The sequence below is a fragment of the Protomyctophum parallelum genome (genome assembly GCF_964188405.1).
Source record: "Protomyctophum parallelum genome assembly, chromosome: 3".
Taxonomy (NCBI): domain Eukaryota; kingdom Metazoa; phylum Chordata; class Actinopteri; order Myctophiformes; family Myctophidae; genus Protomyctophum; species Protomyctophum parallelum.
This window is the reverse complement of record NC_139698.1, coordinates 28,769,534-28,841,622: the sequence shown is the minus strand read 5'-3', so window position 1 is coordinate 28,841,622 and position 72,089 is coordinate 28,769,534. Positions and strand designations below refer to the sequence as shown.

At 42.6% G+C, this 72,089-nt stretch overlaps 3 protein-coding genes across 3 annotated transcripts in view; all 3 read right to left on the bottom strand.

The window, feature by feature from the left end:
* Positions 1–12,775, bottom strand: part of tnxba (tenascin XBa) — a 13,268-nt gene extending 493 nt beyond the window's left edge. The window contains exons 1-15 of the mRNA XM_083761395.1: positions 12,683–12,775; positions 9,981–11,175; positions 9,707–9,841; positions 8,504–9,574; positions 8,270–8,392; positions 7,929–8,072; positions 6,917–7,036; positions 6,405–6,560; positions 5,812–5,924; positions 4,329–4,461; positions 3,529–3,680; positions 2,826–2,922; positions 1,166–1,327; positions 604–767; positions 1–70 (exon numbers count right to left, since the gene is read on the bottom strand). The exon at positions 1–70 is cut by the window's left edge and continues 493 nt beyond it. Of these exons, the coding sequence (XP_083617521.1) occupies positions 1–70; positions 604–767; positions 1,166–1,327; positions 2,826–2,922; positions 3,529–3,680; positions 4,329–4,461; positions 5,812–5,924; positions 6,405–6,560; positions 6,917–7,036; positions 7,929–8,072; positions 8,270–8,392; positions 8,504–9,574; positions 9,707–9,841; positions 9,981–11,049 (3,709 nt within the window). The 5' untranslated portion in view covers positions 11,050–11,175; positions 12,683–12,775. The remainder of the gene's footprint in view (positions 71–603; positions 768–1,165; positions 1,328–2,825; positions 2,923–3,528; positions 3,681–4,328; positions 4,462–5,811; positions 5,925–6,404; positions 6,561–6,916; positions 7,037–7,928; positions 8,073–8,269; positions 8,393–8,503; positions 9,575–9,706; positions 9,842–9,980; positions 11,176–12,682) is intronic.
* Positions 12,776–18,153: 5,378 nt separating this feature from the next.
* Positions 18,154–43,378, bottom strand: c4b (complement C4B (Chido/Rodgers blood group); the record flags this gene model as incomplete). The annotated part of the gene is made up of 41 exons (XM_083762109.1): positions 18,154–18,512; positions 18,860–18,992; positions 19,717–19,800; positions 19,899–19,985; positions 20,821–20,910; positions 21,690–21,792; positions 23,020–23,094; positions 23,198–23,288; positions 23,816–23,990; positions 24,230–24,317; positions 24,709–24,768; positions 24,892–25,053; positions 25,928–26,136; positions 26,616–26,784; positions 28,229–28,348; positions 28,452–28,641; positions 29,173–29,248; positions 29,339–29,551; positions 29,977–30,069; positions 30,261–30,315; positions 31,567–31,782; positions 32,280–32,419; positions 32,518–32,588; positions 32,813–32,924; positions 33,037–33,252; positions 33,933–34,004; positions 34,629–34,767; positions 35,225–35,371; positions 36,555–36,746; positions 38,030–38,178; positions 38,278–38,407; positions 38,522–38,634; positions 39,153–39,294; positions 39,549–39,672; positions 40,216–40,303; positions 40,459–40,547; positions 40,672–40,760; positions 40,844–40,914; positions 41,517–41,709; positions 42,306–42,495; positions 43,281–43,378. The coding sequence occupies 41 exons, from the start codon at positions 43,376–43,378 to the stop codon at positions 18,371–18,373; spliced, it is 5,196 nt and encodes a 1,731-aa protein (XP_083618235.1). The 3' UTR covers positions 18,154–18,370.
* Positions 43,379–54,139: 10,761 nt separating this feature from the next.
* LOC310856636 (macrophage mannose receptor 1-like) overlaps positions 54,140–72,089 on the bottom strand; it is a gene marked incomplete at both ends in the record, with an annotated part of 29,693 nt that continues 11,743 nt past the window's right edge. The window contains 4 exons of the mRNA XM_083762107.1: positions 54,140–54,531; positions 65,438–65,707; positions 65,934–66,269; positions 71,337–71,696. Of these exons, the coding sequence (XP_083618233.1) occupies positions 54,140–54,531; positions 65,438–65,707; positions 65,934–66,269; positions 71,337–71,696 (1,358 nt within the window). The remainder of the gene's footprint in view (positions 54,532–65,437; positions 65,708–65,933; positions 66,270–71,336; positions 71,697–72,089) is intronic.

The following is a 72,089-nucleotide window of genomic DNA, read 5'->3' as shown; positions in this document are numbered from 1 at the left end:
CTGGTCTGATCTTCATCTCGGCGAAGGGGATGGACGAGTCTTTGCCCTTCCAGTCTATCCAGACCACACCCTGCATTGTAAGACAAAACAGTTGAGAAATTACCATTTGGTAATATGCATGTACTACACATTTTTTGGGTTGTTTGTTTTTTTCAAGGACAGCTCTCTCCTTGTCTTTCCAGCTCTTTAGCAAACAGAAAATAGATTTTCAGCCCAGGATACCAATTTGATCCAATCCGAGAGAGAACGAGAGGATATTATGATTATTTGAACCACTTATATTTGAACCACTTGACCTTTGGCTCTGTACTTGTTCTGTTCTTTTTGTCCCTGTACACCAAACCTAGTCACCGATCTTGAGTTGTATAGATCTGCTATTTCCGGCTAATGTTCCCCCAGAATAGGCATGTAAGGGTTCAAGTGGTTAATGTAAAAATTCCCTATGACACAAACATTTGGCAGCTCCAAAACAGAATCTCTGAGGATACCCTAGGGGTCCCGGATCCCCATGTTGAAGATCCCTGCTTTAGCTATTTAGCTGGGACCAGCAGTGCACAATCTGTTTATAGAGCAACACAAATTAAGTGCTGTATATATGTGTACCTGATTGTTGCTGTTCATGCCGTAGAGGCCATTGAGGTTGGTCTTGTAGCAGTTCTTGTACCACCAGCCACCCATGTAGGCCCTGGCACAGTGGATGCCCAGGGGGTCTGGGTCCTTGTCCCGTGTGGAGAAGGGACGTCCGTTGTGATACTTCATAGAATCACCTGAAGCACAGCAACATGAAAACTGTTAGAAAACTGTTTCTTATGCAGGAAATGATCAGATACAGGCAGTGCAGAATTTTCCTTTCATCCAGTAGTAAACAAAGCATACTTGACAGCCTTTTCGTGTAATTATTTAACCTGAAAATATATTTGTGAGAGTATATTCACACTAAATGCAAATATAAAATGTGAGTGATTTTTTGTTTTGGGTATTATTATTCTTTTGCTTCTACCCTGAGCATAAAGATATCACCCTGTATAAATGAGTCATCGACTACGGTATATGCATAGTTTTGATGCTAAACATTCAGTGATTCACATTTTACTATTGTCTAATATTCATCACATCCCTGGTGTGTAAATCCCTATAGAATGAAAAAAGTTGCTAATTACTGCACCTGCTGTTCCGGTGTAGCCGGAGAGCGTGATGGCATAGTGATGGTCCTCCGAGTCGACGGTGAAGTTGGCGTAGTGGGCGTAGGCGGTGTCTGGTCTTGACGTCATGTCCACTCTCAGACTCACAGCGCCCATGGTTGTCAGGTTGTGCAGCAGCCCGTTTCCTGATGGCGGGATGGAGAACAAACTCGCTTGAATTTAATTTGTTTGCGGAATGACACTCTTTTAAAAGTAATTTAATACTCACATATGCCAACATTTTAAGCAGTATCGGCGGCTCTTCCGAACAAACTACTTAAAACCGGAGTTCCGTGATTCCCCTCCCCCTAAAACATGATCATCAATCCTACTATGATTATAGTAGGAGGAAGATTTTTAAGTGTACAGAAAGTGTTAAAATTATGTTTTTATGTGGCCACACCATAGAGTTATATATCTATAGAGAAGACACCCGAGTTCTCCTCCCATCCACTTGCATTAAGTTGCTCAAAAGCGCATGAGGCGGATTCACTCCTCCTTCCTGGTAGGAACGGAGTGCATTCTGGGATTGATTGGTTACAAACACATGAACGCGCTGCCGTTGACTATCATTGTGCCGTTTGTGCGCGTTCACGTATGAAACATTCGTTCACGTGTCATGGCCCCAATCACATGAACGTGCGCAATGATAGTCAACGGAGCAGCGCTGGCTCGAGCTGCACTACCAAATCCGGCCACTATGTCCATTTCGCCTCAGGGTTTCCTCTGGGTGCCTTCTCTAGAAATATATACTCTAAGGGCCACACCCACCAGTACATTAAGTATACCTGGTTTTCACCACCCACCTGAACTTAAGCCTGACTGCCTCACAGCTGTTGTATGATATGTCACTAAAGTGGTGTATTTCGATTGAGCCATTGGCTCTCAGCTTTCAGGAAGAAACCAAAAATACACAGGGAAGACTTATTTGAATATTATAACCTGGGGGTCTATTAGACTCAGAGTAACAAAAATCACGGGACTCCATCTTTAAAGAGTGCCACAACTTTTGTATTTTTCCTGTGTCTATGAGGTGACAGTACTTCATTAGACACCCTGGAGTCGTTTTTATGTGCAATGGTGTATTAACTTTGTATTTAGGGTTTCTTCCTGGAGGCTGAACCCTTGACAGTCAAACGGGCCAATGAAATAAACAGTAATGTAGTGACATCACACTATCAGCCTCCCCTAACCCCTCCCCCTTTATCATACAACTACAGCTGTGGGTGTGGCTTCAGTTCAGGTGGATCACCACCCATCACCACCCACCAGGCAAACCAGGCAGGGCGTGTCCACTAAAAGCACGATTTTAACAAATACTGTACACTTTTTGGAAAACGTTCTTTCTCCTTATATTATAATAATACCTGATGATCATGTTTTAGGTTGGAAAAAAACCGTAGCACTCCATCTTTAAGAGTTTGATCCTGCAAGTGTGCATTAACTCTGAGAGAAGACATAATGTAACCAGATGGACCCCTAAGGGTGCTTTTGATTTGTACGATCTCCTATTTACACAACCATAAGGATCCATTTGGACAATCATTTAGCTGTTACCATGTACTAATGTACACCAACAAATGACAAGTTTTTTATTTTTAAACAGAGGATGTAAGAAGAACCGGGACGAGCCCCCATCTGTACCGAGCCAGAACTCTTCACTGATGTTTCCAAACCCAGTGGTGTATTCACTCCAGGTTCTGTAGAAATCAGTTTTTCCGTTAATCCTTCTCTGGAACACCTAGACAATGATCACAACACAACAAAGTAAGACACTGGCCTTGCTGTTAAGGTGCATACCACATACAGGCTCCAATGCAGCCTGACAGCCAGCCGGGGGTTTGATTCCAGAGCCCGGTGACCTTTGTCTATATCTCTCTCTCTCCTCTCTCTCTCTCTCTCTCTGAAATATACAACTATATCCAGGTTTAGTGATGGTGTTAGTGTTCTAGGGTTTATTAGGGAGACCAAACCGATTATTTTGGAGGGTCTCCAGGTGATTAACTTAACGTGCAACTTTGCTTTTTCACTCAGCAGTAAACAAACGACATACAGTATTATAAGGGTATCCAAAGGGGCGGATGGGGGTCCCGGTCCCCAGCTCAAGTTCAAATATCATTATTTTGGGGCAGTCCCCATGTTCCAGTTCAAATATGATTATAGTAGTGGGTCCCCAGTTCAAATATGACTGTATTGGGGGGGTCCCCAGTTCAAATATGATTATTTTGGTGGGTCCCCAGTTCAAATATGATTATTTTGGGGGATCTCCAGTTCAAATATGATTATTTCAGGGTGGTCACGGCCTTAAGAGTTTAGGAACCCCTTGCACTACGATGAGCCTCCTCACCGTCCATCCGCCTCCGTCTGTCTCCATGTCACAGTAGACCCTGACGGGACCTCCCTCTCTGCCGTACGGGAAGATGTCCACCTCTCCGGACTGCAGAGCTCCGTTCAGCAGCTCCTGAGCACACTCCGTGGGGAAAGGGAAACGCAGCTTCCCTGCAACATGACAGTAAGTTATAGCGCTCAGCTACTCTACGTCTACGCTAAGAAAGGATCGCAATGAGGTTTATTGCTGGAGCAGATACATCTTTGGAGGGTAAAGCTGAATATAAATGATGTAGCCTACCATGACTAATACATTTTCATCTACACTTTATCTACAATTCACCTACTTTTCTTGTTTTCAGCGAGCGACTTTGGTTGCATGAATTAGTATAGGCTTTTAGGATGACAAGAAAATACTAGTATCCAATCCAAGACACTTTATTTATAGAGAACATTTAAAACAACGATGTTGACCCAAAGTTCTCTACACTGTTGTGTAACCAAAGTGCTGTAAATGTTAATAGTAATACAATAAACGTGAGGAAAACACATAGAAAGTGCAACACATAGACACATTGCGAAGGAGTAGGCTACAAGCAAGTTTCCAAACGTGATTTAAACACAGGCAAGGTATGAGATGCTCAAACATCATGAGGTGGAAGGTAGTTCCACTGTTTGGGCACTACAGCGGAAAATTATCTATCCTAAAATGACTGGATCAGTAGACCCAAGACCCAGGACCTTGTCGTGTTTTTGAGAGGTAGAAGCTCTGATATATGTGCATTGGTGCCAATTTATTTAAGGACTGTAATGTTGTACCTGTGATGAACTCTGTGGTGATGATGGAGGTGTAGTGTCCATCTCTCTCTCCTTGTAGCAGAACAAAGTACTTTGACATAGACAGCAGACCTGTCAGCTTATACTCTGTGATGGTGGGCTCCAAGGTCACCTCCTGAACAACAACAACACACACACACACATACACACACACACACACACACAATATGTGTCAAACCATTATTATATCTACAATACAATAGAGCGTTGCAGTCCGCGCCCCCGTCGAGCGGCCCGGAAGACAAATTCCAATACATTTTCCCCATTTCATAAAGTAGACCTTGACCTTTACGCCTGGGTCAAAGCCAACTCTGATCGTGACAACTCATGACAACAAACACAATGTTTTGGGCCGAACAAATAATTAGAAAGAAGAAAAAAGGGCAATGTACAAGTTGCCGTACAACACCTTTTTTGTTGTTTTTCTTTTTTCTAATTATTTGTTCATGAGTTGTCACGATCCGATTTGGCTTTGTCCGAGGCGTAAAGGTCTTTAAATAAATACTTTCTGAAACGTCTATGGGAAAAATGAATGGGAAATAATTTTCCGGACCACTCATCATGAAAGGGGGCGGGACTGCGACGCTCTATAAGTTTGATGTCCATTGTCACCCTCTCCTGGCAGAGCGAGGTAACTGCTACAATGTCTGAACTGCAATGAAGATGAAAGATGGTGGTGGTGTACACAAATTTGATTCAAATAACTTTACTGCCATTGACCAGTAGGCTACTATAGGTGTCCTACCCAGACACCAGGTTCTCACAGTGGAAGATAGGGAGACCACCTCCAACCACTGACACATCACATCATTTATTAGAAGTAGGACTAAATCCCAGGTTGTAGCTTTAACATTCAGACTTAACCAGGGTTGATTTTGTTGTTTCTTTTCTAGATCAGCTTATAAAACAAGTAAGACGCGCAAACGCGGGAAGCGAACGCAGCTCGTGTGTGTGTGGTTGTGTGTGTGTGTGTGTGTGTGTGTGTGTGTGTGTGTGTGTGTGTGTGTGTGTGCTACAGCTGCGCCCTGTGTGTGTGTGTGTGCTACAGCTGCGCCCTCTGGTGGCGGGCGGGTGGTGTAACAGCGGGACAGACAGACAGACACACAGACACACACACAGACATTCAGCCCTTGCTGTCATAGTAAGTGGCTCACTGCGTTCGCAACTACAGCAGGGTAAAACATGGCAGGGACAACAACATACATAGCTGCAGCTAATCAGATTATAATGGGCGTGTTACTGTAGATGTACTAGGTGTGTGAACGTGCAAGCATTGACCAGTTGGACACCCCTTTGCTCTGGTCACACCTAAGTTTAACCATTATTGATGTTACTGTATATCGCTGCAGCCTGCAGCTGCATAGCTTACTAGTACGCTCTGCCATGTTTATGCTCTGCTTCAGTTTTGAACCTGAACTGGAAAACAAACTAAGGGCGAGTGTGAATGTTCAGATGACTCTCTGACCTTGGCCTCCTCTCCTGCCACCTGGTACGTCACTCTGTAGCTATGGAAAGGAACAGCAGGTGCTCTCCATGCGATCACCGCAGAACGAGCAGACACCTCGCTGGCTTTAACCGCTGTGGGACACAACATTAAGCAGGGTGTTCAACAAACACTGTTTCCCCCACGCTGTTCAGGTTGTCTTTCGGCATGGGAGAATATCTTTGGTCCGACATACTAACAGTCCCGCACGCAATAGTCCGACTGCGACACCCTACCCCAAACCCTATAACCTATACCCCTACTGACCACACACGTCTTAACCGGCCACACAATACGCATGTGTCTTAACCGGCCACGCATGTCGGACTGTGGGGCACTTAAAGAGTTTGGAGCTCCTGGCACCGGCATCAAGGCTCAATGTAGGCTCAGTGTAGGCTCAATCCTCAATAATCAAACAAATCTATAAACCGGAGCGTCTACAGCAACAAACACGACATGTTTTCAGCTGTAAAGTGTTGCATCTGACACACCTTTAAAGGGTCTCGCGACACAATATAAATTGGCTTTCAAATCAGCCCACTACAGTCATGTGTTCAGTCATGTATGTTGTTCACCATTAGCAGTAGTGAAGGTGGTGGAGATGGACGTGCTCTGCAGGCTGTCCTTCTGGCTCAGGGCTTTGACTGTGTACAGAGTGCCTCGTTGCAGTCCTCTCAGGTGGTGTTCCACCGAGTTTCCAGACACCATCACAGTCACAGTCACGTTCGGAGCTGCAGCGTGTGGCGAGGGAGAAAACAAAACAAGGGAAGGGGTACATTTTAAGCGCAATTCATACTCCCGTCACACGATGGTGTTGCCTGCCAAAAATAGTGAGCTTGTAGGTCGGCTATATTCACTATTTGAAATGGGGCTAAGTTGTTGATAATGTACTTTTTACTTTCTTATACAAGTAGTGGAGTCAAAGGCGCAATGTTTGTCTTTGAAATGCAGTGTAGCTTGAACGTTGGTTGCTTTAAGTTTGTGACACCGTCGTGCGATGGACCATACTTTAGTCATTAGCATTTCCAAGGTTACTTCAAGGCATTTCGGGATGCATTTTGGGATATCACAAAAATGCTTCACTCACTCTTGGAGGACTCGTAGCTGATGATGAAGCGGTCTACCTTCCCCAGACTGGGGGTCCATTGTAGCACGGCCCTGGTGTCTGTGATGTTAACCACTTGGAGAAGCGTTGGAGGGGCGGGCACTGCAAGCGGGAAACATGACATGTTACTGTCCTGAAGTTCTTGCTCAGTGCTCCCATATAGATCAGTGTGTGCATCAGAACATTGGTGTTCCGTCAGGCAAATTCTGTACCCTAAAAATATACATTTTAACCCAGCATCCCTTTTTAGGGCGTGTCATTATAGTGGAAACTGTTTTACAAATTTTCCATGCTGTACATTTTGTACAGTATGATGATTAGAGCGCCCCTCAATTCACATGGGTGTGATTCTTTAGTATATAAGTAGTATATAACATAGGTCATAAGTAGGCCTAGTAACATTTTGAGTTGGCATTAGTAAATAAAAGTAAACATTTACTATTATTTATAGAGTTAACCCGTTGTATTTGCCGTTATAGGCTATTTTTCATGCACATGAATGCAATTGTGCGTTGAGATTTTCCGTTGACCATTGGTGTTCCTTGGACCCAAAACTGAGCTCAGGGGAGGCAATTGCCACCCTCTAGTTTTTCACCCCCATATTTAATATCAAATTAACTTCTTTTATGCATATTTTCCACCAAACTGATCAATCTGATTTCAGATAAGTCGTGTTTACGTGTTTTCTTATATCTGCAACCATAGGCCTACATTTATTAATCACTTTCAACCTGGCATATAATTATAGCTAGGCAAACTTTTTCGCTTTAGTCCTTTTCCCCAAATCATTTTACTTACTTTTATTAAGTGATAACACATAAAAGAGCCCATAAGGCACACTAAGGTAAGGTGATGAAATGACCACCACATAGGACTTGAATGACCTCTAAAGGGGAATGGAGTTGTTGCAGGTAGCAGGATCTGCAATTTCTGCATGCATATAGACCACTATGGAAAGATTAGCAGATTAGCGTGTGCAGTTGGCTGTGTGTACCTGTGGTGATGGTGGAGGTGAGGGCATCACTCTGGATCTTGCCCTGTGTGACAGTGACACTGACCACGTAGGGAGACCCAGCAGACAGCTGGGACAGAACCGCATGGGACTGCTCAGGGTCGACGCTCACAAAGCTGCTTTGGCCTGCATGATTGGGCGATATGCACACAGCATCGCAAATGTCACCAATAACTTAGCTACTTACTTGCTGCAGTACGTGAAAAATGAAATGAACACTAAGTAATGTAGTCCATGCGCCCTGCGTATTTAAATTGTGGGAGTGCATGGGTATATGAGCTAGCGCTCATATAGGTAGCTTACGTGAGATAGAGGTGGCAAACCTGTGACGGAGTGAGTGTAGGTGATTCTGAAGCCTGTGAGCGTGGTCTTTGGTTTGGTCCAGGACACGGCCAGAGAAGACTCCGTCACATTGCTGAACACTAGTTCTGAAACAGGCTCAGGTCCTGGTGTGAGAAAGAGAGAAACGAAGGCAGCATGAACTATAGAGTGGATTCACTATCCCTATAAGTAAATATTAATAAAGTAAATTATAAAAAATATGAACTTTTGATTACCTGTCATCACGGTCACTCTGTGAATCTTGGACCTTCGCATGGCACCGACACCGAATATGTGCAGGTAATAACGGGTCAGCGGCCGGAGGGACGTGAACTCCACAGAACGCTCGGTTCCAGGAACAATCACAGAGAACCTCCTGCTCTCGGCTTTGCCTCTGGTGTCAGGAACTTTAGTGGTGGAAGCGGTGGCGTTGTTGTTGCTGTCGCCGCCGTGTACTTGGATGTCGGTGGTGTTCTTGGCCTTATCGTCCACAAGACCTTCCTCAACCTCCTCTTCTTCTTCATCTTCCTCGCCCTCTGCTCTGTACTCCCGTCTGTTGACGGTGAAGGAGTTGAACATGCCCGGCGGGGCGGCCCATGTCAGAGTGAAGGTGTAGGAAGTGATGTTTGTGACCTTGACAGAGCCGAGGCCGGTTGCTGGTGCCCTCTTCGCGGCATCACTTGTTGCCTCTGCATGACTCACGTTCACTAGATACTGACTCCTCTGTATGCCTTTCCCTTTCCCAGAAGCTGTCTTCTCAGCCAAGGTGGACTGTTCAAAGCCCTCTTTCCCTGATCTGGTCTTGTTGTTGGATGCTCCGGTAGCCTTGGTCAGAATGGTCAGGACTTTAGCCGTACCATTGGATTTCTTCACCACGCTCTGAGTCACGTTGAGTTGAGGTTGGTCTTTCAGTTGGCTGGTTCTAGCGTTGGCTTTATCTGCAGTTCCCTCTTTAACTAGCTTGACATCCGTTTTGGAAAAGGTTTTAGCAGTCAGGACTGTGGTTTTTCCTTTGCGGGCCTCCTCATGCTTTCTGCCCTCGTGTTTCAAGAGAACCTGGCCAACGGTTGGGCGGAGGGTTGTTTTGCCACTTGCAGAATCTTTAACAGTTGTTTTGCTAACAGAGGCCACCTGTTTTTCTTGCGTTTTAACGAGATCCACTTTTACATGTGTGGCTACTTTCTGTTTGGTGTCGACCTCTGTGGCCTTCTTCTGGTCCTTCTTCTGTGTGGTGTCCCTCACGCTGTTACTTTCCTGGTTCACCTGCTGTGTCATGGAATCCACGGTTACCTTCTCTTTAACGCTTTCTGGAATTGAACAGAGCAGAGATTGGGAGAAGAAGATACATGGGATTATGTAAAAGCACAGAAACCTGTCTGATACCCCTCCCCGGCTCTACCATGTTGCAATGCATTTCTGAGCTACAAATGGACACTTACTTTTGTTACAGTCGACTCCAGGGGCACACTTACTGCAGTCCGGACCTAGGAATCCATTCTGGCAGACACATTTCCCCTTGTCACATCTGCCATTGCCACTGCACTCATTTGGACATTTGAGTGAGCAACCTAGACCTTGGCACAGACAAAAGAAAGCTCGATAAGATAGGTTGCTTATGAACCATAGTGTTGTGGATCATGTCAGTCCTAAATCCTCATATTTAATGTATGTATGTGTATTCATGAATTAAACGGTCAATAAAAAACGTCATACATTTCATCTTCAGGGTGGACATCTCTCTTTCAAGCCTTGCCACGCGTCCTTTGAGCGCGGCCATCTCCACCAAGCAGTTCCCGGTGCAGGATCCAGGCACCAGGCTGATCTTATGTGTCATGACCAGAGGAGCACCAGGCTTCAGCTTGAACTCCTGCTCCTTGGTCTGGCTGGGGTCAAAGCCACTGATCACGACCTGGATGGGCTGCACTGGGGCTGGCTTGTCTTTGGCCACCACAGTCTGGTTGGTGGAGGAGGCGTTGGCTTTGCCTTTGACAGTGGTGGTACTGGTAGCGGTGGCAGGCTTTGCGGTGATCGACAGAACAGTCTGAACCTTGTCTTTGGCAATGGTGGTACTGGTACCTGTGGCGGGCTTTGTGGTGGTCGATAGAACAGTCTGAACCTTGTCTTTGGCGGCCTTTGTGTCCGGCTTTGTCTGGGTCTGACTGACACTGGCTGTGCTCTTGTCTTTGCTGACGGACTTGTCTTTGTTGGTCTTTGTTTCATCAGTTGCAGGGGACTTGGCGGCAGCCACCTGGCTGGCTTTGTCTTTGTTGGTCGTAGTGGCGCTCGCTGTGGCAGCCTTGGAAGGAGTGGAGTGAACGGTCTGGACCACTGTGGGAGTGGAGTGAACGGTCTGGACCACTGTGGGAGTGTTCTTGGAGTGAACGGTCTGGACCACTGTGGGAGTGGAGTGAACGGTCTGGACCACTGTGGGAGTGTTCTTGTCTTTGACTATCTTCTGGCTGCTGCTCGCTGCAGGCTTTGAGAGAACGGTTTGAATCACTGTTGGCATGGGCTTGATTTTGGTGGTCTTTGCAGCGTTGACCACTGGAGGTTTTTGGTTGGTGGCCGGGGTGGCTGAAACGGTCTGATTAACGGTGTTTGGCTTTGGGGTGGCCCGAGGACTCTGTCTGGCAATAGTAACAGTGGTTTTTGGTTTAGTGAGGGTGAGAGCGCCGTTGGGTTTGGTCATGTCACTTCCTGTGGCGTCTCTCCTTTCATTGGCCGGGGTTTGAAGGGAGGGGAATGGGGTGAGCAGGAGGAGAAGGCCTAGAGTAAACAACATTTTCACCGGCCAGTAGTAACCTGAGATGGAACAGCCTTTTGGAGGATGTGTATGTACAGTATGCTGTAGGAAAAGTATGAACTCCTCCCGGTACTTGTCAGAGACCGCAGGACGTTAGGTCCTTTCCTAGGAAAAACAAAACAAGAAATCGAAGATTAATCTCTGCTCGGATGAGTGCTTAACCTACAAGCCACTGATGAGGTTTGGCTGTGCTGTTTTCACATAAGGATATCTCAATGAGGGCATATACCACAATGTTTGTGGCACATTATATAAGTATTTAAAAGCACACTCATTGTTTATAATTCATTCTCTGCATCACGCCGAAATGAACCCTTGAAGTTGAGTAGATGATGTACAGTCAATAGCTATATCAGGTAAAAAATTATAATAATAAAAAAAGAGGAATACAATATGTGAATACAATAGAGTGCTCAAGTCAACTAAGAAGATTAATTGAATGGCCTGGTAGAGTCAATGAACCCTCAGTGAAGCTGACATTAACCACTTATGACCTTTATACTTTGGATATATATAATTTAAAAAAAGCCAATCTACTATCTGCTAATATTTATACTTAAAACTGTGACAAATTGTGCAGGGGGGGGGGGGGGGGGGGGGGTTAAGATTTATAAAAGTTGTTTGAAATAGAGAGGGCCAAGCAGGAAGGGAGAGTGGTGCCTGTGCTGCGGAGAGGCTGTTGGCTGTGAGAAGAAGGTGTACAGAGTGCTAACAGAGCTGTACTGTATGGCCAGGCTGCACACTGTAAGTCTTTGACTATACAGACCTACAGTTACATAATCCTCTGCACCCACATATCATGAAAACCGCTGGGAGAAAAATATGTTGCCGTCTCGGCCCTTAAATCTCCCAGGGAATTAAATAAATCAGGTAGTATGTTGGAGATCCATGAAGGAACTCCTAACATCTAGCAAGCAAATATTTTCTGAGCCCACAGCATGCAGGGGGTTGTTTGTGTTAATTGGGCTTAATGGCTAATTCAGTTTTATGGCTGAATTACAGCTAGTCACCCTTTGCTTCACTTTACCGCTGGGAATGGACACACTACCACAGTGATGGAATGTGAAAAACACATAAAATAAATAATCTAAATATGAAGTCAAAGTTACAATTGCATTACATATTTCAACAAACCTAAAACTATAAAGCTTGTTACCTCGCATTCCAATTACGTAAATAAGCTATGGTGCATACATTCATCATCATTGCATAGCAACAGTGCTTTTCGATAAATACAATTGGGTTCAAATTATTGTTGGAAATTATTGTCCCATTCCTATTGTACGATATTAAGTCAGAGTCCAAGACCAAATGTTTACCAATTTGTTATTAAAATCTGTCAAATTTGTCACAATGTCTCAACAATGTCAGTCACTTATCTGGCCACAGATTCCAGCTGTGCTCTTAACAAGAAACCTTCACTGCACACTACAGTGAAATCGTTAAAATTAACAAGTGTTTTTCTCTAGGTCTTACAAAAAATAAGCAAAACTGAGGGTTTTATTACAGTAGACCAGTGCATTGATTCAGTTGATCCATAGTTGAACCATAGGGACATGAGCATTGCTGTAGCAGCCTATATAACGCATAATAGAAAAGATGTTGAACTCACCTGGATATGGATTGTTTCCCCCCTCTTTGACTTCTACGTGTCTTTCTGTCTACCTGCACGTTGCTCCCTCCATCTGTCAGGGGGCAGCTCTGGAGACAAGGACCACCACTAGAAAGCAGGCGAGGGATAAAGTCTGCTCCTACTTAAGGACCCCCCCTCATCTTCCTCCTCCTCCTCCTCCACCCCTACTGGTTCCCAACTCTCTGCTATACTCTCAGCCACCACAGAACATATTTGTATTGGACAGGTCAGAACAGTGGCATTTCTGCATAGATTAGCACTCTGTCCGAATGTAATCCCATGCAGTAGGCTAAATTTGATTCACAGCAGAGACAATTGATTTTTTTTTAAATTATTATACATTTCTATTTATTTATTATTCTTTTTTGGGGGGGTAGTGCTTCCGCAGAACATGGGTTATAAATTCAGTCATACAACTGATCAATTCTCATTTCTCAAAGCAGAGATTTGCATATTAATGATGAATCATTTTGGTGTCAATAGTGTTTAGTGAAATGAGCCGTCATAGCTGAGTAGCATGGGTAAAGTGGCCGTATTGTAATCTGAGGGTTGCCGGTTCAAAACCTGGCTTTTGAAGTGCAACGTACTGAGCCAGACAGTCAAACCATAAATTCTCCCCGGGCCAATATACATTAGCCAACGTATTATTTTGCTTTTCCAAAACAGCAGCTATACAAGCCCAGAAGGGCTGACACTGTGAGCTTGTAGACCTGTTACGTTTTAGCAATACGTTTGCTCAGTGAAATGTTTGTGGAATGTCCCGTTCTTCTATAAAACGCTGCACGGCATGCATGCGTGTTTCACTCAACGATGTTTTGTCACAGAACATGAACATGAAGGGAACAGTGTGAATCCACTCAGTCAGTAGGCCTACAGCCTCTATCAGTTTGGGAGTAACGTGACTAACACCTCGGGGCAGCTTTTTGATTGAATAAAGCCCGTAGTCTGCGAAGCATGATTCAGCTGGAACGCATACCTCCACACCACAGGTATTCACCAGCGGCCCTGCTGGACAGGAACCTCTCTCCATAATGAATCGGCTGTTTGTCGGAGCTAATGAGATGTAACTACGTGGGAGTTATGTAAGTGACCAAATATCCATAGCAGCCTTAACGGATGCTCTGTGAAGGGCGTTGCGTCTTGGACCCAGTGGCCACCCACCAGCCCACCTTTTGTAGACCACATGAAGATAAGTACACACTGCTCATGCATATACTGTACGTGTCACACACACACACACACACACACACACACACACACACACAAACACGCACACACACACAACCCTGCTGCCCAGCCCAGCCCGACACGTACACTATATGCACGCACGTGTCCAAATGTCCAGATGTGCCCACGTCGCCTACCGCACGCACACCTTTCGTGCGCACGCACGCTCACACCTCTCACCTGTCCAAACGTTATTCATAGCGGTGCGCGGCAGAGCCAGCTTCATTTAGTCTTTCTTCCTTCGGTGTGTTTTTGCTTTATTTACTTTCATGTATCTTTTCATCACGTTTGATTTCCAGCCATGCGGCTGTTGACAGAAGCTGCCCCCCTGTAAACTTTGTGACCCGTGCTAGAAAGTGGAAAAATACTGGAAAACAATGTGTCCTATCATGTCCCCTGCAGGCATGATAAGGTAGTGCATCCCGCTGGGCGTGTGATGCGAGCGACGTGCCAAGTACACTTTACGCTGAGATGAAACGGCACAAAGAGCACTTGTCACTCCGCTGCGGACTTCAGAGTGGGTGGTCCCATCTTGTTAGTGCCGACATCTGGTGGTGGCCTCGAGGAGCAGCTCCGCCCTCTCCCCTCCCCCTCTATACCCCACAAACGGACGACCAACATCACACCACTGACCCTGCCTTGGCCTTTGGGGAAAAATGGCGGGTATCAAACCTTCGTTGGTCACATTATAGAATGTTATACGGGCACACAGATTTCACCGCGGTCGGTCACGCAGACACGCACGTCTCGTATTAGCCCCAATTCATTGAAGCTCTACTGAAGAATGATTTGAACTTGGCTGCGAGTTGTATTCCCTGGATATTTGCATTTTCGTTCCTTCATCAATTTCTCAAAGGATATACGAGTTTGCATTACCATGACATGCAGCGCCATTATTATCTTTATAAAGAATCACAACGGCGAGAAGATTTGCAGTCCATATTGCCTCATTCGTATATAAGCACAATAGGAGACCATTTACAAGCACCGCTTACGGCAGCGATTAAAGGTGCTTACATGCACACGCACACACACATACACATGCACATGCACACACACACACACACACACACACAGGGATAAAAGAAGTGAAGAACTTGTGACGCGCTGACGGTGTCGGCTAAGGTCTCCTGGGCTGAGAAGTGTGACGTTGAAGGCCTGCCCCCTTTATTGATTCAAATTTAATGAGAAGTCTAATGGTAAAGGCTGAAACAGTGCAGGCTTTGAGCGAGCCTGTGATTAAAGTGACGGTCGCTCCTCCTCGTTGCTTACGTTGGACTTGGCTTCACAGATTAGAATAATACACCCACATAAGCCCCGGCCTGTTCCACTCCGCTCGGCCCCTCGCCCACTGCTCCCCCAACCTCACGTTGCCTCCTTCTCATTATAATGACTGTCTTTAGGGTTACCTATATACTGTATACATACTGTATGTATATCTTGGTGCTTGGCTATCTATTAAAGCAGTGATTGTCAACCCTTTTCATTTCAAGGACCCCCACTTTGCTATGCATTAGGCCACAGACCCCCATTTGATGCAATTTATTTTTTCTTTTTCTTTGTCTATTTATTTTTTTAATCTCTGGGACTGTTAACTATGAAGACAGTGTACAAACGGAACCAAATGTAAGGGTCCACTATGTTGAGAAAGTAAGTAGCCTAGCATTTCATCTCTTGTCAGGTGGAAACTCATATGTCCAAAACTGTTACATTTCAGGATTAAAATTAAAAAGTAGCAAAAGTAGCAGATCTAAAAGCTTGAAATGCGGTAAATTTTGAGAGCTTGTAGATGACTTTTGATGCTTTTGTGTGAGTCAGTGTGACGTAGTATGATCAAGTAGGGCATTAATTTATGAAAAGCACAAGGTTAAATATATGGATATATGGATATAAGAGGTTTCTGGCCGACGGTGACGATATACTTTCTCTTCCTGTCGCTATGAGGCCACCTATCACTCTGTATAAACTCCACCTCTTCCTGTCGCTACGAGGTGGAGCCTCCTCGCCACTTCCGTTTCGTCTTCACAGTCGCGCACATTTATCGTAATATAAATAGAAAACATTTAAGCATATATAGGTTGTTGCTGAGCAGAAAAGGAAATAAAAAATATATTTTTGTGGAAATGGCAGCTTCCGTTACTTAGCTCATGGGGGCTATAGGTCCAGACTATATAGCATCCGGAGCTTGTGGAATAGTTGTCTGGTAACGCGAGACTACTCTGAGGCCACCTGTCACTCTGTAACTCCACCTCTTCCTGTCTCTACGAGGCCACCTGTCACTCTGTAACTCCACCTCTTCCTGTCTCTACGAGGCCACCTGTCACTCTGTAACTTCACCTCTTCCTGTCGCTGTGAGGCCACCTGTCACTCTGTAACTCCACCTCTTCCTGTCTCTACGAGGCCACCTGTCACTCTGTAACTTCACCTCTTCCTGTCTCTACGAGGCCACCTGTCACTCTGTAACTCCACCTCTTCCTGTCTCTACGAGGCCACCTGTCACTCTGTAACTTCACCTCTTCCTGTCTCTACGAGGCCACCTGTCACTCTGTAACTCCACCTCTTCCTGTCTCTACGAGGCCACCTGTCACTCTGTAACTCCACCTCTTCCTGTCTCTACGAGGCCACCTGTCACTCTGTAACTCCACCTCTTCCTGTCTCTACGAGGCCACCTGTCACTCTGTAACTTCACCTCTTCCTGTCGCTGTGAGGCCACCTGTCACTCTGTAACTCCACCTCTTCCTGTCACTATGTAACTCCACCTAGAAGCATCTCATCTCAGGCCAGGCTCTTAGGGAGTGCTTCATGTGTAACGGCACCAGTTTTGCCATGTCGCTTGTACATATTGGTCGTCGTTGCAGGTGGTGGCTTGTTGGGTGCTTGTTGCGCAAGTGTAGTTTGTTATTTGGGTTTATTTCCAAATCTTGTTTAAACCAGTAGCTCTCAAACAATTGCATGTCAATTAAGGACATGCAATTGAAAATATTTTGTGCCAGGTATATTTCACTTCTACTAGCTGATCTACAAGCTCACAACACGTTGCATAAGTAGCTGATAGGTTTAAAAGTGCTATAATGCAGACTCTTCTTTTGGGCTTGTTCTCATATAGAGTCCCATGGTTCCTTACTTCTCTCGCAAAATCTGGCTACACTGATCCTGCACCCCGGCCTCCACCACCACTCGTCCTCATCTCGCAGCTGGGGGGGGGGGGGGGGGGGGGGGGGGGTGCTTTCAGCACAGAGGCCTCTCTCATATCCTTCACTGCCAGCAACAGAAAAAAAATCCCAACATAAAAAATAAACACATTTTGGTAGGAAAGCTAAATCACACCAGTAAAAAAGCCAACTGGATCTCAACTCTCCGCATGGCTGGACATCAAAGAAAGACACCATGTTTGTGGATGTTCTCTTGCTAGCTGCCCTGTTGCTGTGCTGAATGCTGATGTACATACAGTATGCAGCGCTAAGCTAGCTGGCCTGTTCTTGAGCATAGCCAGGAGCGAGTGATTTGTGTAAAAGTGGGCTACGGTTTCTGTTCCAGACCATTTCAAATATTATGTCGTGTGTTGTATATGTCAGATCACAGTGATTACTGTGTACATGTCTCCCCCCTGCTCCGCTCCCTCCACTGGCTCCCGGTCGCTGCCCGCACAGAATACAAAACTCTGATGCTGGCATTCAAAGCAACCAAAGGTATGGCTCCCCCATATCTTACAAGTATGATTGAACCCTACAAACCCTCCCGCGCACTCAGATCAGCCAACGCAGGGAAACTGGAAGTACCCTCACTAAAAACGCCGGGACAACGCTCCACACGTCCCAAACTCTTCTCCCTTCTGGCTCCAAAACTGTGGAATGCACTTCCCATTGCAGTCAGAACTGCAGCATCACTCCCAATCTTCCGCCGTAGCCTGAAAACCCACCTTTTCAGACTCCATCATGGCCCGTAGCACTTACCCTAACCCCTTAGATAGCATTTCTGTTGGCTTAGATAGCATTTGACACAGACTTATAGCATGTTATGTAGACAGCACTATAATTGTATTGTATATAGTCATAGCACGCCATAGTACATATGTATAGCATAGTGCCTATAGTACACGTTTTAAAATACTTTTAAGTAATGTTTCAGCCAGTGGCAGCGTCTTCTCAGAGGTGATGACGTTGAAAACGTCATAATGTCCAAAACTTTTACTTTTTCAGGATTAAAATAACAAAAGTAGCCAATCTATTTTTTACGCTTTTGCGCTTGTGATGTAAGTAGGGCGTTAATTTTTCAAAAAATTCAAAACAACAAAAGCAGTTATAATTTGGAGATATGAGGTTTCTGCCAGACTATACTGTATCTCGGCAGCAGTGGCATTTGCAAGTTTAAAGCCATTACCATGGATGTGGCGCTAAGCGTTTCTGGCAGATGATGTTCTACCAAAGCATGGGAGAACGTTCACTGTTTGCAGCCGTCTGTTTGGTACTCTAACACAAAGTCGTCAAACCATTTGCAATAACGATTGTTTGAGGTCTTTGTACATTCTGTTGCTCCAGGCTTCTGTTCAATCCAAGTGTTAGATTCCAACAGATACTGCATCCTAGAGAGAGCAGAGAGAGAGAGGGGGACAGAGAGGGAGAGAGAGAGCAATATAGAATATGAACATAAGCTAAAGCCTACATAATCCAGTTATACAGTATTCATATATTTAGCTTTTTATATTTTAGGCAGACATTGTTAATGTAGCCTATCCATTTGTAGTCTCTCATAGTTCAATTAAAAACACTCCGTGTTGGGGGCGCCTGCTGACCTCGCAGTCTTACACACAGGATTGCACTTTTAAAAATGGACCGTGTGATCACAGAACACCACCAGAGGATGCACGTGATGCATGTGTTGTCTGCACGATGCATTGCATGTGACAAATTAACCGTCGATGACACTTACTTTCCGTTGGAGTCTGTGGTTTTGCCATCCTTGCCCATGATGAGATATTGTTTGCCTGTGACCAGCTTCCCTTTACACTGAAGCCTTTTGGCGAACACGCGAGTGTCGCTCACCTTCACCAGCACGTCTTCGTCTGTAATGCACAAAAAGCGATGATGGCCTTCATGTACATTTATGCACAACATAGATGTTGTTAGCCTGGTTAATAATAAGCCAGACGAATATCACACTGTCGTGGTGGCAACCTCATATTATGTCCAAAACTGTTACGTTTCAGGATTCAAATTAAAAAACAAGCACAAGTATCAGATGTACAAGCTCAAACGCTCTAGCTTGCAGATCTGCTACTTTTTGATGCTTTCGTGTGATCAGGTAGGGCTTTAATTGATGAAAAAGAGTTTAAATTAGTTTAAAGTTTATATAAAGTTTAAATATTCGGCACAATGATGTTTGTGCCCAACAGCAACAATATGTAGTTGAATCTCGATGTTTCAAGGAAGACAATTGTCAGTAACTCAACGACCATTCTAGATGAAAACGGATATAGAGTGGGAATTCAGTCTGTATTTCCAAATAGACATAGTATTTGTGTCCGGGGACTCCCAGAGGTCCTTGAGAAGTTACCGGTCTGTACAAATTGAACCAAATGGACAAGTGGTTCCTTTTTGTACATTATCGGGCCCCTTTTGCACCAGAAGAACCACCAAATGAACCTTGGTGGTTGCACAATACCGTCCGTGAAACGGTTCTCAGTTCAGGACAATCAATTCATTTTCAGTGAAGACACTCTGAACTGGTTTGAAATGAGAATCCTGACATAATACATATCAAACTGGGAAATTATTAGTATGACTTACTTGCCCTGAGCACCTCCAGCACTCTGGCGGTGTAAAGCTCAAAGTTGCTCTTCACAGAGACATTGATGACCTCAACGATGAATCCTGAAACAAACAAACACACAAAGAATATTTATAATGACTATCATTTTTGTTATGTATCGTTTAGGGCTTTTATTTGGACCCTTCCTTGCTGTACTTACCATAATCCACTGTAGGGAAGTAACAAGCATGTCGCTGGCGGTCCTTTCTTTGTGCTCGAAATGTACTCCTCTCCTTATGGCAGGGTCCTCGAGAAAGGAAAAGAATGTATGAATGTGTGAAAGAAAAACAGCAAACCCTGTATTATGCATGCTATTACACTAAGGGCATCTCTCAATGACTATGATTTGTATGTACTTGTGTTCTCGTGAACCTATGAAATGTCATCAGTCGCTGCCCAAGTACTGTCCGGATTCAGCAGTTTTATTTTATCCCTATACAGTACACTCAAGTACAGTTCAAAGGCCCGGATGTGAACTCTATCTTCATCTGGGATCTTATCGGGAGTGGATGTACAGCAAATATGTGGCAATGACAAACTACTACTGTTGGGGCGCAAAAGATGGCAGCGCAAAAGATGAGCTGCCACCTTTAAACATATTTTAAATATGACATGTTTTTTTGTATACTATTTTAATACTTTTGAGAAAAATGCTGCTAATTGTCCCAAAAGTGAATGCAAAAGATTACAGGTATTTGTTTCAAAAAGCTTTATACACTGTATATAACATGTGTATATATATACTCTAACAACGCAATGTGACAACTGACATAGCTCTGGTAAACACAATGCTACCCACCAACTGTATCCTGTATCCCCATGGCATTTTCTTAAATTGTTATTATATTTTTACACTTGCTTTGGCAATGTAAACGTACGTTTTCTCATGCCAATATAAAGTTCTTTGCAGTGTATGATCACTTCCCCTGTGTGAACAAGCCAGTCTTAAAACTGCAAAGATGTGCTCTCTGGTCTCATGAACTTATAGAACTTTCTGCGGCAAGTTAACGTGACGAGTGCATTCATGTGCGTGCGTGCATGTGCGTGTCTATGAGGATAGAGGTTGGAATAAAAAGGCCTACTTTCTGCACATTGGCACACATCCCCTGAACAAAGTTTGGAGACCATCTTGCTTCTGTGGGGGGCAGAGTAGAACACAGTGCACTTTCTGTCTGTGGAGGAAGGAAAACACAGAGACGCAGTGTAGTCCCTGCTAAATGAAACACAGATGACCCAGTCCCTTAAAGGTGATTTCACAGAGACAGAACATACAGTCTACCGTTGCTGTCAGGTGGAAACCTTGTGTTCAATGTATAGTATTTTTAGTCACAAGCTCTGGTTAATACTTTGCACTGGTTAAATTGCATTACATAAAAACCCTCTTTCAAATTGGCCACCCTATATATTGGATTTGCCATACAGGCACATTTATCTTACGTTTTTTTTCAACCAATTTCTTTTTGCTATATTAGTACATCCAGGTGTCACATCGCGATGCAAATTGTGAGCTTGTAATTTGGCTATTTTCTTTGCTTTAGCATGACACAGCTGTCATACTACAAAGTATAAAGTAGGCCAGTAGGGCATTAATTTGTGAAGAAATGAATAAATAAGTAAAAGGATGAATTATGGAGATACAGTATAAGGCCAGCCAGTGACTTATATATTCAGAACATATTAGATTAGAACAGTAAAACAAAACAAGCATACTGCTTACCTGCAGTGGTGGAAGAAGTACTCAATTTAATTTACTTAAGCTAAATTATCAATACCACAATGTAGAAATACTCTGGCTAGGTCCTGTAACTTGAAAGAATATATAGTGTTGAAAGAATTGTAGTGGAGTAGGCTACAAATTAAAAAAAAAAAAACATTCCAGTAAAGTAAAAAAGAAGAGGGAGAAAAAAAAAGTACAGTACTTTACTAAGTGTTACTTTCCAGCAGTGCTTACCTGGCTCATAGTAGTCATAGACTGAGGCTGAGGCAGGCTGTAGAAGGCCAACAGGAACATGCTGTACTGCCCCAAATGTGATGCATTCTCTGGGGCTCATGAGCTAGCATGGAAGTAAAAATAGCACAATTTTGTTGCTGTCGGACAGAAATCTCCTATCTCCATTTTCTTTTTTACTTCTTTTGTTTTTGTGCTTTTTATAAATTAACGCCCTACTTGATGGCAGTCAAAAGTGGCAGATATACAAGCTCACGCCACATGTTGAGCTTGCAGATCTGCTACTTTTGATGCTTTTGCTTCCTGAAAAGTTTTTAACAGTTTTGGACATATGACCCGACAGAGACAATATACTTTTTTGTTAATTTCCAATGACACTGGGCCAGTGTCTATTGGCCAGTGGCGGTACATAAAAAAATCCCTTCTGAAATAATTTAGCAAAAATGTAGGCTATTAAGCAACATAGTAAAACTAGAAAAAGTGCCCTTCTGGGCACCGGTCTCCACCAGGGTAGGAATGTAGGACATTGCAGCTTGCCTTCATCTGGTGGTTGGATAAAAGGGCAACAAAAGTAAACGTTCTTCCTTGGCCTCTAGGGAGTTGGCATACAAAGTTATCCACAGATCCGTGCAGTTAGAGGTAAAAACACTTTTCGGCCAGTTATAGCGCCACCTTGAGGCTGAGTTGAAATTGTTCATGTGGCATTTCGTCCTCGGCCTAGTGGGAATGTGGGTGCACAATTTCACGGAAATCACGCGATGTGTGATTTGCAGCATTTTGTTTGAAACTCCTGTGAACTTTGGAAGCCAATCTTAACCAATCAGGATGGAGTCTGAGAAATCTGAAAGACCGGTTTCGTTGAATGGCTCTAGAGAGACTGTGTACCAATTTGCGTGATGTTTGGACAAAATCTGTAGGTGTACTGTGCAAAAACTTGTTTTGCACAAAGCGGCCTCCTGGTGGCGCTATAACAGGCCGTTCTGGAAAGTTTGGGGCAGAGGTTCATCGTTGGCATCCAGGGAGTGTGTGTGCAAAATTTGGCATCGACCGGGTTAACGGTGGCCGAGATTAGCTGCTCACGGACACACGGACGGACACACACACGGACGGACACACGGACGGACGGACGGAGTGCAAAACATGACCGGGTTAACGGTGGCCGAGATTAGCTGCTCACGGACACACGGACGGACACACACACGGACGGACACACGGACGGACCGACACACGGACGGACGGAGTGCAAAGCATACTCTCCCCCCATGCCTTCGGCCTGGTGGAGACAAAATAAAATTTGCACAATAGCATTAATATAATTTGTACATTATCTTACCTCATTAAAGTAGAGCACCACTCTTCCCTGGATGACTTCATAATGTGAAATGTATTGTTCTGGTGTATCTTTCAGCTGTGGAAGCACAGGAGACAAGAGTTCAGTCCAAGTCCTGGTTCCTTGATCGAGGAGAACCCTAATAGCAATGATGATGTTGAAGAGGATGATGGTGACTCACCTTTTCCAGATCTGTGGTTAGGGCCTCAAAGCCACTTAGCAGTCTGATATCTGCGATGGCCATTCCTGTGAGGTTTCTACTCAGACTATGACTGGACAGACAGACAGACAGACATGTTGATAGTGCAGGCAGGGCACTAAAGACAGACAGAACATACATTGTGGAGGTACTTCTGTCTGTGGCCTAGTACTGAAGAAATCTGCTGATCAGTTTGTGAGATTAGCTCCAGAAACACGGTCAGACGTCAATATAGATGGCTTAACTCCTGCACAAACGTTCATTTATGATATAGTCACATAGATTGAATTTATGTCAGAACGACAGACAGACAGACGGTGTGTGTATGTGTGTGTGGCGGGGTGCAAGGCAAGGGTGCGTGCAGTCGTGCACTCATGGAGGCTGCGATGAGGCTCTGTGTTTAGCCACCTAAACCATAAAGGTTGAGCGGAGTCCCTCAGGGTTCTATGCTAGTGTCTTTTCCGTTTTCTGTTATTGTGAGGAAAGATTTAGCTGCTTTGTGAGCTTGTCGGCCAGCTTTTAACACATTGTGACCTTGTCGATCGGCTATCAGCTTTCCCCACGATACGGGTGCTGCCATGTTTCTAGTGGTTAACTGACCTGATGCACACTTCATAGTCCACAGCATTGAGTGAACTGAGGCTGTGCTGTGTGTCTCTCCTGTGTCTGGTCCGAGCGTCGAACCACTCGATGGCTGATTGTGGGACAGGCTCCTCTCCCACAACACTCTGATAGTCTCCATCATCGTAGTAGTCGTAGTTCTCCTCGATCTTAGCTGGTGAGAATAAACCAGTCGGGGGTCTTAAAATGATTATCTTGCCTGCTTTCATGTTTCTTGTTTAAATATTGCTTGTTTTCTATGCAAATGTGTTGAAACCAAAAGGCAATGGCACCATCAGTGTCACAAAATATGGGCAAAAAATTGCTGATATAACTGCAGCTAATTTGTTTAATTTGACTAATTTTGAAAAAAAGAGAGAAAAAATAAATGCCCTAACTAACCTGTGTACTCACCACTATACAGCACTTTTCCCTCCACCTTGACTTGGATTAAAAGGAGTTCACACTTCTTGGGTTCCATTAAATGGTAGACCTTTACAACCTGCCAGAAAGACGGCTTATTCATTGTTAATCTATGACAGGCACTTTCAATAACTTCTGCATGCAACTACAATACATAATAACTGAAAGTGATTTGAATGAAGACCTGCTTACACTTTGATTTCCATGATACAAGAGTTGCACAGACATGGCAGTTAATCAACCTCACTCACCCTTTTTTTTTTTTTTTTTTTTTTTTTTTTGCGGCTTACGCCTTTTATTGATTTTTTAAGGGACAGACAGTAGGCTGACAGGAAACGGGAGAGAGATGGGGGGATGACATGCGGTAAAGGCCGTGTCGGGTCCGGGAGTCGAACCCGCGGCACACCGCGACTGGATCACCAGTCCGGTGCCCAGACCGTTACGCTACGGCCTGGGCCTACCTCACTCACCCTTATCTTGGTTTCCCCCACTCCTGTTAGCTGCATAGTTATCTGGTTCCCCATTAATTTCTAAGGATAGACCAAGAGAAAAAGATTGAATGCAAATCAAGAGGTAGACAAAGTATTTTAAAAACACAAAAAGTGATGGCAGTGTAGGTGAACAGGATGGGACAGGACTGCTATGGGTGTCACCTTCAGTTCTGTTTCCACCTTATCGTTGTTATTCCTCAGTGCCAGCTCCACAACTGTACTTTTTCCCGGGACAGAGAACAGTATGTCCACGTTGGTGGGTTCTGGGGAGGTGGTTCTGGACAGATCATACTCTGAGAGGGCCTCCAAGGCTATGATGGTATCCTAAACACAGTATTTGTGCAGTTATAACACATAGCCCCAGAACCAAGACAGTTGTTTTGAAATGTATATTTTGGCATTTAGCAGACGCTATTAATCCACAGTGACTTGCAGTAAGCAAGGACAACACAAGGTAATACATCAAATTAATATGTACATACATAGTTGATTTAAGTATCTGAGCTCTGTGTGAGTCCAAATAAATTCTCACATTTACAGGTCATTTTAGACAAATCTGAGTTTCAGTTTCAAGTCCCATTTCAAGAAAAGCCAAGTCACACATCACAACTTTTGCACGTCGCATTGCATCCAACTCATTATTATTCAAATCAAGTCTACAGCTCTGCCCTTCCCTATATAATTAATTAAATATCCATGGCATTGTTTGTACAGAAAAGCAGAACTGTGCATAAAGCATTACGCTACAGTAACTATAAACATGTTAGTGATACATGGGAATGTGCAATGTTGTTCAGCGTCTGTGGATTTACTGGGGCAAATCTGATCATATTTCTGCTCTCAAGACGACTCGAGCGACTCGAGCCTTAAACTTTAAAGCTGTCTATAGTTCCAAATAAGTCAAGTCTAACATTCTTCAAGCAGGTAGCCAGTTTGAGCGAATCAGGAGAGACTACTAATTTTTCCGCTTCACTGTTCTAGTTCCAATTGAGTCTGCCCATTATGTGTCAACACTTCCAATTTCAATTTTTTATCCTTTATCACTCTCCTGATTGAATAAAATTGGTATCCCGACCTGAAAATGCATTTTCTGTTTTACTACAGATCATAGCAATGATTAATAGAAAATGACTTGTTGCCCCTTTACAGCTCACTGTACTGGCTCTGCCACTTTCATTCAGTTTGGCATTCAAATGACCTGAGTTGATTTGAAGCCTCCCCCGTAGTTCTCCTGTGAAGTCAGCCAGCAGGCGGCGCTCTTTGCCCATGCGGTGTCTTGGCGTGCCACTGCTGTGAGGAGGGCGTAGGCTGTGGTCTCCACAGACACGGCCTCGGCACACGGCGTGCGGGCCCCCTCCTCATTCAGCGCTGCAGCACTGGCTGTCCATGACCTACAACCATCTTTATCTGGTGAGGGGAAACGGACAAAAACTAGGATGATTTTTTGTTATTTATTATGCATTATTATTATTTAGCATTGCGAGTTAAGAGATCATAGATCTGCTAAAAACAAATGTTATTTCAATTTTGGGTGAAAACCAGGATGTTTTGTTATTGAATGTTGAAAACCGTAACGTCACACTGTACACCCAGCTTGCAAAACCGGGACGCGTGGTCACCGGATGTCACATTAAAACAGTAGGTCGGGCGTGGCTTATTGTTGGTATCAGCCGGCAACACGCGGGAGTCTGTCCCCTTTACAATGCACTAGACCCCTGGGAGATGGATTGCTGAGGTGGAGCGCCATGCCTTCCATCAGCTCCGAGTGAACATTAACAGGACAGAGTTTAACCACTTAAATCCTCTATTCTCAGTGAAATGTACAACTGTACTTGGACTGCTTTTTTCCGTCTATACGTGGTTTGTTTACTGCAGATGGGACGTGCCTGGTTCCGTGGCCAATGCCTGGAGTTTCTTCCAGGCGATTGCAGCATCTCTCTCTGTGTGTGGCAGGCAGAGAGACAGGCAGTAGGCTGTGAGGGCAACAGCATAGGGCCTCTGCAGTCCATCCATGTGTCTTAGGAGGTATGCCGTCGACCGAGAGATGCTATTCTCCTAATGAAAAACAGCATAAACAAATGACTTTTAGCCACAATCCAGGACTATTTTAAGTTAACCCATGTGTATGGTACAGTATTGTAAACAATATAAATAGTACATGTGCGGTTGAAGGTGGTCTCCCTACTCTTGCATTAAGACAATTTGACCCTGGTGTCTGGTAGGACACATACTGTATTGGTCGACGATGTCAATAAAGATATTTGAAGCAGATGGTACCACCGCGTGTTTATGGATCCTGCCGCAAGGAGGCGCGCTCGTTTTACCCTGCTACTAGTACTAACCCTATCTCTAACTCTAACCTAAACATAACCGCAAGCAGGGGAGCAACGCATCCCTCACCAACCTTAATCCAGTCTTTTTAATGCACCCCTCACCAGCCTTAATCCAAAAACTATTAACGTACCCCTCACCAACCTTAATCTAAAAACTATTAACGTACCCCCTTTTTTCTTTTTCTTTTTTTTTTTAAGATATTTTTTTGCGGCTTACGCCTTTTTATTGGTTTTTTCAAGGGACAGACAGTAGGCTGACAGGAAACGGGAGAGAGATGGGGGAAGACATGCAGTAATGGCCGTGTCGGGCTCGTGAGTCGAACCCGCGGCACACTGCGACTGGATTACCAGTCGGGTGCCCAGACGGTTACGCCACCGCCTGGGCCCCCTCACCAACCTTAATCCAAAAACTATTAACGTACCCCTCACCAACCTTAATCCAAAAACTATTAACGTACCCCTCACCAACCTTAATCCAAAAACTATTAACGTACCCCTCACCAACCTTAATCCAAAAACTATTAACGGGGCTTTGCCCCGCCCTACTAGTAGTAAAACGATCGCGGTTTAAACGAGCGCGCCTCCTTGTTCTTTTGCGGCAGGATCGGAAATGACACGGTACCACCAGATTGGACACTATATAGGGGAGCTTGCTATGTCCCTTAATGGTATTTTGGTCCAGGGTCAACCATTATCTATTTACTGCTATCGGTATTTACGCCTAGAGGTGTGGTCAAGGGCGTGTTGGCACGATTTCCCCATACTTGCTATTTTGGTCGCATACATTTGGGAAAGCGACAGTGGAATTTAAAACCACCCGTAATGCCAAATTAGTTTGGTAGAGCGGTGCGCAGCGTGCGCCTCGATGGAGATGTTCAGGCACAGACTAGTCAGGCTACCTCATCCCTCCTTATGCTCACCCCAAAAACTGTGTATTTAGAAAGATTGAACGGAAATGGAGCCCTATATTGTGCCTGAGTACATCTTTATTGTAGTTTGGACATTATTGCAGTTACCTCTCTCCATCAGGAGAGGGAGAAAACAGATGTAAAATGTAGTTATTGTGTATGTACTTTTTGTAGATTTCATATAATTTAGTATTAGAAAACCACTAACAAAAGCATCATTACTGCCGGCATCATGTTCATGGAGGTGTTCGAGCTCACCACACGTTTTCTCTCTTCCGCCGATGAATTGTATGAATGTATGAATTTCAGGGACCGTTTCAGTGCAATAGTTATGAAAGCAGTCATGGATGCTTCTTGCTCTTTGCCTCCCATGCCTCCCTACAGTAAAAAACAACAGGGAGATTGGGTCATGTCACCTCCATCACACTGGCATCTGTATGTTTCTTGATCACACCACACATGTACAGTATGTTTCTGTTACCTGCATCTCTCTGTGCACGACGGGATGTGGGTCGCTGAAGGAGCCGTCTTCTCTCTGCACAGAGACCAGGTACCCGGCAGAGAGAGTGATCTCCTCTAGAGACACAAACCAAGTCCTCCTCCCCTGCGCTACCTTCACTGTCTGGCGCTCTGCCACCATGGAGAGAACTTTAACTACAAGGCCTGTGAGCCTGAGGACGCATGCAAAGGCAACGAAGAGGGGGGGAGAAAGGAAATGGGGAGATTGGGTTTAGATTTTGTAGAGAAAAGAGCATAAGGGTCCCTGCACACTGCTGCAGATTTTTTCAGCAGCATTTTTTCCATCGGTTTTCCGAAAAACGCGTCCAGTCTACAAAGACCTTAACAGTGGTACTCAAACAGTCAAGGACCCCCAAATGTATTGGGCCTCCATATAAAAAGAAATCGAAGAATGTTTTAAATGTTTAAAAAAGTATATTAACCTATTGAAGATCTGTTATTTTATAACAGTTAAAGTATAGTGAGTTTGCAAACTGCAAACTTTCGGAAAAACGGAGACAAAAAGGCGCACCCGGAATTCACAGATCCGAAAACACAGCAGCCTGTAAATATAGTTCTAGTGGATGAGCTGATTGTGATAGAATATTAACTAATTTGCCTGGGAACCCCTTTAGAACCCCTCAAGGACCCCTGGGGGACCCCACCTTGAAAGCCACTTAGCTACTTTGAGCAACTTTACTCACCAATAACTTGACGGCCTCGTAACCCATGCTCCATAAGATCCATCTCCTTTTTTGAAAGTTAAAATTCTCATATAGCCTGAGGAAGAGAATTGTAATTGTCATTGTGTGATTTCCCCACATAACACTTTAAAACAATCCCATGAAACGTGTCTCCCCAAACGCTCACCTTGCTCTGCAGTGTGGAAGGCCTTGTCTCTGGTGCCCGGAGGCAGCTGATGCCAAAGTTGACCAGCATCAAGGTAGCGGAGGGCTATGGCCGTAGGGGCCAACATCTTCATGGTCTGCTCTGCACAACCAAAAGGCAGCCTGAGCAGACCAGTAACACCCTCAGGTGAGAGGAGGGTCCGGGCAGTAGCCTCACCAAAGCCATCCCCTGTCCCTGATTGGATATAGAAGCATACAGTTACGGTCAATTTCAACCTCAGTGATTTAACTCCTCAACCATAACCACTTAGACAGTATGCTGTATACTCCGATGTACGAGTCAAATATGATCTACTACAAGGCAAGCTCAACGCTGTGAGCTCGTAGATCTGCTATTTTCACAGAATGTTGGCCTATTCTTGCTGAATGTTCTGCTATTCTCTCAGACAGTTTGCCTGTTATGACATGCCAAGAATAGGGACATGGGTTCATGTGGTGAAATCACACAAGTATACATGCTGTGTTTTTGGTAAATGGAGAGTAAAGAGAATCTACAGAGTTTACCTGTGCACATAGTACATGCACGTATGCACATATGCACGCACAAACACATGCGGGATGCGCACACACGCACGGACACACACACACACACACACACACCTTCCATCTTGATGAAGATGTTGGAGGAGGAGTCAGGGACAGTTTCATGTGGCAGACTTCCATCTATGGTAATGATGGAAGACCTGCTCTTCCCTGCCAAAACGATGGAAAGAAAGAGATTGTTGGCAGGTGATTGAAGTGCACTGTTCAATTGTTGGGAGAGATGAATGACACTATTAAAGCACGACTGAAAGATGAGTTCATTACATTACGTACAAATATATGTTCACATGTACACATTGTGCGTATACATATAAACTGACAAACAAATTTCAACATCTCACCATCCAGTTTTACCGTTTTAGCTCCAACTTCCTCTCTCTCCACTATTCCCTCTGTCTAAAACATAAGAGAAAAGTGTTGAATTGGTCTTTTCGTCGTTGTGTTGTATTTGAATGGTTAATCAATCAAATTTCTAGCCTGTGGTTCGTACTTCAAAAACGGACAAAAACATCTCATTGGATAGAGGAATATCACATATTATTCTGATATCTGATGCAGTCGGGCAAGCGTGTATGGGAGGATTGACGATGACGAAGACCCACATGCCACTAGATATGTTATCATTACGTCTTGTATAGTTACTGTATACAGTATATACTGTCTGTACATTACCAGCCCATTTCCCTCTGTTCTCTGCCAGATTGTCTTTCATCTACCTGGTGTGTTCATCACTCTACAGCTATACCCACAGTATCTGTATTTCCATTATTTTCTTTTGTTGTCTCTATCTCTATAGTCATGTGTTCAAGATGGATCTGTCCGATATTTCATATTCCATCATAATTGGCTAACATTGGCTTTCAAAGTTTGCAGGTTTGGCCCTTTTGAAACAAAATGCCTCAAATCATTAACTCAGCGTGCAATTTACATGACATTTTTCACAGAATTTCCTACTAGGCTGAGGAATATATCTCACCCTTTTCACATTGGCCTGTTATAGCGCCACCAACAGGTGGATTTTTGGAACAAAATGCCTCAAATCATCCAACTGCCGTCATCAATGGTGTAAGAACAAATGGCACCCTTTTCACATTGGCCTATTATAGCGCCACCAGGAGGCCACAACATGTCCTGGCCTGGTGGAGAGCTGTGCCCTGAGGGGCACTTTTTCTAGTTTATGTATGTTTTATCTTGTTTTAAATAATTTCTCCCTGCTTATTGGATAGTCATTGTGCCTTCTGCTGTGGTCGGACTAATTTGTCATGTTTGTATGGACTTTGTCGTGTACTCTTGTTTGGATTTGTGCCGCTGGCCAGGGGGAGGTAGTTTAGTAACCAGGATTACTGCATGTTTTTTGTGAGGTTACCTACCCTAGGGGACACAGGGAGAACATGCAAACTCCACACAGAAAGGCCCTTTCGCCAACCCCGCCTCGGGTATGGGCACTGATGACGCGGGGGAGAGAGCACCCCTACCAGCGCCCACAGCAGGAATCGAACCCAGGACCTTCTAGCTGTGAGGCGACAGCACTACCGACTGTGCCACCGTGCCCCCCAAAAATATATTTATAAGTGGGGGAGCGCCCCTTCCACTACACCCCTTTACTTTTATCGTAACAATGAATTGAGGAACGTGCGAGCTACTTACCGAAACCGACAACATATTTTCAACAGCATCTAGGCCCCACTCATCTGATATACTGTAGAGCTGTATTCTGATAGGTATCTCCCCTGTTTCCATAGGGACAGCGGAGAAAGAGACCAGCTGGGAGGACTGATTCTGCACTGTGACGTTAACAAAACTTGTAGAGGTGGCCGAGCCTGGAGAGCAGAGACCTGGGGTTTGGGCCATGTGCACCGCTATCTACAAAGAAAGGCAAGTATTTTAGAGTCATTTACAGTTTAGTCATTAAGTAGACTCTCTTATCCAGAGTGACTTTACAACTGTTCAACAATGAGCCTATAGCTAATTTAATGTGAACTACATTATAACCTTGTGGTCTCTACAACCTTGTGGTCAAGAAATAAATTAAACAATCCTGAAGTAAAAAAACAAAACATGGTGAGTCTGGATATTGAATATAGTATACTGTATGCTATTGTATATGACCTTGACCTACACTGTATAGTACAGTGAGTCTGCTAACAAAAAGAGCTGTTCTTACAGGTATCCATAAGGCGGTCCCCAGCTAAATGACAGGGGGTTAGGAACCAAAATGGACCCATACAGTTCTGTAACTCTGAGAATATACACTTTCTGAGTTATGAGGGTCTGTGGCCTATATTCCCTATAATACTGTGGGTGGTTGAAATGAAAAGGTTAGAGAGACACTGTTCTCCATCTACGTTGGCATTTAGTACCTGCACATCCTTGTCACCGTAGTTGTAGATGACGGGCTCGATGGCGATCTGCTCGTATCGTCTCACTGAATAAGGCAGTCTCAGCGACACGAATATTTTCTTAAAAACCTTGAACTCGTAGGGTTCGGCTACGCAAAAACCTGAAGAGATGCAGGGGTGAATCATTCAGTGAATTTCTCGGAATCATTTCAAGATTCAAAGATCCAACTGATGATGATAAAGGGGAATTCATGGTTACCATGAGTTGCAGACAGACTGACAGCTATTATCTCCCATGTGGTGATGGAGTCAGGCAAGTTCCAAGAGCGACTAAAAATAATGTAATTAGTTTCTTGTGTAAATAGTGATTCTGGTATCAATTGTGAATAACTTGATATTTTAGACCATTGCTGCACTGCTTTACTAAAACTCTTTTAAGAAGCAGTGCTACTGTGAAAGTAATGAAGCTTGTTGAATCCCAACGTCACTCATATTACAACTAACAAACTGCCGTATTCATATCATTTTGCTTATGTTGTTAAGTGTCATCCTACCTTGTCTCACCGTTTACATCAAATTCTGCAAATGCAAAGCTTGGAGGGAAATGTCGCCGAATGTTTTCAGTGTTTTCGTCAAAGAATGTTTCAATGTCCGATTCACTTGCAGCTAAGGGACAAAGAGATATTGGTCTGTGATTAAACTCCATTTAATTATCAAGTTGAGCTCTAAAGTACAAAAACTAAAATGGAACGTCTGTGATATGACAAATCATTCTCACTTCTTGAAAAATCTCTCTGAGCGACCTCTTCCCTTCTCCTCTCTCTCAGCTTTTCTCCTTGGCGGCAGCATTCAAGGAAGGCCTCGGTGCAGGCATCTGTGTCTGTGTTGAGCTGAGAAACTCTCTGTGCTCTTTCTTCGCACGTTCGCTTCATGGGAATGCGTTCGAGACCGCTGGAACAGCACTTTTGTAACGTCTCATCAGTGTAGTTTGACTCTGTAGTAGTGAACACATGGGAGAAACATATATTGGTGATACATTTTGTTTTATTTATTGTTTTGTTCAAGCCGGTGTATATTTTAACATTCCGAGTTATGTGAAGGTCTTGTGGAGCAACCTCAAATATTGCAACAGTAAGCAGAATGGTCTATGGATATTGTTAGGAGGACCTCAGAAAAGACATTGGCACAAAAGGGACACAGACAGACGGGTACAATGGGTACTCTGACAAAGGCCCTGGCACTATGGCTCAGACATAACGGTCGGATCGATGGTGGGCCGTGTACTGTAGCTCTATATTTTGAACCTCATGAACATACACCAGTCACACATGGAGTCAATAATATGGAACACATGTTTCCAACTTATCCCGGAATCGAACTGGGGACTCGCTGTCAGGTATTTTAAAGCCCATGAGGTACACGTCGTCTATCGGGTCGCCCCAGCCATGGTATGATCTAACTTAATGGCTAGTTCATTCTTTGTTGCACTTTGTTGTATGACAAAATGTTGAATTTGCCTTTTCTCCATCAGCATTGCAACATTGCAACTCTGTTACTGCTCATATTGGTGCTCGCCTATTATCATCGACATTTTGTTTGTTGTGTTCTCAGTTTTCACATTATGAACCACAGCGGAACCTATTGCTTCACAAAGAAAAACAGAGCATTACTTACTTAAGTTTTGAAATGCTTGCCGTAGGTCCAACGAGCGCCTATTCCGTGTAGGGCGTGATTCACAACCAAACCCTGGGAAAGACATCATATGGTAATGGTAAATACTTCCCCTATACGTACAAATCAGCTTAAAAAAGGAGATTTCCGAGGGGGGAAAAAATGTTTTACACGCATAGATTATCATGGACTATTTATGTATCATATCAGCTATAATACATCTTGCCGTTGCCATGAAAAAAGTTTTACTTTGGTGCGATGCATATGGCAGAAGGAGATGTGATTGGTCTAATTTTGTGGGAACATACCGACATTCCTGCATGCTTACATAAATAGCCTACTGTTTGAATATACCTAGCTTCCCTAGCCAATGTCCTTGAACGAGACACTTAAATCCCTATTTATTCACTCATTCTCCCTCGCTCTGTTCTTTTAGTTGAGCCAAATGTCTCAACTAAAAGAACTAAGTATAAACTGATTGCTGAAACATAATATCAGACAAATATCTAAACTATAAAATATCAAAACTTTAAACTGAAACTGATTATATAGCCAATGTTTTGTTTTTGAATTGTTTTGGAACACAGCGGCTTGTTATCACAATTCTCCTTGTTCACTGGAAGGGCCCACATAGTTTTAGCAGCTTTAAGTGAACAATACTAATGTGAAACATAATGCAGATAATTATACAACCCGTACCCTTTCTCATTACTGACTGCTGTGACGCAGATGCAGATGGAGAGAGAAATGCGAGGCCTGCATCGTTTAATGTTGAAACGAGGTCCGATCCTCCGCTATATGAGCAGCCCAGGTCATAAGACATCATAGAGGAAAACACCTGGACACACAAGAGTCAAAGAACAGTGTCAGCAGTGTCAGTGTAGTTCAAATCAGGTCTGTGCCATGGTAGGGTAATATGCAGGCTTTTATTCAAGCTGAACACTACAGGTATTTTTGCTAACTGAACTTTTTCAGGCAGCCATATTGACACGGCTAATTGTGTAATATTACAGCAAAAGGATAAATGTGGTCTCTCCCCAGGATCCAAGCTTACACAAATGCGTTATGAATTCAAGCTATATTTCATAGTGAAAATTGCCGGTCTACTAGCTCACAACAAGCTGCAATCGATTTGAAGGGTTGCGAGCTTGTATGTTTTTTTTTAAATAGGTGGAAACGTTAAACATGGGATATTTGTCACCTGATGTTTGGTTGGAATAACAACCTGCATACACTGAGCCTTTCATGATTAGCCATTAAGTGAACTTGGATGTGAACTTGACACCATAGCTTACCTGTTTGGCGGTGAGCTTGTTGTTGGCTTTGAGAGCATACATGGCCTTGTCCACAGCCAGCAAGGCTACTTTGGCCCTCTGTCCTTCTAAGTCGATCTTTAGTTTTAACATTTTCCCAGGTTCAAATGTATGTTGACTTGAAGTGACCTGCATGTATTTGAGTGCAAGCACTGAATTAAATCAAAATGACAATGAAAATATACATTTGACATGTGGGTGTTATGCACACATTGATAATGATCAATGTGTGCATAACACCCACATGTCCAGGTGAAGTTTGTGAACGCTTGTAACTTCCAAGCACACATGCATGCACATGCATAAAAATGCAGTTATCTAAAATAACAACAGCACCAACAAACACAGCTAAGTTTACGGTAGTCACTTGTTGATATCTTTAATTTAGTACTAGACAGGTGCCCGGCTGTAGAGCACAGAGTCGGTACCGATGGAAGTTGGAGATCCATGCCCCACCCGGCTATGCAATACCTGTTGTACCCGTGTCAGAGTACCCGTTCCACCCATGTGTCTGCATGTGTCCCTTTTATTACCATATACTGTATGAACATTGCTCTATTTCTCTCTGTGTCCCTATATGGAGTTCTGTGTCAGGCATTCCCAAACATGGAGTGTTGTGATGTCAGAACAGGCCAGCTCCATATATGGACACTGGGCAGGGGCCCTGTCCCGAGCCGGGCAGAGCCTTTTGTGGCGGTTCTGGACAACCGCGGGTCCGACCGACTCGACACCGGGCTCTGCTCTCGCTGTGGGGGTGTGGAACACGTGTGTCAAATTTGAAGTCGGTGGGGAAAACGGTACAGTATACAGAGACCAAAACCATTACATTTCAGGAAAAGCATACAGAGTGTTTATTCAGATGACCACTGTTGACACAATGACCAATCTTTTCCAATTAGTCCCAAAATCTTCTTTTTCCATTGTTGGAAGAAGTACCCAGATTTTGGACTTAAAGGAGTAGTTCACCCAAACAAAATGACTTGTATATGCCCATTATACTTATATGATACCAATTTGGGTGCTTTGGTCTGTGTCTCAGAAGGGCTGTGGACATTGTAGTTGGGGAATCGAAGCTAATTGAAACGGCAGGCTTTATATTCCTGGAGAGTTAGCATGGTATAATGGAAGCATTTAAAAAGAAAAGAAAACCTGCCTAACAATGGTGGCACTGGTAGGTGGGTTTCTGAAGTGTCCACAGCCCTCCCATGACACACAGAGAGAATTTGTTTTTACTATTTTATCATAAGCTTTAGTGAGGACCAATTACATAGGTTGAAAATGGGTGAAGCCGTCCTTTAACTAGTCTTCTCACCTTGAGCTTGCCCTCACATTCATCCTTGACATCCACCCACACAGAGTCAGCAATGACGTCACCGTTGGAGTGATAGTAGTAGCCAATCAGACGGAAGGATGGGGTCATATCCGCTGTGATCCGCAACTGCTCTTTTGATGCCAGTCCGGATGACAGGGAGCCATGTTTAACGAGCACCCCTCGGCTAATGACCTGCAACACACGCACACGCACACACACACGCGCGCACACACACACACACACACACACACACACACACACACACACACACGTTTATTATAAATTATTATAGAAGAAAAAAACATTTCACGTGTTACAAAACTATTTGGAGAGAAAAAAAACATATTGATCAGTAAAAGGGGTCTATTTTCAGCTCGGGATACCAATTGTATCCAATCAGGCCTCATTCACACATACCAAACACCAATCAAGCAAATGTTTGGTAGTTTTTTTGGGCCACCACAATGCTTTTCCAATGGGAGTCACATGGTTTGATTAAACATTTGTGTTTGATTGCTGATTGCTGGTGGTGTTCTGCCCCTCCCCCCTCATCAAACAAAAATGTTTGATCGAACCATGTGACTCTCATTGGAAAAGCATTGTGGTGGCCCCAAAAAATAACCAAACATTTGCTTCATTGGTGTTTGATACGTGTGAATGAGGCCTTACTCTAAGTCTGAGCAGACAAAATTGGAACTAGAACACTATGTAAAAATGGAGCTGATGGTTTTCTCTCCGATTGGCTGACATTTTAGAACGCACCTGAACATATTTTTCACAACAAACAAACACTCTATACTAGCGATGATTAGTCTGCAACCAGAAGATAGCACTTTAACCTTCTGACAAAAACATTGTTTTATACCTTGTTTGTTTTACCCTATACCTTTAACCAGTCTTACCCATAGACTGTAAAAAATATGGACAAAGCGTTCCCCGGGTCTAACATGAACGTAAAATGAAGCCTGAAATCCCTTGCATTCTAATGCACTGTAAGTCGCCATCTTTCAAGATCCGTTTTGGCCCAGCTGGCCATTGGCTGGCTCCGTTTTGGCCCAGCTGGCCATTGGCTGACCCAGACAACGAGGCGGGACTTCCCCCCTTCTTCTCCGTTGGTTTTTATTTTGACTCGAGTGGGTGGGGGATCCCGATCATAGACTGTAACGGTAGCCACGCCCCTCAGAACATACGCGACTTTATGGTCATTTATTTTATAAATGGGACCATAATTTTCCAAAAAGAATATTATGACATTAGAAATGAGACTTTAAACTAGTGACTGGAAGCAGAAAATATTCATGACCATGTTTATTAAGGTAATACAGTCTAGGTGAAGTTGGGCCAAAATACATGGGCCTCTATGGAGCTATGGGGCTTTTTGGGTCCAGTCCAGCGCCACAACAGGCCATTATATGAACTACCGATTTCAAATGAGGCTTCACGAAATATCTGGCTGACTGCCCCCCTGGTCTTACCATGTAGTATAGAGTTTTATCATGTGGCTGCCCGTTAATAACTTGGAACGTAACACTGAGCTCTTTGCCCACAGAGTGGATGTTGTTGCTGATGCTCAGGTACAAGTAACAATTATAAAACAAAGAAAGTGAGGGAATCAAAAAGGCCACTTAAGCAAAACTGTCAGCAGTAAATAAAGCATAGAGTTTAAAAGCATTGTGTAATAAGTTGACTGCACTGACTTCAACAGCAACAGTGGAAGTGGGACTTTGGAGATTAAAGGTGGAAAACACTGCCCCCCGCTGGTTTGTTTCTGCTTGACGAGCCATCTCCCCAGATGTTGACACATTAACACGGACTCCAGCTGCTGGGGAACCATTTGGGAGATGCACCACCACCTGTCGACAATATTACCATATTGACACACAACACAGAAACATTCCCTGTGGTGAATGGAAGTCTTATAGCCAACCACACCAGCCCATCAGTTTGTTTTGACTTGTCATGCCTACCACCACATCCAGCGGGACGCCAGGAATGAAGTGGGAGCGGGTTCGAGACAGATCAATGGTGTAGCGGTGTGAGACGACGGGGAGGGAAATGTCTGCTTCTTGTAGTTCGCCACCTGTGGAAATAATGCGGAGACATTTACATTATGAATATGCTCCATGGTTCTGTGCGAACTGTCAGCTATGAAATGAAAAGGATTTGACAGTGTAGATTCAGATATGTAGATTTAGATAAGGAATGTTATGAGGCTCGGACTCCAGGTTGGAATCTACTGTTACAAAATAAATACACCAAATTATATTGTGCTGTGCTGTGCTGTGTCGTGCCCTGGGGCCTTACTGTAGATATCAGTGACAGTGTGCTGTGCTGTGGCCGGCCCTGTACACACATGACGAACATGCTCTGTGCTGTCCGTGTTTCATGGCCGCCTCGCAATGCTTTTCCAATGGAAGTCACATGGTTTGACCAAACACTTTGATTGCCCCCCTCCCCCGCATCAAACACAAGTGTTTGCATTGGGGCGGCCATGAAACACAGGCAGAGCACAGAACAGTTGTTCTTTATGAGTGTGTATGAAGCCTGTGCTGTGCTGTGCTGTGCTGTGCTGTGCTGTGCCGTGCCCTGGGGCCTTACTATAGATATCGGTGACAGACACGGCCATGAAAAGCTGTGCTCCGCTCTGCTCCAGGTCAGACAGTTCCCTTTTCACTTGTCTCTGTAGATGCTCGTTCAGTTTAGCAGTCGATAGATTGTATCTCGCTTCACCTTGCTGGATCTGTAAAAACGTTTTAAAATGAAGTACATTGAGGAGTCACTTGAACACAGGCTATCAAGATTGTAAGATTAAGAGTCTCTAGAAAAACAGTTCCATTCATTACCCATTACACGTGATTACGCGTGTTTCCAATACATGCCGATGTATACAGTGTGAATGATAATAAACATGATTCAGACTAATTCATAAACCAACAGGAGATTTCAGTGTGTAGATATTTATTTGTGTTTATACTGTAGTTTAGTTTTCCTCACTGAGCCAGCCATCTCCAGTCCTCTGATGAAGACAGGCTTTACTTTTGGTCCTTCATCAGAGCCTGGTATTATCACTCCAACGCGGATATGGTAGGCTCCTTTCACCTTCTTACCGTACGAGTACCTGGAGGTAAACATGTTATTAAACACTGTCCACACTGGCAACAGTTAATCTGGCTGCACATTCCTATTTCCTACTTATCGTCACTGTCGGGCAGAAACCTCTTACCTCCATATTTTAACTTAAATAGTCATGTGCTCAAGACAGATCTGTCCGATATTTCATATTCCATCCTGATTGGCTAATATTGGCTTTCAAAATTTGCAGGATTGGTCCGTTTTGAACAAAAAGCCTCAAATCATGAACACAGCGTGCAATTTAGGAATATATCCACCTTTTTCACATTGGCCTGTTAAAACTGACAAAACACATTTTTGGAACAAAATGCCTCAAATCATCCAATTGCCATCCAAGGCATAAGAAAAAATGGCACCCTTTTGATATTCACCTATTATAGCGCCACTAGGAGGCCACAACCTGACCTGCCCTGGTGGAGACCTGTGCCCCGAGGGGCATTTTTTCTAGTTAGTCATATTTCCCAGCAGGGAGTGATTTGTGATTTGCACTTTGCAGAGTAGTCAGGGATGTAATAAATCCAGTGCTTACAGGGCTGTGATGGTGAAATCCAGACACTCTGCGTTCAGGAGCACATAGCTCTGCTCTGAATGGATGTTCACCTCGAAACTTGGCATCACTGACATGAAACGACAAAACATTGAGCAATGTTCACTGTGCGTGTGTGTGTGTGTGTGTGTGTGTGCGTGCGTGCGTGCGTGCGTGCGTGCGTGTTGATACCAAAGTGTAATGTGCATGTCTGGTGAAGATGATACCAAATCTGTTTATACTCACCAAACTTCTGGACCTTGAACTCTCTTGTTGCAATGTTTGCTTTCGAATCATCGTCTCTATAGTGAGCCTGGATCTTCCATGTACCCATTCTGTACAACAAACCATACATCATTGATATCATTGTATTACTGTGTCACGCAGAAATGACGATCAATGCGGTCGTGTTGTAACGTAAAATGTGGCCTGCGATCAGAGCAGTTATAATCAACATACTCTGACACATCAGGGATGTTGAACGAGTCACTCAGTATCCCTCCTTTAGCTAGCTTATTGGTCTCCATTATTCTGTTTCCAGCGGCATTCTGGGAGAAATGTCAGATCAGCTCAACTTTACTGAAAGTATCACAACTGTGAACCAAAGAGTGCACAAATGTACTGTACTCACTATTATAGAGAAGTGGAAGGATTCCTGGTGTGGTCTCATTGTGTGGTCCAGAGTGAATATCCTGTACCTTACTATTATAAATAGAAAACGGTAAATGGTGCATTTATGTGCATTACATTCAGCCATTCACACACCAGTGGCAGAGGCAACCATGCAAGGCACCAACCTGCTCATCGGGAGCACTGAGCAGTAAGTGTCTTGCTCAAGGACACTTCGACACAAACCCACGGCGCACCGGGAAGCATGCAATTCCCAATCGCTCGCTCTACCTCCTGAGCCAGTGTCACAATAACTATAGTAGTATAAATGACAAAGATCAACGTGGGATTTTGTTACTGATGTACTGTAGGCCTACTGTATATTTATTGATCAAACCTTTGATTTGATTGGATTTATTTGAAATCACAATGGTACCGCATTTTGAGGATTACTCGAGAAAGTCCTGAGACTTATTGCTATTGAGGTCCTCTCACAGTTAACAGATTAATACGTTAAAATACATTAGAATACAAAACACTGTCCTAACAGCAACACACATTAGAATACACGCTCCCTTATCTATCCTATCATACTGTACAAATGACCCTCTATAGGGGAACCCTTTCCAATAGTCAGTTTGACACTGGTTTTGAGGTTGTGCCATCTTACGTCATTTTTCATTCTATTTCCTTACCTTTCTGTATGGGGGTGTAGATGGGCTGGTCAGTCTGGATAAAGATGTATCCCCTGTGTTTGGACACTAACACCCTGGTTTGTTTGACTCGTCTCCCGTTGGTCTCAGGGAAGGAGTTACTCTCTGCCACCAGCATGATGTAGGGAGGGGTTCCTCTGAAGGGGGCCAGTTCTGACATCTGCTCCCTGTCTATCTATACAGACGAGACATTACCTTTCTGTAGATACTTTGAAAAGGACAAGGTACCGTGACTGGAGGAGGGAGGGAAAAGAAACATGGGAACAACACATCCAACACAGAGATGGGAATCAAACCCCAAACAAGTGGTTATGTGGTCGGTGCGTTAACTGTTTTTGAGCTATATACTGTAGGGACACTGTGTCTGCTCTTAATTCAACCATGTGTATGAGCGTCCCAATTCTGGTCATAACAGGCATTTTCAAAATTGTTCGAAAATAGCCGATCTGTAAGCTCACAATTAAGATTATACTAGAGGTTTGGGCCGATGCGGTCCTCACATCTAGAGTTCGGGCCGCTACTTGGCCCTCACATTTATGTCACCAAGCTCCATATACTGTGTGAGCTGACTGATTTACACACTTCATATTTGGGTGTTATTTCAGCACCTTTCATACATATAATGAATGACAATCATGATAAACAATGATGACAACAAGAAGTTTTGCTTGAATGATTTAAGTAGGATCCAATATGCAATTTTGCAAGTGTGTGCGTGCATGCCTGTGTGTGTTTGTGTCCATATGATGTATTGTGGGTGGTCTCTGATACCATGAGCTCCACTGTCTTGATCTCCCCATCCTTAGAACAGGAGGTGGTCACTCTGTCAGACATCCGTCTTCCATCCATCTCTGCCTCCAGGTAGAGGGTGACCGCTCTGTCCAGGAGGGACCCTCCCATCTGGACAAAGACCTTCTCTTTGACCCCCAGGTGGAACACATTGGGAGCTGAGATGAAGAATCTGGACGTTTGGACAGAAACAGATTAGTTCCGCAGTGGGCCGGGACCCACTTTTGTGCCGCGGACAGATTTTAGTCGGTGTCGTGCTGCAAAAGATAAAGGAATAATCCTAAAACATTTTATTCAAGTACATATTTACAAAGAATTTCCAAAATGTTAAAAAAAAAAGAAAAAACATTACAACATTTCAGAATCCTCAAGTAATACCCTACATGTCTCTATAGAGACCAGTTCATCCAGTTTCGGAGAGTTCATGGAGTTTATTCAATTTTTCTGAATGAAGGCAGGTTTCCCTTCATTGTTCATTTGTGGAGTGTCAAGTGTATTGTTCGTCTGTGACCCCTATAGTTTCTGGCTTTAAAAATACAATGGGAGCTTTCCGCACAGGGCCTTATGAATAAAACACAATGCTGTTTTCTACAAACGGCGAGAGAAGGCCAGCCGAGACGAGTGTAAAAGCCGATAGTGAAGCATAAAGCACTGTGGTAGACTGCTTCTAGAGGCTTCAATATGGATAGTGAAGTAGAACATCTCCATAATCAAAGACAGACATAACTACAGCTTCAATGGTTTTTGCTTGAACTAGATGCATAAAATGCATGCAAATAATGACTAGCCCAACAGGAAAAAAATGAGGCTAAATAATTCAAATGTGAAATCATGTATTTATCCCAGACTATCCCTGCATGCACTAACCTGAACATGTCCTCCAACACAACAATGCACAAGCGTGTGAATACAAGCCATGCACAATAGACTGCAAAGTGATAACATAAGGACATTTACCTGTCCTGTGCACTCACACAGCCCAGAGTGAAGATGAAGACCAGTAAAGGACCAATGGCAACCTCCATGCTTTCCAACTTCTGAAAGGTTCTCTTCATGTGATGTGGTGGGCGTTTGTTTTAGCTCTGTGCTTTTATAAGTTTCTCTCTCTCTCTGTCTCTCTGTCTCTGTCTCTCTGTCTCGATCTCTCTCTCTCTCTCTCTCTCTCTCTCTCGCCCTCTATTTCTCAATCTGTGAATTCCCCCCAACCTGTCCTTAATTCCCTCTGATGTGTCTCTGGACACAAACACTATGTTTGTGTTCTTTGCATAGCTTGTCATGTGATTTTGTAAACAGATGTACCTGTAGGTTAGCAGTTTTATAAAGTAAAGTACATTTACTCAAGTACTGTACTTGAGTACAATTTTGAGGAATAAAAAAATGTTAAATGGGACATTCTGCATAATAAGTACATTTTGAATTCTAGATTTTTACTTGCAACAAAGTATTTCTACATTGTATTGATCGAAATACATGTTAATGTGGGGGTCCTTGACATGGACAATTTGAGAACTACTGGTGTTGAATGTGCACAAGCTTTTGTTTTCTAAAATCACTGATCTAGTCTCAGGCCAGACTGTCTCTGTGTCTGTGCCTTGCATGCAGGATTTCTTTTGGAGGCTGCATGTCTTTCATTTCACAATCAGTACACAATCCTTTCAATTTCGATTTCCCCAAAATCATGTGACGTCACATGAAGGAATTCTGAAGCCATTCCATATTGCCCTCTGTTGGACAACTGGGTGATTTGCAAATGATTCACCTATGAAATGTCTAGTCCCTTTTCAAATACCATAAAATGTGCAGCTAAGCATTTTACATTAGAGATAAAAAAGGGAAAAAAAAAATAAATAAATAAAGAAAATATGAAAATAATGCAAACAAGAAAGTCTATGTGCTTTGCATTCAAAGAAGAAAACAAAAACATTTAAAAAAATCACGCCTGTGTGAACTGAGTGGTGCAACTCCCCCCCCCCCCCCCCCTCCCCTCCTCTCCTCTCTATCTCTCTCTCTCATTAGCAGGCAACAGTGCAGCACTAATACTATCTCTCTCTCTCTGTTTCTGGCACAACAGTGCCCCTACTGGTACGGTAATCATAGTCATACTGGTACTCATGAACCAACGCATACATAGGCACACACATAGGTGAACACGGACATTGCTGTTCCTTGGAGTGGTTGCACCACTCAAAAAGAAAACTGCAACATGTCTTAACTGTGACATTTATAACACAGGACTACACAGTTAATGCACGTTGAAAGCTTCATTCATGCTGAATTCATCTTGTACTTGTATAGTAGCCTGATTGTGGGTCAAAGGGAATTGAGCAAATATAGAAGTGCCAAGCTTTGCTGACCATGAGCCTTCCTGCCAAACCCAGACAGGCTGAAAGGAAACAGCTCAGTGTGTTACTCTTACCAAACCAAATGGCTCTGTAATCAGTGGTGGAAAGCAACCAAATGCATAATGTACTCAAGTACTGTACACTTCTGAGGTACTTGATTGGAGTGTTTTCCATTTTCAGTACTTTTTCTTCTACTCCACTTCATCTAAGAGGCAACTATTATACTTTTACTCCAATTCAAACATCTGAAAACTTTAGTTACTAGTTATGTTGTAAAGATTTTGATTATTATTACAAAACATGCACTAGCTATAGCCACTTCAGCCCTATTTCAAATTTGGCTATTTTCAAAGGATTTTTATTCATTAAAAAAAGAATCGTTGATGCTAAAACCTTTGTACTTTTACTTCTAATGAAGAATTTCTACGTTGCAGTATTAATACTTAAATATGTGTACTTTTACCACCACCACTGACAGAAATATTGGGTCACTGTTTCCTAGTTCACCCACAAATTCTACTTCAACTTGCAATAACGAAGAATCTGAGACATAGAGACTTTATTTCTTTAATGTTTTCACGTTGCTCCTCTACACTGTAGCTGCAACAATACACAATAACAAAGAAATAATCAAAAACAAAATAGCAACAACAGTAGGCTTATGTGCAGTGTGAAAATGCTGTGCACACACTGCACAGTATGTGTGTATATTTGCATAAATACTTTTTTACATGTTTATTCATGTGTCACTGTGTAGGCTACTGTATATATTTTTTTACTTGATATTTGGCAAGCTCACAACACTATCATGTTAGTGATCAAGTACAGACCCCTGAGGCACCCCAGTCAACAGGTGTGTTGTTCGGACTAAAGTAGTTAGGTTGCCACTAAAGTTAACTGTACAGGATTAGTGCTCAGACAAAGTCAGCTAGAAACAATGCAAGATGGTACCAAGAGATTCTTTTTTGCATGCATGTGAACATCTGGGGAGATGAATCAAGTAGAAATCCTGCAGTATTAACACATGTAATGAACATGACTTGGGTGCATGGGTGGTGCAGGGGTAAAGTACCTGTCCACCAATGTGCACAAAGAAAACGAAACCGGTTTGGGTGGAAACCTCATCTGTCCAAAACTGTTACTTTTCAGGATTCTAATTCAAAAACAGCAAAGTAGCAGATCTACAAGCTCAGAACGTGTCCCTTCGCTCCACATTTCTAGCTTGTGCATCGACTACTTTTCATATGTTTGTGTGGCCTGTAGTATGAGCAAGTATAGGGCATTTATTTACCAAAGAACACAACAAAGTTAAAATAAGGAGATAAGAGGTTTCTGCCCGACAGTGATGATATATTGAAATGCGTTCCCAGATTGATCACCAACACAAAATTGGCGGGAGTGTTCGGGGGAGCGAAGCCAGGCGGGCAGGGTCATCTTCGTCACTACATGTACAGTAGTTATGCACGGGCCGATCCGTAACCGGTTCCAGAGAGGCAAGAAATGTTGAGTTTTTGGTCAGGGCGGGGTGGGGCGGGTCAAATAGTAATGCACATGTTGACCTGTAATCCACAGATTGGGTAAAGATACGACAACTTTTTTGGTAAGGCGGGTTGTGGCGGGTCAAATAATCATGAATTAGGTTGTTTTTCTCCCCAAGATGGAGTCTGTAGGCACTAGGGAATGTTGAGTATGGCAGAAGCTTTAAGTCCTCCTGGTGGGGTCTCCTCACTGGCAGGTGTGTCAGTACTATAGGGTACAACAGCAGTGGCAACACAAACATGTAAGGGGAGGAATTCATTGGCATAACAAATATATTGTGGGGGGGTTAAAAACTATGCTCTAAGGCCTGGGCCATGGCTCAGCGGTCCAGGCACCTTGGCTGGTATTCCAGTCTGGCAGTGTGCCACGGGTTCAACTCCCGATCCCGACGGCCTTTACTGCATGTCTTCCCCCCATTTCCTGTCAGCCTACTGTCTGTCCCTCCATAAAAAATATAAAATAAAGGCAAAAGCCAAAAAGAAAACTATGCTCTAAAAATAATAGAACCCAGCATATTGTCTCTGTTGAAACCTCATGTCCAAAACTGTTACTTTTCAAATTCAAAAGTAGCAAAAGTAGAAGATTTCCTATCTTGATCGAAGCTTGTAGATTTGCTACTTTTGATGCTTTTGTGTGACACCAGTATGTTCAAGCAGGGCATACTTTAAAAAAAAAACCCACAAAAAGTTAAAATATAGAGATAGGAGGTTTCTGCCGGACAACAACAGGAGAAAAAAAGAATGTGATCACGTTTCAATTGATGATTAATGTCAATGATTGCTATGTATCTCTATCCATTCACATGAGTAGGCCATCCATTAGTGGTGGAAGAAGTAGGCTACTCCAATGTTTTACTTTTACCCATTTTGACCTGAGATCAGAGTCTAAAAATCTCTTCTACATCCTTTCTGAAAAAGCTATGTTTCTATGTCAGTCGTTCTTCGATTTTTCAAAAATAGCAGACCTACAAGCTCGTAGCTATGAGCTATGAGCTTGTAGATCTGCTATTTTTCAATAGCTAAAGCATAACATAATGCTAACACCAAAAGGGGTTCCCGCCCAAAATGGAATACCGCAATAAACATAAATTCAACATTCTACATGAGTAAAATATTACTGGCATCAAGCACCACAAGTAAAGACAATCAGATCTTTCAAAATGTGTTAAACCTTTTTGAAAATAGCAGATCTATAAGCTCACAATGTGTCACATGGCAATGCGTTGTGAGCTGCTATTTTTGAATAGCCAACAAAGTATAAAACTTAATTAATTTGTTATTTTGTGTTTTGTATTAAGTACTATAGAAACTAAAGCTGCAAAATATTTTTTGTCGGATAAAAAAGTACAATATTTGCCTCAAGTAGGCAAGTAAATGCACCTCAAAATGTGTAACGTAAGTGCAGTACTCAAGTAAATGTACTTTAGTTACTTTCCACAGTGTGATCCATCATGGTCCTTGTGTCATTTCAGCAGCGGCTGCCGGCCCGGGGCTAGCAGAGGGCCGGGGGGATGATGTCCATGCACAACTCCTGAATATGCATCAAGCAATACAAGAATTGCGTTTGGACAATCAAACCCTGACTCCCTGTGGCGTGTGGGATGAATGGAGGGAGTCATACGTGGCCATCGATTCACCCCCGGCTGTCAAAAAGTCCTGCAATGGGATGGAAGCACTGAGATGAAGATTGAAGACATCACATACTGTAAGGTTTACACTTACAAACTGTAATCATCACTATATATAATACATAGATACATCCATGTCTTCTACAGAGTCTGCCTCGCTGCTTGAGCACTGGGCTTAATGTAAAATTCAATATGATCAGTGAATTAAATGGAAGCTAAAAGCAAAGAAAAGCACATTTTTAAACAAACGATTGTAACATAAATTAGGACAAAATATATACTGTTTGTGTCTTGGGAGAGAGAAATGTTGCAAAGGTTTCTCTCCATCAAATTAACCATTTTGTTTCTCAACGAACAATAGTAATTTGAATGAATGACTCTGTATTTGCCACTGATTGCACAGAGGCCATGTTCATACTTACATCTTCGTAGCACCGTCAATAATGCTCAATAATAATCCGGAAGAAGCGTTGGTTTGTTCTCTATAGCTCTGTTATGCACATGTGACAACAAAATGGTTTTAGATCTAACTTTTAGACTAACTAATATAATATAGTCCCATGTTGTTGCACAGCCCGCAGTGTCCCGCGTCCGTCATGGAGAGATGCATGTCCCGTCTGGCTGTCCATGTCCCCCTCTCGTCTCTCTCTCTCTCTCTCTCTCTCTCTCTCTCTCTCTCTCTCTCTCTCTTTCTCTCTCTGTCATCTCATTTCATGCAGCACTGGGGTTACCTAAGAGACTGGGCCTCAATGGAGAAAATCTCTTTTGCTACAATTAACTGTGAAAGTGACAGAGGGCGGGGAAGGAGGGAGCTGCTACAGATAGAGAGAGGGGTGCAGGGGGAGAGAGAGAGAGAGAGGGAGAGAGAGAGAGAGAGAGAGAGAGAGAGAGAATATGGAAGTGCACATGACAGGTGGAGAGATGATAACTTAAAACTTAATATTTGCCATGGTTTCGAAGGGCTATGCAACATTGAGAGGCTGCAGAATCAGATACATTGGCAACAGAAAATGTCTGTAAGACCCGAGGCCGATTCCACAAATGCCTTCTAATTCAGTAGTTCTCAAACCTTTCCCGCGTCCCTATTTTGGGCATGCCATTGTAGGTGGAATATTTTTCACGTTTCAAAAGAATTCACAAAACTACAATGAATCAAATCAAATGAAGAGAAGATTTACAAAGAACTTCAATTATAGCAAATAATAGCAACCAATGCATTGTCATCAGACGTGTTGTAAGCTTGTAGATCTGCTAGTTTGCTATACGTCCAACGCAACGACAAAGTATATAAAACTTCTGTTTAGGTTTGACACCAACAAATTCCAAATCCAGAAAAATAGACAAAAGCTAGTTAAATCTCTGTCGTTGTATGCAGACAGTTTGTTTGTCATTTAAAAAATATATATATATTTATATATTATCATATTGACATAATAGCCTAATGGCATTGCTTGCTTGTGATTTAGGATTAGGCCAAATTAGGTTGCATTACACTGATCCCAGGGAGGGGTGAATTAACGCCTGGCGCGCTTCGATCTCCGCAAGCTGTGGAGGGGAGTGACCAGAGGGTTGCCATGGAAAGTCGGGCACAAAAGGGTGTGGCGTGGGAATGTCTCCAAGGGTCAGGAGTGAGGGTCAAAAGGTCGGGAGGTCACAGCCAGCCGGACAGCACACAAGAGGAGACGAGGGTGAGAAAAGGGGGAGGGGAGACCGGCCGGCCGACCGGACCGGACCCGATGAACCCACATTAAAGACACATGAACCGGCGTCCCTTTTCTGTACATGTTCATGATACGCGAACATTCTGCGTAAATAGCCGATCTACAAGCTAACAACACGTTGTGGCGCATCGTGAGCTTGCAGACAGTGAGCTTTTTTGTTTGTTGCTATAACCCTATATACAACAAAGTGTATATAGGGTTTAAGTGCTTAACATTGAACTGATGGGAGACGAGCCGACCAATGAAACGTAAGCTGTGACACACTCGTGTCTAATGGTCCGTGGTAATTGACAAGTGACACGCCTCTCATTGTAGATGCAAAAAAAACTGCTGCCAATGGCACTGCAAAATACTGAGTGTCCATTTAACCCTGAGAGGGTAAAGATGGACCCTCAGAGTTAAAGCTACACTATTTTACAGCATCTATATGTAGCTGTGGATGAGGTGACTCAAGCCTGGTTTTATCTTATTACGTGAACACTACCCATTTATATGAGAACTTTTCTTCTGAAATGAATATCACTGCACATTATTTGTTGTTTTGGTGTGTTTCCGCTGTGTATTAACATGGAATATAGCAAGATTATTGTTCTTTATGCTTGCAAATGACATGGCAGTTCAAAGTGCTTTACAAAAAACCATTAAGCATTTCAATATTGAGACAGAGTAGAGAATATAGTATAGTAGTATATAGTATAGTATAGTATATATAGTATAGTAGTAGTATATAGTATAGTATATATAGTATAGTAGTAGTATTATATAGTAGTATATATAGTATAGTAGTAGTATATAGTATAGTATATATAGTATAGTAGTAGTATATAGTATAGTATATATAGTATAGAGCAATAGTGTGTAATGAAACAACAAAAACTGACATTTTAATTAATTAAATGACGACACACACACACACACACACACACACACACACACACACACACACACACACACACACACACACACACACACACACACACACACACACACACAGTACAACACAGTAGTCAAGTCTACTGAAGATGAATGCATAGACATGTTTTGTCTTATCTTGTTGAGACATTACTATCATATTTGATATATTCTAAGGAATAGTTCACCCAAAAAGTTAATTATTTTCTATCAGTTACACACCCATGAAAGCAAAGGAAAGCAAAGCAAAGCAAAGCAAAGCAAAGCAAAGATTTTCTATCAGTTACACACCCATGAAGCCTTGAATTAATGGAGATTGTATTTATTTTTGTCTTTCTTTAGCCAATAATTTGATTACTGGGTGGCTATACTGGAGACTTTGATTACTGGGTGGCTATACTGGAGACTTTGATTACTGGGTGGCTATACTGGAGACTTTGATTACTGGGTGGCTATACTGGAGACTTTGATTACTGGGTGGCTATACTGGAGACTTTGCCGGTCATCAAATTATTGGCTTAAATCCATGAATTCAAGGCTTCATATAGGTGTGTAATTGATAGAAAATAAGTCATTTTTGGGTGAACTAGTGTGGTGGTAGTAGACTGAGAATGTCCCTTAAACATGATATCGGATTCATTTGTCATTCAATCACCACAGTTAGAGTACAACCCATCATGATGTCGAGTCTCTGCTTTGAACTGAGACACTTAAACATCAAACGAGTATCTACTTTTTATTTGTATTTGATGAAACAAATTGGATAAAACAACATACGTAAGGTCCTGGTGGTTATATGACATTGTGTTTGGGAAAATAACAAATATGCAGATTGATAAACATCATTATACTAGTACATAACTAGTACCACAGTATCCTCTGTGGTAATGTATCCATGTATTACACTGAGAGTGTACTTTGTTGTATATACAGAATTATCTGTTGACTATATTTTATATTGATGGGCTCAATGTACAACATAACTAACAGCATCACATTTTATGTAATGGAGTTAAACAAAAAGAGTAGTTTAAATGTAGAAGTATATGGTCTCTGTCAGGTGGAAACCACATCCAAAACTGTTACTTTTCAGGATTCACATTCAAAAATAGCAAAAGTAGCAGATCTACAATCTGCTACGTTTGATGCATTTGTGTGACACTGCAGTATAATCAAGTAGGGCATTAATTTACGAGAAAAAGGAAAAAAAAACGCTCAGTTATGGAGATAAATGGTAAAGTAGCAGAAAATGGAAATAGGGCCTCATAATTGTAAACCCAAGCACTGAGTTACTTTTGCACCGGTGGCTTTGACTGGAGCGGCTGCAGGTTTTTACTTGATGACCATGATGATGGACAGACCAGACCCTGTCCTCCCTGTGGCTGCTAGTGAAGGTCAGGTCAGCTGGGGGCAGCAGGCAGTCTGGACCCCCACACTCCCAAGCCCCCAAATCCCCCCCCCACCCCCCCAGCCCGGTGGTCTCCAGAAAGACAATCTAGGAGGCCCAGCCCGGGGGGTCAATATGCAAATAGTCACCCCGAAGTGAAAGGCAGAGGCGAGCAGATCAATGTTTCTCACATCAGTGGGCTGCCCATGACTGTGAATGTCTTGCCCCCGCCCCTCTTCCTCGCTGCGCTGGGCTCCTGCTCCGCGCTGCGCTGCGTGAGAGAGAGTCACTGACACTCAACCGCTCCCCACAATGGAAGCCACCGGCAGCTGGATGTCAAATGGATGGTGATGGTGTCCCACATCACATCAACTCTTAGACCAGTCAATTTGTTATTGTATTATTAATATTTTATTTTATTTATCTTTTCAAGATATATACCCCCATGCCGTTTTAATATGCATTAGGCCACACAGACCCCCATTTGATAGGATTTGTATCTCTGGGACCCCCAAGCTAAACACTGTTATATATCCTCACTGTAAAGAGGTTCATCATGCCTGCAGTTCTACCTTCACTTAAAATGTATTCTACATTTTCTATTTGGCTGTCGGGCAGAAACCTCTCATCTCCATATTCTGACTTGAAAAGCATCAAAAGTAGCCAATCCACAAGCTTGTAGATGTGATACTTTTGCTATTTTTACATTTTAATCCTGGAAAGTAATATATTTGGACTCATGAGGTTTCCCCCGGACTGAGACAGTTTTTTATTTTGATTTATTAATTTATTGCATGACTATTATTATTATTATTATTATTATACTAGACCTGTATGTGCCCGTCGGCCACCGGCCTACTTGAGAACGATGCAACTTGGGAACCTAATAATACCCGTTGTCAACTTGTCATAGCACCCGTTTTAACTAGCCTAACTGTCTGTCTGCCTGTGCCTGAAATGTGGACTGGTTAAGTAATCAAATGGCAGGTGTGGGGTTGCCATGGCAATCAATTGGCTGAGGCAGAGGCTGGAAATTGCACAGGTGAGGGTATTTAGGCTGATTAGGCCCACTGGCAGTGCCTGACCAGAGACTTTTGTGGTGGTTCTGGAGAACCGTGGGTCCGACCGAGCACTGCACTCCCTGCGGGGGTGTGGAACGTGTGTGTCGAATTTGAAGACACACACACACGCACGCACACACACAGAGATGTGGCACATTTATTGTAGGATTGTTAGCACAGTCTCTGTGGGTTACAGGTTGATAAATTGACACAAATGTACTGTGTATTCTTTATACCTTTTTATGATATTGATTTATTTAATGTTACACTTAAAAAACAAAAAACATCACATCAGGATCATAAATAATACAAAAAAGCAATCGCAACACAAACAATACAACCACAAATTAAGATTGTCTCAGAACTGCAAATCTAGACGTAGACTTTACTGTTAGGATTGTAAGATGTAAACAAACAAAAAACACAAAAGAAAACACAGACATCTCTAAAGAAGTAATTTTAAACCTGGTTAAACAGGTAAAAAAACACTGCATTTATCGAATACCAAAAGTTTAAAGAAGGTTATGGTTGTTTTCCTTAACCAGTTAAGGAAAACATCATGAATACTCAACAACTAAAAAATAAACAAGCCCAAAATGACACAGTCATATTTTACCAGCTGCACATGCACGCGCACATGCGCATGCACACGCGCATGCACACACACACACACACACACACACACTGTGTGTGTGTGTGTGTGTGTGTGTGTGTGTGTGTGTGTGTGTGTGTGTGTGTGTGTGTGTGTGCGGTGCGTGCGTGTGTGAGAAAGAGAGACGTAATGGCTGCTAAAAACTCCCATCATGCACCTGTGCACAGTGTGAAGCAGCGCCACTTTGTCACCTGTTGGAACCCAAAACAGACAGACAGTCATATGGACCCTAAACAGACATAGGGACACACATTGCTGTGCATTGCAGTGGCTGCACCACTCAAAAAATCATTCCACACAGAATGACAAACGATGACATGATTCCAACCATGACCAGCTGATTGAGTGGTGACTCAATCCTTATTCAATTCGAGGACATTCGGCCACGGATCCCCAGTTGATGGATTTAGTTTCATGCCGTGCCTTTGGAGGAGTCTATAGCTATCTCTGGGACCACAACACTGTAAAGTTCCACCTAAACAACACTGGGGAGTGCTCGTTTAATATGGACCCCTTGAGTCCATTTGGTTCCATTTGCACAGACTTACACACCCATAGGGTCCATGTGGCTCTTATCAGTCAGAGGGTTGTCTAGTGAGGCAGATGAAGTTGTAGTTCTCCGTTTCAGCCTGGCCGACCCACTGCTGCCCTCCGGTGGCCTGAATGGCACCTCCAGGCGTGACCTCACAGTGCTGCTGCTGCTGTCCGTCCGGCCCGTGCCCCGGGGCCCAGTTCTCATAGTAGTCGCTGTCGTACCCGTCCACCCAGAACCAGAACCTGAACTTGCAGGTGTAGCGGAGGCCCAGCCACACGTAGCGCGTGGTGGCGCCGTACGCCTTCCGGGCCACGTGGCGCTGGAGGTCGGTGGAGGTCACGGAGACCAGCTCGACGTGGTGCTCCCTGCAGTAGCTCACCGCTTCAATCCACGACCTGCTCTCCCGGATTAATATCAGGTTCTCTAGTGGCCCTGGGGGGAGGGGGAGATGGGTAGAGTGCAACATTAGTCCATGTAATACATTATATAATGCTGTCAGCCTCTTAATCTCCATATTCTTACTTTGTGTTTTTCCGTGAATTAACGCCCTACTTGATCATACAACTACAGCATCACACAAAGGCATCAAAAGTAGCAGATCCACAAGCTCATAGATCTGCTACTTTTGAAAAGAATTGTGATTTAGCATATGCTTCTTTTGCTTCTTTTGAACTTGAATCTTGAAAAGTAACGGTTTTGGACTTATTATGTAACCGTGGTTCTTCTCACACTTTTTCATCTCAAGGACCCACTAGTTAATATGTATTTGGCTGCAGACCGCCATCTGAAAATGTAATATCTCCCCTGCTTTCCCAGGGGAGATATTACATTTGTTATTCATTATTACACTTGGAAGCAGTACCGCTTGTGAACCAGTAGGTGTCCTACTCAACACCAGGGTCTACATTTCTGAATATAAGTGGGTATATTGTATTAGTATAATTCTTTAATTTATTTGTGATGATTAAAAAAAAAAGAAAAAGGAAATTGAAAAAACACAGCCTAGGACAATATCAGTCACCATGCCAAGGACGGGTGATTACAATGGATAAGTTACAGTGGTTTTATATATAGGAAGGGGCTGTGTCTGATAAAAAATAATATAAATACTGAATCAAGCAACTTAAAAACACAAAAGCATGTGTAGGCGTTAAAATGACCCCAGACAAGTTGATGGGGTCCTCCCCAGGGTCTACACTAGGCTCCCTGCCTTTTTTTCCTCAATACCAAATCTAAAAATAATGGTAAATCTATAACCTGATAACCCGATGTGTCATTTTCAGAAAAGGAATAACGACTCTAGGTTGGGCAAAAAAGTTACCCATTAAGCTGTGATGCGACGCGTTGTAAGCTTGCAGACCAGGTGGCAAGCATCCAGTTTGTATATTAAAACCATATAGGAACTTAAGTGACATTTGATTTTTGTCTCCCAAATACTTTATGCTTTCTGTCGCTAGTTTAAAGTGCTTTTTCAATTACCATCATATGCGTTTGGTAAATGGTCCTGTTATTATTTTTGAATAACGATACAGTAGGGTATGTTTCTATGGCTACTGGTTCTAGGACAAATATTTACCATTTAGGACATGCTATATGGTTGCAGCCAATAGCAATTGTTTCTGGTTTCTTTTCGGGCGGTTAGTTCGGATGACGGTTCAAGATGACGGTTTCAAAACAGTCTACCGTCATCCATATTTATTTTACAGTATATGTTGTAATGTAGACGGATAGGCCTATTTATTTTTTTCTAGAAATGAGCAAATAGAAAATGTTACATGCACAAAAATGGCACACCAGTTAGAAAGTGATGATTAATTCATAGTTGCAATAAAATGTGTCTAATGTGGGTCACATGAACATGTACTGTAAATGGATGGGGCGCGTGGTGGACTGAAATCGAATAATGCAGTTATCAGATAAATCTACAAAAAAGGGAAAAAAGGAAAAAACGTGCATAAAAAAACAGAATTTGAGGTTAAATGTTTAAGCTAGGGGTGGATATTATCATCCCCTTGGACCCCAATTGATTCCACTGCTCATAACGTGGGTCAGAATCATTATTCTATTCCGACGGTACATTATTCCTAACTTTAACCCTAACCTTTAGCCACCCTAAGCCGAAGCCACATTGTCGAACTTAGAATCATTTTAGCATTTTGGTTTGATAAGTGACTTCAACCTTGGATGTTTCCAGATGGGGTAACAGTGGAGGAGTGTGCAGTGTTGTAGGGTGTAGTCTTCTCTGATGATGCAAGGATATCATCTGGACGGTGAGGTATTTCACTATCAGTTTCAGTCTCTCTGTTTACATTGCCAAGCTCGGTGGTTGAGCTGTGAAATGTACCATTATGTGCTGTGTCCAGTGTAGTAGGTTTAAATTGGGTGACATTTTGACCCAGACTATTTACAGTGTTTATGTTAGTAACATTTGATAGTTGTGCAGTATTAACTAGAGTGTTTGGTTGATGTGTTGTAATGTTTGATTGTTTGGGTAGATTAGTGATTTCTTCAAATGTTGCAATGTTTGATTGCTGAGAAGGAGAAACTACTGTGGTTGGCTCAAGTGTAGTAGGCCTAATGTCTGATTGCTGGGAGGGTGTATTAACTAAAGTGGTTGGTTCAAGTGTAGTAGATTCTGATTGTCCGGAGAGTTTATGACCATCTACCGTAATTTGAAGTGTTGTAATATTTGATTGTTGTTGTGTAACTACAGTGGTTGGTTGATATGTTGTAATGTTTGATTGTTGGGATGTATTAACTACAGTAGCTGGGTCAATTGTAATTTGTGATTGCTGGGAGGGTGTATAAACTAACACCGTTGGTTCAAGTGTAGTCGTATTAGATTTTTGGGAGGGTGTAGTATTAGTAACAGCAGCATTAATAACAGCAGTAATATGTGATTGTTGTGAGGGTGTATTAACTATAGTAGTTTCTTCTTTTGTATTAACTACAGTGGTTGGTTCAAATGCTGTAATGGTTGATTGTTGGTCGTTGGTTTTAGCTACAGTAGCTGTTGTGACGTTGAATAGTTTGGAGGGTTTTTTAACTACAGTGGTATGTTCTAATGTTGTAATGTCTGATTTCTGTGAGGTTGTACTAACTACAGTGGTTGGTGCAATAGTAGTAATGTTTGATTGTTGTGTAACTACAGTGGTTGCTGCAATAGTAGTAATGTTTGATTGTTGTGAAACTACTGTGGTTGGGTCAAGTGAAGTAATGTTAGATTGCTGAGGGGGTGTATTAACTAATGTGTTTGGTTCAAGTGTTGTAAGATGTGATTGTTCTGAGACTATGGTAATTTGTGTAGTAGTGTATGATTGTTGTGTAACTTCAGTGGTTGGATATGTTCTAAGGTTTGATTGGTCGGTGGTTGTATTAACTACAGCAAATATTGTAATGTTTGATTGTTGGGAGGGTGTAACTTCTGTGGTTGGGTCAAGTGTAGTGATGTCTGTTTGCTGGGAGGGATTACTAACTACAGTGGTTGGTTCAAGTGATGTAATGTCTGATTGCTGGGAAGGTGTAATAACTACAGTGGTTGGTTTGAGTGGTGTAATGTTTGGTTGTTGGGAGGTTGTATTAACCACAGTGGTTGGTTTAAGTGTTGTAATGTTTGGTTGTTTGGAGGTTGTACTAACTACATTGGTTGGTGCAAGAGTAGTAATGTTTGATTGCTGGGAGGGTGTAACTTCTGTGGTTGGGTCAAGTGTAGTGATGTCTGATTGCTGGGAGGGGTTACTAACTACAGTGGTTTGTTCAAGTGTTGTAATGTTTGGTTGTTTGGAGGGTGTATTAACTAGCGTGGTTGGTTGATGTGTTGTAATGTGTGATTGCTGGGAGGATGTAACTGTTGTGGTTGGGTCTAGTGTTGTAATGTCTGAATGCTGGGAGGTTGTATTAACTACGGTGGTTGGTGTGAGTGTAGTATTGTTTGACTGTTGCGAGGGTGTATTACCTACAGTGGTTGGTTTAAGTGTTGGAATGTGTGATTGTTGGGAGGGTGTATTATTAGTAACTACAGCATTTGGTTCTTTTGTAGTAATGTTTGATTTTTGGGATGTATTAACTATAGTAGCTGGGTCAATTGTAATTTGTGATTGCTGGGAGGGTGTATTAACTAACACGGTTGGTTCAAGTGTAGTCGTATTAGATTTTTGGGAGGGTGTAGTATTAGTAACTACAGCAGTAATGTGTGATTGTTGTGAGGATGTATTAACTACAGTAGTTTCTTCTTTTGTAATAACTACAGTGGTTGGTTCAAATGGTGAAATGGTTGATTGCTGGTCGTCGGTTTTAGCTACAGTAGCTGGTTTACGTGTTGTGATGTTGAATAGTTCTGAGGGTTTTTTAACTACAGTGGTATGTTCTAATGTTGTAATGTCTGATTTCTGTGAGGTTGTACTAACTACAGTGGTTGGTGCAAGAGTAGTAATGTTTGATTGTTGTGTAACTACAGTGGTTGGTTTATGTGTAGTTTGTTGTGAAACTACTGTGGTTGGGTCAAGTGTAGTAATGTTAGATTGCTGAGGGGGTGTATTAACTAATGTGGTTGGTTCAAGTGTTGTAAAATGTGATTGTTCTGAGACTATGGTGATTTGTGTAGTAGTGTTTGATTGTTGTTGTGTAACTTCAGTGGTTGGTTGATATGTTCTAATGTTTGATTGGTCGGTGGTTGTATTAACTACAGCAGCTGTTTCAAATATTGTAATGTTTGATTGCTGGGAGGGTGTAACTTCTGTGGTTGGGTCAAGTGTAGTGATGTCTGATTGCTGGGAGGGGTTACTAACTACAGTGGTTTGTTCAAGTGATGTAATGTCTGATTGCTGGGAAGGTGTATTAACGACATTGGTTGGTTTAAGTGTTGTAATGTTTGGTTGTTTGGAGGGTGTATTAACTACAGTGGTTGGTTTAAGTGTTGTAATGTTTGATTGTTGTGTTGTATTAGTGGTCGGTTCAAATGTAATGGTTGACTGCTGAGAGGGTGTAACTAGTGTGGTTGGTTGATGTGTTTTAATGTGTGATTGCTGGGAGGATGTAACTGTTGTGGTTGGGTCTAGTGTTGTAATGTCTGAATGCTGGGAGGTTGTACTAACTACGGTGGTTGGTGTGAGTGTAGTATTGTTTGACTGTTGCGAGGGTGTATTACCTACAGTGGTTGGTTTAAGTGTTGGAATGTGTGATTGTTGGGAGGGTGTATTATTAGTAACTACAGCATTTGGTTCTTTTGTAGTAATGTTTGATTGTTGGGATGTATTAACTATAGTAGTTGGGTCAATTGTAATTTGTGATTGCTGGGAGGGTGTATTAACTAATACGGTTGGTTCAAGTGTAGTCGTATTAGATTTTTGGGAGGGTGTAGTATTAGTAACTACAGCAATAATGTGTGATTGTTGTGAGGGTGTATTAACTAAAGTAGTTTCTTCTTTTGTAATAACTACAGTGGTTGGTTCAAATGTTGTAATGGTTGATTGCTGGACGTTGGTTTTAGCTACAGTAGCTGGTTTAAGTGTTGTGATGTTGAAAAGTTCGGAGGGTTTTTTAACTACAGTGGTATGTTCTAATGTTGTAATGTCTGATTGCTGTGAGGTTGTACTAACTACAGTGGTTGGTGGAAGAGTAGTACTTTTCGATTGCTGGGAGGGTGTAACTTCTGTGGTTGGGTCAAGTATAGTGGTGTCTGGTTGCTGGGAGGGGTTACTAACTACAGTAGTTTGTTCAAGTGATGTAATGTCTGATTGCTGGGAAGGTGTACTAACCACAATGGTTGGTTTAAGTGGTGTAATGTTTGGTGGCTGGGAAGGTGTATTAACGACATTGGTTGGTTTAAGTGTTGTAATGTTTGGTTGTTTGGAGGGTGTATTAACTACAGTGGTTGGTTTAAGTGTTGTAATGTTTGATTGTTGTGTTGTTTTAGTGTTGGGTTCAAATGTAATGGTTGACTGCTGAGAGGGTGTAACTAGCGTGGTTGGTTGATGTGTTGTAATGTGTGATTGCTGGGAGGATGTAACTGTTGTGGTTGGGTCTAGTTTTGTAATGTCTGAATGCTGGGAGGTTGTACTAACTACGGTGGTTGGTGTGAGTGTAGTATTGTTTGACTGTTGCGAGGGTGTATTACCTACAGTGGTTGGTTTAAGTGTTGGAATGTGTGATTGTTGGGAGGGTGTATTATTAGTAACTACAGCATTTGGTTCTTTTGTAGTAATGTTTGATTTTTGGGATGTATTAACTATAGTAGCTGGGTCAATTGTAATTTGTGATTGCTGGGAGGGTGTATTAACTAACACGGTTGGTTCAAGTGTAGTCGTATTAGATTTTTGGGAGGGTGTAGTATTAGTAACTACAGCAGTAATGTGTGATTGTTGTGAGGATGTATTAACTACAGTAGTTTCTTCTTTTGTAATAACTACAGTGGTTGGTTCAAATGGTGTAATGGTTGATTGCTGGTCGTCGGTTTTAGCTACAGTAGCTGGTTTACGTGTTGTGATGTTGAATAGTTCGGAGGGTTTTTTAACTACAGTGGTATGTTCTAATGTTGTAAAGTCTGATTGCTGTGAGGTTGTACTAACTACAGTGGTTGGTGCAAGAGTAGTAATGTTTGATTGCTGGGAGGGTGTAACTTCTGTGGTTGGGTCAATTGTAGTGGTGTCTGGTTGCTGGGAGGGGTTACTAACTACAGAAGTTTGTTCAAGTGATGTAATGTCTGATTGCTGGGAAGGTGTACTAACCACAATGGTTGGTTTAAGTGGTGTAATGTTTGGTGGCTGGGGGGGTGTATTAATGACATTGGTAATGTTTTGTTGTTTGGAGGGTGTATTAACTACAGTGGTTGGTTTAAGTGTTGTAATGTTTGATTGTTGTGTTGTAATTATAGTGGTTGGTTCAAATGTAATGGTTGACTGCTGGGAGGGTGTAACTAGCATGGTTGGTTGATGTGTTGTAATGTGTGATTGTTGGGAGGATGTCACTGTTGTGGTTGGGTCTAGTGTTGTAATATCTGATTGCTGGGAGGTTGTACTAACTACGGTGGCTGGTGTGAGTGTAGTATTGTTTGACTGTTGCGAGGGTGTATTAACTACAGTGGTTGGTTTAAGTGTTGGAATGTGTGATTGTTGGAAGGGTGTATCATTAGTAACTACAGCATTTGGTTCTTTTGTAGTAATGCTTGATTGTTGGGATGTATTAACTATAGTAGCTGGGTCAATTGTAATTTGTGATTGCTGGGAGGGTGTATTAACTAACACTGTTGGTTCAAGTGTAGTCGTATTAGATTTTTGGGAGGGTGTAGTATTAGTAACAGCAGCATTAATAACAACAGTAATATGTGATTGTTGTGAGGGTGTATTACCTATAGTAGTTTCTTCTTTTGTATTAACTACAGTGTTTGGTTCAAATGCTGTAATGGTTGATTGTTGGTCGTTGGTTTTAGCTGCAGTAGCTGTTGTGACGTTAAACAGTTCTGAGGGTTTTTTAACTACAGTGGTATGTTCTAATGTTGTAATGTCTGATTGCTGTGAGGTTGTACTAACTGCAGTGGTTGGTGCAAGAGATGTAGGCCTAATGTCTGAGTGCTGGGAAGGTGTAATAACTACAGTGGTTGGTTTGAGTGTTGTAATGTTTGGTGGCTGGGAGGGTGTATTAACTACATTGGTTGGTTTGAGTGGTGTAATGTTTGATTGTTGGGAGGGTGTATTAACCACAGTGGTTGGTTTAAGTGTTGTAATGTTTGATTGTTGTGTTGTATTAGTGGTTGGTTCAAATGTAATGGTTGACTGCTGGGAGGGTGTAACTAGCATGGTTGGTTGATGTGTTGTAATGTGTGATTGCTGGGAGGATGTAACTGTTGTGGTTGGGTCTAGTGTTGTAATGTCTGATTGCTGGGAGGTTGTACTAACTACGGTGGTTGGTTCAAGAGTAGTAATGTTTGATTGTTGTGTAACTACAGTGGTTGGTTTATGTGTAGTTTGTTGTGAAACTACTGTGGTTGGGTCAAGTGTAGTAATATTTGATTGCTGAGGGGGTGTATTAACTAATGTGGTTGGTTCAACTGTTGTAAAATGTGGTTGTTCTGAGACTACTGTAATTTGTGTAGTAGTGTTTGATTGTTGTTGTGTAACTTCAGTGGTTGGTTGATATGTTGTAATGTTTGATTGGTTGGTGGTTGTATTAACTACAGCAGCTGTTTCAAATATTGTAATGTTTGATTGCTGGGAGGGTGTAACCTCTGTGTTTGGATCAAGTGTAGTGATGTCTGTTTGCTGGGAGGGATTACTAACTACAGTGGTTTGTTCAAGTGATGTAATGTCTGATTGCTGGGAAGGTGTAATAACTACAGTGGTTGGTTTGAGTGTTGTAATGTTTGGTGGCTGGGAGGGTGTATTAACTACATTGGTTGGTTTGAGTGGTGTAATGTTTGGTTGTTGGGAGGGTGTATTAACCACAGTGGTTGGTTTAAGTGTTGTAATGTTTGATTGTTGTGTTGTAATTATAGTGGTTGGTTCAAATGTAATGGTTGACTGCTGGGAGGGTGTAACTAGCATGGTTGGTTGATGTGTTGTAATGTGTGATTGATGGGAGGATGTAACTGTTGTTGTTGGGTCTAGTGTTGTAATGTCTGATTGCTGGGAGGTTGTACTAACTACGGTGGTTGGTGTGAGTGTAGTATTGTTTGACTGTTGCGAGGGTGTATTAACTACAGTGGTTGCTTTTAGTGTTGGAATGTGTGATTGTTGGGAGGGTGTATTATTAGTAACTACAGCATTTGGTTCTTTTGTAGTAATGTTTGATTGTTGGGATGTATTAATTATAGTAGCTGGGTCAACTGTAATTTGTGATTGCTGGGAGGGCGTATTAACTAACACGGTTGGTTCAAGTGTAGTCGTATTCGATTTTTGGGAGGGTGTAGTATTAGTAACTACAGCAGTAATGTGTGATTGTTGTGAGGGTGTATTAACTACAGTAGTTTCTTCTTTTGTAATAACTACAGTGGTTTGTTCAAATGTGGTAATGGTTGATTGTTGGTCGTTGGTTTTAGCTACAGTAGCTGGTTTAAGTGTTGTGACGTTGAATAGTTCGGAGGTTTTTTTAACTACAGTGGTATGTTCTAATGTTGTAATGTCTGATTGCTGCGAGGTTGTACTAACTACAGTGGTTGGTTTAAGTGGTGTAATGTTTGGTGGCTGGGAGGGTGTATTAACGACATTGGTTGGTTTAAGTGTTGTAATGTTTGGTTGTTTGGAGGGTGTATTAACTACAGTGGTTGGTTTGAGTGTTGTAATGTTTGATTGTTGTGTTGTATTAGTGGTTGGTTCAAATGCAATGGTTGACTGCTGGAAGGGTGTAACTAGCGTGGTTGGTTGATGTGTTGTAATGTGTGATTGCTGGGAGGATGTAACTGTTGTGGTTGGGTCTAGTGTTGTAATGTCTGATTGCTGGGAGATTGTACTAACTACAGTCGTTAGTTTAAGTGTTGGAATGTGTGATTGTTGGGAGGGTGTATTATTAGTAACTACAGCAGCTGGGTCAATTGTAATTTGTGATTGCTGGGAGGGTGTATTAACTAACACGGTTGGTTCAAGTGTAGTCATATTAGATTGTTGGGATGGTGTAGTATTAGTAACTACAGCAGTAATGTGTGATTGTTGTGAGGGTGTATTAACTACAGTAGTTACTTCTTTTGTATTAACTACAGTAGTTGGTTCAAATGTTGTGATGGTTGATTGTTGGTCGTTGGTTTTAGCTACAGTAGTTGGTTTAAGTGTGGTGATGTTGAATAGTTCTGAGTGTTTTTTAACTACAGTGGTATGTTCTAATGTTGTAATGTCTGATTGCTGTGAGGTTGTACTAACTACAGTGGTTGGTGCAAGAGTAGTAATGGTTGATTGTTGTGAAACTACTGTGGTTGGGTCAAGTGTAGTAATGTTAGATTGCTGAGAGGGTCTATTAATTAATGTGGTTGGTTCAAGTGTTGTAAAATGTGATTGTTCTGAGACTATGGTAAATTGTGTTGTAGTGTTTGATTGTTGTTGTGTAACTTCAGTGGTTGGTTGATGTGTTGTAATGTTTGATTGCTGGGAGGGGTTACTAACTACAGTGGTTTGATCAAGTGATGTAATGTCTGATTGCTGGGAGGTTGTACTAACTACAGTGGTTGGTGTGAGTGTAGTAATGTTTGACTGTTGTGTTGTATTAGTGGTTGGTTCAAATGTAATGGTTGACTGCTGGGAGGATGTAACTATTGTAGTTGAGTCTAGTGTTGTAATGTCTGATTGCTGGGAGGTTGTACTAACTACGGTGGTTGGTGTGAGTGTAGTATTGTTTGACTGTTGCGAGGGTGTATTAACTCCAGTGGTTGGTTTAAATGTTGGAATTTGTGATTGTTGGGAGGGTGTAACTAAAGTGGATGATTGATGCAATGTAATGTTGGATTGTTGGAGTGTATTGAGTGCAGTGGTTGGTTCAAGTGTAGTAATGTTTGATTGTCCGGAGGGTGTATTGACTACAGTTGTTTTTTCAAGTGTTGTAATGTTTGATTGTGGGATTCTAGTAACTACAGTGATTGGTTCTTTCGTAGTAATGTTTGAGTGTTGGGAGGTTTTAATAACAACAGCCGTAGTGTTTGATAGTTGGGAATGTGTAGTAACTACAGTGATTGGTTCTTTTGTAGTAATTGATTGCTGGGAGTTTGTATTGGCTACAGGGGTTGGTTCACGTGTAGTAATGTTTGATTGTTTGTTGGGTGTATTATCTACAGTTGATGGTTGATGTGTTTTCATATTTGATTGTTGGGAAGGTGTATCAACTAAACTGGAGGATTGATGCATTGTCATGGTTGATTGTTTGAGTGTATTGAGTGCAATGTTTGGTTCAAATGTTGTAATGTTTGATTGTTGGCTAGTAACTAAAGTGGTCTGTCCTTTTGCAGTAATGATTGAGGGTGTATTACCTACAGTTGTTGGTTCGAGTGTAGTAATGTTTGATTGTTCGGAGGGTGTAATAATTAGAGTGGATGGTTGATGTGTTGTAATATTTGATTGTTGGGGTGTAGTAACTAAACTGGTTGCCTTAAGTGTAGTAATGTGTGATTGCTGGGAGGGTGTATTAACTACGGTGGTTGTTTCAATTGTACTGATGTTTGACTGCTGGGAGGGTGTTGTGATGTTTGATTGTTGGGTTGCGGTAACAGCAGGAGTTGGTTGATGTGTAGTCATGTTTGATTGTTTGGAGGGTGTAACTACAGCGGTTGGTTCAACTGTAGTAATGTTAAATTGCTGTGAGGGCGTATTAACTGCAGTGGTTGGGTAATGTGCTGTGATTTGTGATTGTTGGGAGGTTGTATTACCTAAATTGGTTGCTTCAAGTGTGGTAATGTTAAATTTCTGTGAGGGTGTATTAACTACAGTGGTTGGTTGGTGCATTGTATTCTTTGTTTGTTGGGGTGTATTAACTACAGTGGATGGTTGATGTGTTGTAATGTGTGATATTTGGGGTGTATTAAAAACTGTAGTTGGTTCAAGTGTTGCAATGATTGATTGTTGGTGTGCAGTTGTTGTTGCTGTCGTCGTTGTTGTCATCGTTGCCACCACTGTCGTCGCTGTAGCATTTTTCATTGCTGTAAAGATAAATAACATTCAGATTGAGAGAAAGGCAAATGCTTCACAATACTATATTATATATATATATATATATATATATATATATATATATATATATATATATATATATATATATATATATATATATATATATATATATATATATATATATATTTATATATACACACACTTATGATACACAACACAAATTATTGGTGCGCACTAAAAACGATAATGACTCACCGCCTTGGCAAATAAATCTCACTTCTCTAGAGCATTTCACGTCATTCCACTCTCCCCTGGCACTGAATATAGCAACGACACAGTCCTGCAAGCCTCTAAAGTAGTTAGGCTGGCCTGGCCTCCAGAAACGAAACGAGGAATTGCTCCCATCCGACCAAACCCAGGGGTCTCTGAAGAGGCCGATCCACACAGTGTTGTTGAGCGAAGCCTGCTTCACATCCTGGTTCTCCCATGATGACTGGATGCTCACTAGGTCGCTTGACATGTTCCTGCAGTAAGTCTGCGCTGCTCGCCACGTCTTCGGCTCTGGGTAGAACGCATGTGCAGTGTCGCCACCTGTAGGTGCAGAGATTCATTACACTAAATAGTAGGATAAGATGCATAAGATGGCTTTTTCTTCCAAGGCTCAGAGTGCCAAAGACGAGAAAGACTGCAAGATTTTGTGTTTTTATTGATTAAGTTACATCACGCTCGTCGCTACCGTCTGAATGATGCTCGGTTGCTAGGCGATTGATAAAACAGGAAATTAACCAGAAACAAGATGGCGGACACTGTCCACATCATTTGTTTAAAACGTTTAAAATGCTTTTATCTCTGATTATTTTCCCAGATTAATTTTTCAATAAAAACAAGCTTTAATGACGGCCAATAACTGATCATGGTTACAAAATGTATGTTTCAGCTTTTTTTTTAATATATATATATATATATATCTGTCCACCTTTTTTTCCCCAAATAAACAAGAAATTATGACATAGTCATAATGTGTCAGGTGAAAGGCACTGTGTCTGTTGTCCCTTGACTTTGTTTTCGCCCATATTTTTATTTTAGTAACATGTATGTTTACACTCAGAGTTAAATGAACACTGGCTTTTGGCCATGTAGACTGGGGTCCCAGTCCGCAGATGAAAATCATAATGAAATGGCCTAGGCCAGGGGTGTCAAACTGGTGATCCGCGGGCCGCATGAAAAGCTAAAATATAGGCTAATAAGTAAGGCTGCATGATATATCGAACATGTACCTTCATCAGAGTGGAGAATATAAGTATAAATCCAGTTGAGCAAAGCCACTCTTCTCTGCCCCTAACAGACACAGTTAACGATCGCTTGTTAAGTGCCTGCCAGACAGACAATCAGATGAAATGAAGGCAGGTGTAGAGTAGAGTGTAGACTAGTGAACTGAACATGTTCTCTTTATATCAAGTACTTCATACCAGCCCCTTATGAAACTACTTCTCCCCAAATCCAAATGGATTTCATTTTCCATCCTGAATGGCAGTAACTAGCATACAATGAGAACTGAGAAGATCTCCACAAAGGTTTGCTCATCAAAACTGATTATAAAACTGTAACCATCAAAGCATGCACTCAACATATAATGGTTATGTGACCATGGCATGTGCATAATATAAAATATTTTATATAAAATATAAAAGTTGTATCTGATATTGATTAATATGGGGTGTGGGTTCAATGAATCGATTATTAATCGGCAGAGCTGTGGACTATTGTCAACATATTCCCCAATTTCCACTGAGATTACGGGGTGAATGAATGTGGCCAGACCCATCTTCTCTTTCTGTCATAGTGACATTGTCCTGCATCAGATCATGTCCAAATCAGGTTCTCCAATCTCCAGTAGCCTCTTCAGTTTTTTGAAGATTTTTTGAGTGGTGCTCCTTACGGAGCTATGTGTGTGGCTGGCTGGGTCTGAGCACTATGTGTGTGTGTGTGTGTGTGTGTGTGTGTGTGTGTGTGTGTGTGTGTGTGTGTGTGTGTGTGTGTGGCTGGCTGGCTGGGTCTGAGCATACATAGACAGATAGATAGATAGATTATAGCAGTGACTGACTGAGACATCGAGCGTGCGTGCGTGCGCAACTGGTTGTGGCCCCCATCAAGTGACCTTTTGACCAATGCGGCCCTCGCCCCAAGTTGAGTTCGACACCCCTGGCCTAGGCTCATTTATATCAGTTTAATTTGGGGGTCCTTGAAATTAAAATGGCTGAGAATCAATGGGTTAAACTTTAGACTATAGTTGATTCACAGAAAATACAAAAACATAGCACATACGGTAACCATTTTTGAAACAGGGCTTGGTTTCGAAATTGCCTATATATATTTTTATTTTGCGCTAAAGAAATATATTGAATAACATATAAATGTAGGTTTTAAGGCTAGAATGGCATTGTGGAATAGTGAGAGATGAGATTGTCTCTCCTTCATTGCGAGACTGCATGACTCTGGAGATAGTTGTGAATGATCTCCGCTGTGCACAGCAGCACAGGGGAACTGTCTTATATTCATGGTCTTTTTCTGTCTCTTTCCATGTACGACACAAAAGTACAATGTGTTTGTTTTGGTAGAAGCCTACTGCAGATGCAGCAATGCTGTTTCACGTAATCGTGAAATGGCATGTGTGCATGGATGCATAATATAAAATATTTTATATAAAATATAAAAGTTGTATCTGATATTGATTAATATGGGGTGTGGGTTCAATGAATCGATTATTAATCGGCAGAGCTGTGGACTATTGTCAACATATTCCCCAATTTCCACTGAGATTACGGGGTGAATGAATGTGGCCAGACCCATCTTCTCTTTCTGTCATAGTGACATTGTCCTGCATCAGATCATGTCCAAATCAGGTTCTCCAATCTCCAGTAGCCTCTTCAGTTTTTTGAAGATTTTTTGAGTGGTGCTCCTTACGGAGCTATGTGTGTGGCTGGCTGGGTCTGAGCACTATGTGTGTGTGTGTGTGTGTGTGTGTGTGTGTGTGGCTGGCTGGCTGGGTCTGAGCATACATAGACAGATAGATAGATAGATTATAGCAGTGACTGACTGAGACATCGAGCGTGCGTGCTTGCGCAACTGGTTGTGGCCCCCATCAAGTGACCTTTTGACCAATGCGGCCCTCGCCCCAAGTTGAGTTCGACACCCCTGGCCTAGGCTCATTTATATCAGTTTAATTTGGGGGTCCTTGAAATTAAAATGGCTGAGAATCAATGGGTTAAACTTTAGACTATAGTTGATTCACAGAAAATACAAAAACATAGCACATACGGTAACCATTTTTGAAACAGGGCTTGGTTTCGAAATTGCCTATATATATTTTTATTTTGCGCTAAAGAAATATATTGAATAACATATAAATGTAGGTTTTAAGGCTAGAATGGCATTGTGGAATAGTGAGAGATGAGATTGTCTCTCCTTCATTGCGAGACTGCATGACTCTGGAGATAGTTGTGAATGATCTCCGCTGTGCACAGCAGCACAGGGGAACTGTCTTATATTCATGGTCTTTTTCTGTCTCTTTCCATGTACGACACAAAAGTACAATGTGTTTGTTTTGGTAGAAGCCTACTGCAGATGCAGCAATGCTGTTTCACGTAATCGTGAAATGGCATGTGTGCATGGATGCCGGCAGACGAGGCAGCCAATCAAGCTATAGGCCATCAGTATGATTAGGGCTAGACTAGGTCGTCCAGTTTTCAGGAGCTTTCATTAGTCAGGGGGGGGGGGGGGGGGGGGGGGGCGGAAGTTCCAGACCCACAGGAACGCACCCAGGGTGCCGGCCGGTTCTCAATGTTTTTGGCTGGGGACCCCCGGAAATGCTTTGGCCATGTCTCGCGGCCCCCGCCCCGCCCCCCTCCCCACCACCAGTACAAATTGACCGCTAATATAACCTTAACCCATTTTGGGCGGGAACCCCTTTTGGTGTTGGCATTATGCTATGCTTTATCTATTGAAAAATAGATACAAGCTTGTAGGTCTGCTATTTTTGAAAAATGACTGACGACTGACATAGAAACATAGCTTTTTCAGAAAACTGTCAGGATGTAGAAGACATTTTTAGAATCTGATCTCAGGTCAGAATGGGTTAATAATAGAGACAATACATCATAAATGAATGCTGAAACCAGATATAATCATTAAGGAAAGTTTATGTATGCATCTCGTACTGTAAACTCTTAATTTCCATTTCCATGCAAAAACAAAATAAAAATAATTTGGGGACCCCCCCAAAATAATTTGGCGACCCCCAGAGGGGGTCGCGGCCACAGGTTGAGAACCCGGTTGAGAACAGATGGTGAAAAACAACCATGCTGTTTTCGTGCTCAGACCCAGACAGCCAGCCAGCCAGGCAGCCACACACATAGTGCTCAGAACCAGCCAGCCACACACATATCTCCGTAAGGGAGTGGTTGCACCACTAAAAAAGTGTGTGTGTGTGTGTGTGTGTGTGTGTGTGTGTGTGTGTGTGTGTGTGTGTGTGTGTGTGTGTGGGTGTGTGTGTGTGTGTGTGTGTGTGTGTGTGAGCGGGCGTGTGTGAGAGCGGGCGTGTGTGCCCATTACCAGCCTGGAACCAACTTCACTAAGCCATCAGGTCACCAGGAGGATATGAATGTTTAGGAGTAATATAAACATGTTTTTTGTTTGTTACAATCTTTGCCAATCAGGATGAAATATGGGAAATGCTGTAGATCTGTGTTGATCACACACACACACACACACACACACACACACACACACACACACACACACACCGGAGTGCACTGCAAACCAGCCCAGGTCAGGTTGTTTCCTCCTGGTGGCGCTATAATAGGCTATAAAAGGGTGCTATTTGTTCTTACGCTTTTGATGGCAATTGGATGACTTGAGGCATTTTGTTCCAGAAATGCCTTTGCTAAAATCTACCTGTTGGTGGCGCTATAACAGGCCAATGTGAAATGGGTGGGCTATATTCCTCAGCCTAGTAGGAAAGTGTGTGAAAGATTTCATGTCAAATTGCATGCTGCGTTTTGCGATTTGAGGCTTTTTGTTAAAAATGGTCCAATCCTGCAAAGTTTTAAAGCCAATGTTAACCAATTAGGATGGAATATGAAATATCGGACAGATCCGTTTTGAGCACATGACTATGGAGATACTGTGTAACGATTTTGGACAAAATCTGGAGGAGCAATATCCAAAAATGTGTTTTACAAAAGTTGGCCTCCTGGTGGTGCTCTAAAAGGCAGATGTGAAATATGCATGTCAAAGGTTTGTCTTTGGCCTCTAGGGAGTGTGCATGAAACGTTTTATGCAGATTGGTGCAGTTATAGGTAAAAATGGTGAAAAACTGCCTCATGGTGGCGCTATAACAGGCCGTTCTGGAAAATTTGGGGCAGAGGTTCATCGTTGGCATCCAGGGAGTGTGTGTGCAAAGTTTGGCATCGACCGGGTGCGGTGCCGGAGATTAGCTGTTAACGGACGGATGGACAGACGGACGGACACACACACACACACGTACGGAGGGCAAAACATACTCTCTCCCCATGCCTTCGGCCTGGTGGAGACAAAAAAAGGATCGCTAATAAGATAAACAGTTGCAGCACTAAAAGCCCTTAGCATGATTTCACTCACCATCACAAACAAAACTTCTTCGTGTGTTGCAGTCACTGTCGAACCAGTATCCACGATGATCCATGGCCCCGCAGGTGTCCTCGCCTTCATTATTCTGTGGTTCTCCTGGCCTCCAGTTCAAAAAGTCTAGCATCTGACCGGGCAGAGCCCAGTGCCACGTCCGCGCTCCAATCTCCAGTCCTATTGAGGCTCTGGTAATGCTACCCACGTTTGATGATATCAAATAATCCATCTCTGCCTTGTTGTAGACTGTAACCACGTCCTGGAATTGCGTCCTGCAGAACTGCTTTGCATCCACATAGTTCTTCTTGGAGTCGCTGTAGTAATATGGCGGGCAGGTGGATGTGTAACCGAACAACTCTGTGAAGAGAGCACAGGTAGAACACTTATGTAGTGCAGGATGCTGCTGCTAATGTAGTACATTGTTAATAGAATATTTCATCCAAACCATTCATATATCTTTATATAATTAAATAATTCAGGTTCAAAGGAAATTGGTAAATACGTTTTCCATACTCTCTTTTGGTGTTAGCATTATGTTATGCTTTAGCTATTGAAAAATAGCAGATCTACAAGCTCGTAGCGTGCCACTTTTTGAAAAATCGAAGAACGACTGACACAGAAACATAGCTTTTTCAGAAAACTGTCAAGATTTAGAAGACATTTATAGAATCGTTCCCAGGTCAAAATGGGTTAAGTAGACTAGAAGAGCCACCACATAGTAATAAAAGCAAATAGGGACCGCATTCATTG